This window comes from Lemur catta, chromosome 3 (genome assembly GCF_020740605.2).
Source record: "Lemur catta isolate mLemCat1 chromosome 3, mLemCat1.pri, whole genome shotgun sequence".
Classification (NCBI taxonomy): domain Eukaryota; kingdom Metazoa; phylum Chordata; class Mammalia; order Primates; family Lemuridae; genus Lemur; species Lemur catta.
The window spans coordinates 47,650,271-47,722,359 of NC_059130.1; the positions used below are offsets into that span (position 1 = coordinate 47,650,271).

The 72,089-nt window shown below is 36.0% G+C and overlaps 1 protein-coding gene across 1 annotated transcript; it reads right to left on the reverse strand.

Moving 5' to 3' along the window:
• Window positions 1–10,642: 10,642 nt before the first annotated feature.
• On the reverse strand, window positions 10,643–49,307 carry PLPPR4 (phospholipid phosphatase related 4). The gene is made up of 7 exons (XM_045547465.1): window positions 49,167–49,307; window positions 27,248–27,433; window positions 21,124–21,253; window positions 18,699–18,894; window positions 16,998–17,055; window positions 16,096–16,269; window positions 10,643–12,767 (listed from the first exon to the last, which is right to left on the reverse strand). The coding sequence occupies exons 1-7, from the start codon at window positions 49,242–49,244 to the stop codon at window positions 11,442–11,444; spliced, it is 2,148 nt and encodes a 715-aa protein (XP_045403421.1). The 5' UTR covers window positions 49,245–49,307; the 3' UTR covers window positions 10,643–11,441.
• Window positions 49,308–72,089: the final 22,782 nt, after the last annotated feature.

Here is a 72,089-nt window from a genome sequence, read left to right on the forward strand (position 1 = left end):
CAGTTGAGCCTGACTTCAGGGTCCTCCAAAACAGTAAGGTAGCTGTCTTGGCAGGAATTAAAGGTCTGCTCCCAGGCCACTGGGGAGAACCATGAGGGAGGGGCTGATGTGGCCCTGACAAGCCAGAAAGTCTGCTTGTGGGGGCAGGGCTAATCTGAGATTCAGAATCTGCCTATCAGGAGTAAGGTTAGCTCTTCTTCCCTCTCCCCTGCTCTGTGGTTTTGTTTTGACATCTGCCAGTAGGCAGGAGCTCAAATTAGCTGAAGTCCCCAGCAATTGTGTTGTGGGTTGGGAGCTTCCCGGGGGAGGGGTGCTCTAATAGTATGCTGTGTCTGAGACGCACACTGCACTCTCTCTTCAGTTCTGCCCACGTGGGCTCCCTTGCCTCCTGCGATTAATTCACTGATTTTCCCTCTGTGCACCCAAGAAACATGATTGAGTCCTGGGGGAACAGGATCTGGCTGGTGGGCCGGTCTCTGGGTCCCTGAATATCAGTCCCGGACTGTGCCAGGGAGAAGTGTGCTGGTCCTGAGTTGCCTATGAGGTGCTCAAGCAGGTGTGATACCCCTCTGCTTTGGGGTGTGCCCTGCTCTCATGGATCAGCTGGGCAAGCAGCATCTGAGAGGGCTGGTGAGCAGGGAGTCCATAGTCTGAGCACCCCTTAGGCCACTGCAGGTCTTTAAGAGGAAAGGTTTGAGCCCCACTCTCTGTGGGGAGCTTTGGTGTGGTGGGCACACCAATAGGAGAAACAGCCACTCCCGAGAGCCCCAGCTCAATCATCTTTCTGGGCTGTAGCAGGTGGGGGAAGGGTGAGAAGGAAAAGAGTGAATGGAGGACAGTTGACACTCTGGTCATTTCTGTCCCTCTTTCCAGAAGGCAGCCCACCCAGAATATCCAAGCTCTAGGGTCACACAGATCTCCCAGGACCCACTGGCCTCCTGTGGCTCCTGTAGTCTGGGCTGGAGTTGGGAAATGTTTGTTTGGGAATGAGCAAGATGAAAACTTGTGGGCTGAAGCTCCCTGGGGAGGACAAAGGTGCACAGTGGGTGTAGAAGCAATAGGGCACCTGCTATCTCAGCTCAGGTCTATGGTGACAATAAGTGACCCTGAGGGGGCTGGTAGCCTGGTGCTTTGTCCTCAAGAAGCTTCCAGTTTACTGACGGCAATAGCTTTTGGGTTCGTGAGGGTAGAAAGGCTCTCCAGCATCTCAGGAGCCTGCTGACTGCTACAGATGTGAGGGAGGGAGAAACAAACTGCTCCACCTGCCCTTCTCAGTGGACTCTAAGACTCTGTTGGGGGTTGATCTCAGCTGATATCTTGCTACTTCTTATTCTGCTCTGCAACTTCTTCCTGTGAAATCTCTGGTAGGTTCTGCACTTTCCCCTCAGAATTATACCCGATATATATATATATATATATATATATATATATATATTTTTTTTTTTTCATTTAAAGATTTTCCTTCTTTCTGAGATGATCTGGCAGCTGATGTCTCTGGTCAATCATCTTGAAAACTCTCTCAGTCTAAATTTTAAAGACTGCCAATATTGTCACATTCTGAAGTACAGGGGTTTAGATCTTCAGTATATGAATTTTTGAGACACAATTCAATCCATATAGCTACTATCAAAAAGGTAAATAGCATTGCATACAATCAGGCAGAGAGCAGAAAGCCATGTTAGCCTCCAAGGGTGCAGAGGCTCTGTACAGATGCTTAATTGCTACAACTTGGAGCCTAGAACCATCATTTGTCAATACTCAAATTTATCTTCTCTTTAGGCTTAGGGGTAGTGAAGATTTGCCACTGTCACTATTAATAGTTCTGTTGTGCTTTATTGTCTCTTACCGGTTGTTTGGCTCTGCTCACATAACTGAAAATGGTTTCTTCATCCCAAATCTTTTTAATTAAATCCTTTAATTATGTCATTTGTTTCCTGCTGATACTCTGACTGACACCTGTTTACCCAACATCCTTGAAATCTGTTGTACTTGATTTCTTTTAGGTTATGTGAGAACTTAAGGATACTCCTATGGCTATTCATTCATGATTCACTTATTTGAGCCCAGATGGAGTTGATACTGAATTCAGGAATTCAGCTTTGGAGATGAATTGCTCAGAAATATTGAGACATATTATACTAACTTGTCTTTTCACTGCAGTGATTAGTTTTCTGACAGTTGGGTTAGAAATTTCTATTTTTTCTTTTTTTTAGTATCTGCCTTAATTCTGTGTGTGTCCAACAGCAGTAGAGAGCCTGCCTTGATTAGTTGATCACAGTCATTGGAATAAAAGAGAGTTTATGATATATTCTTTTTCTAAGACAAGAAAACCATCAAAGTTGAAGAGAGAGTCACATTCAAACAATTATAACAATTATGCCTTGATTATGGATTACTAACTTACAAATGGCCTCATTTCAGATCAGACTTCCTATTTTATGGCTTCTAATGGCTAAAATAGACCTAAGACAGGGTAACCACTCCCATCTTTGTGTCTCAGTTGTACCCTGAGACCTACCACATCAAATGAACTTCTTTGTTCATCTTTTTCTTTCTTACCAGTCTATAAGCTCTTTAAATGAAGAAATGGTGTCTTGTCCATATTTATAAGTTTGAGGTGCAATGCTTGGTTAGGAATTACTGATGGAGGAATAAAAACAGAGAGGATGATGTGCCCCATGATTTTTGACTCCCCAGTGGTGTGTAAACAAGAGAATTTACTGAATATGCTGACTAGAAAAATAGAAGAGTGTAGAGATGAGGACTGCTGGGTCTGCCACAGGCTTCTGTGGAAAGAGGTGAGAGATGGCTCCACAGCGGCATAGCCTTTACCTGGAGTAAGACAGAAAATGTGGCTGAGTCTCAGAGAATCTAGAATCCCAGCAAGTAGAGGGGTAGGACCAAGTCAGTGAAGGAAAACCAGAGGGCCCAACACACTGAAAGGACAGACTACTTTTTCCTGGCTGGTCATGGCTGCAGCAGGTGCCAGCAGCACACAGGACATTGCTATGGAAGCTAGTGAGGGCTCAGAACAAAATTCAAGGCTCGGCATGAAGACTAGTTACAACTGTAATGCTACTGCCACCTGGATATATTTGCTTTTTTTTTCCCCCGTTCCTGGAAACTTTTATCTATTTTGCAGGAAAAGTGGCTGATATACCTTTAATTGAAATTTTGATATCTACCACCTCACACTCCTACCAAGACTGGGTGCTTCAAAGCATGCTGAGAATAATAATGTTTTCTTTAAAAAAGTATTCTGTCTTGTTTTGTACATTTGTATGTAGGATGTAAATTTTGACCTTGTTATATATATATTGAAGAGTTTAATTTTAGCAATCCTATGACTTGAGCTTATGGTAAAAGATGTTTAATTTTTAAGAAAGTAGGTAGCAGTTATAATCACAGTCTCTGGAAGACTGTGATTATAAAACAAACACTGACTTGTTTGCCCTCCCAAATAAAACAACTGAAGAACTTTTGAGATCATTAAAAACCCATTTCCTACCACATTGAGACATTGAAAGATTTAAATCCAGCAGGGTATCTGAAACATAGACATGTTGACTGTGCATAATAAGTATTTACCAATTGTATAACTAAAATAATTGTTTTGGGGTATCAATAATAATAGAGGTGACATTGGATTAATTGAGGTCATTAGATATTCTTATTAATAAATCTCATGGGTAATGTCATTGAAGTAAAGATGACAGCTACAGTCTTTGCTCAGTCAGACTTCTGCTCAGATTGAGTTCACTCTGTATTCTCCATCTCACAGGTAACATCACTAAATATTGAGATTTTTCATTAGGAAACTTCTGTGTGCCAATGAAGGGAGCTGGACAGCTATATTTGACATTTTAATGTTTTTAGAACCTGAATTTCCCTAAGCTATTTGGAGAATTTTTGTTGAAGATCCAATCTGATTTGTGTTTTTAAAAAGTCCATTCTGGCTGTCATCTGAAGACTATAAAAATGAGCAAAAATGGAAGCCTCCAGCCTGGATAAAAGTATCAAGAATTGATGGTGGGCTAGCTAAGAGTAAAGGCAGTGATGATAGGAAGAAGGATTATAGTGGGGATATATTTTGGAGGAAGTGCTGATAGGACTTGGTTTGGGAGTTTATGGTGAGGGAAAAGAATGGATTAAGGATATAGTTCATTTTCTTTGGTAGCTGTGGTGGGAAGGTAGTCCGCTATTACTAAGAGGAAGAAACAAGTTTGGGAATAGAAATCAGGAAATACATTTCGGAAATGTTAACTTTGAGATAATTATAGATATGTAAGTAGAGATACCAATCAAATAGGCAGTTGTACATTTGAGTCTAGAATTCTAGAGAGAGGTAAGGACTAGAGATAAAGAAGCCACATAACACTGCTAAATAATAAAAATCATAACTAACACTGCTTACTAAATATCTCACAATGTTTTAAATGCGTTACCTGTATTTATTCATTTAATTATCATAACAACCCTAAATTATTGTATAGATAAGAAAACAGGCACATAGTAGGTGGAGCTGGAAGTTGAATACTTGTCAGCCTGACCCCAAATACTCTTTCACTATTTCAGAATTCTGAAAAATATTGTGATATCCTCGTGCCAGATTGGGTGGAAATAAGAGAGCCGTGGATATGGTAGTTACAAAAATACAACTATAGATCCTGGACTCTAATATCCAATTTTGAATTTAAAAAATAACTTTAATGTCTGACTATAAAGAGGGCTTTCTGGTTTTTTTGTTTTTATTTTTTCAAATGATAGAATACGTAGGTACACTTTTTTGGCACTTGCCTCCACAAAGATTACTGTGGAGGTGGGAACATTTGAACAAACAACTGCTATTAAATCATATGTATTGTGAGAAGACTGCTTGTTCCAAGAAATCTGGCTTATACTATGTCAACACTTTTTAAAGTTGCTTCAAATAAGAAAAGGAGAAAAACATAATAGAATAAGTTTTGCTTCAGCATCTTAGAGTAGATTTTTGAGAACTATGAAATTTCAGGGCATAATTAAATGAACATTCTTTCTCTTCCAAATCCCCTCCCCTCCTATTTTCTTTTATGTCATATATTCTCTTATTTATTTATTTTAATGTTTTTTTCATTCACAGTAGATAGAACATACTGTACTCATTCAATTATTCTTATATCTATTGAACACCTGTTGTACTTAGGAGCTACTTATAAAGAGCTTACAATTTAGCATATAGTAAATATTCAATGCCTCACTAATGAAATTGATTAATAATACAAACTGTGCAATTAAGTGAATACGTTGGTCATACAGGACAAAGATCTGTAAGTGGTCTCAAAAAGGAAAGACCAGGTTAGCCCTTTTGAAAAATGTACTGACTCTGGTGCCAGAAGATTCTTTCATTTAAAAATCCTATGGAGTGCTCAACCTCTGTGGTGGGGTAATGTACTAATCATGAGGGATTAAAAAGTGAACAGAGGATAGCTGTTTCCTGCTCTCAGTACCCCTCTGACACCTACCAGTTGTGTGACTGAGTAAATCACTTTAGATCCTGTCCAACTCTACAATTGTACAGCGGAAGACTGAGATTTAGCCTTGAAGGACAAAAGGGATTTAATAAAAAGGGAGTGAAGACATTTCAGAAAAGGAGTGAAAAATAAACTGTGTGTTTATATATATATACACACACAGACTTGGATTTATACATATAAATGAAGATGCCAAACCTGCTTTATACATATAAAGCAAAGCCTATTGCGGCAATAGATTTTTCGGGAGGAGTAGTAGAGTATGAGGGTTTGTAGGTCATATTGTAAAGGGTCTTGAAGCTGGAATGACAGAGACTGATCATTAATTCTCAGGTCACCTAGTTAAAGAAGACACAAAAATTTAGTTGGGCCCAGGGCCTTCCAACTACAAACTATAATCCTCAGCCTCTCTTGCATCAAGGTGGTCTAGTTTGGACAAATTGGGTAGATTATAAATGATGGATGCCACATCTTCTTAAAGATGAAGCTGCTTACCTTTGAATTCTTCCTTCCCACTCCTACTTCTTCTGAGAAATTGTGACAATTAGAGCAAACTTGGAAGCCATGTATTAAAGATGGTAAATCCACCTCTCCAAATATAGGTTGGTTGTATCTGTACTATTTATTACATGAGATGAACTCACGTAGTGTGTAACTGTTTGATGTTGGCTTCTTCATTTAATATAATTCCTTGAAGGTTCATTTAAGTTGTTGTGTGTATCAATAATTCATTTCTCTTAATTGCTGATTAGTATTCCATGGTTTGATTATATAACAGTTTGTTTAATCATTCATCCATCAGAGGACATCTGGGTTGTTCCCAGTTTTTGACTATTACTAATAAAGCAGCTATCAATATACATGTACCATTTTTTGTGAGGAGCTAAGTTTTCATTTCTGTAGGATAAATGCCCAAGAGGGAAATTGGTGGGTTATGTGGGAAGTATATGTTTAATTTTTTAAAGAAATTGTCAAACTATTTTCCAGAGTGGTTGTATCATTTTATATTCCAGTGAGCAATGTATGAGTGATTAAGTTTCTCCATTTTATTATCAGTGATTGACATTATCACTATTTTTAATTTTAGTCATTCTGATAGCTATCTAGTAATATTTCATTGTGGTTTTGAATTACATTTCCAAATACCTAATGATGCTAAATATCTATCCATGTGCTTATTTGTCGTCTGTATATCCTCCTTGGTGAAATGTCAGTACATATTTTTGTCTATTTTCTTTTTTACTATTTTTCTGATTACTCTGTTATATACATATTTTTAACTGTTGAGTTTTGAACATTTTTTGTATATTATAGATTTGACCCTAAAACATGGCTCATAAAAGGAAAAGGTAAACTGATCTAGTTTGGGCCAATTGGGTGGATTATAAATGATAGATGCCACTTCTATGTCATCTTCTTAAAGAAAAAGTGGCTTTCCTTGATTTCCTCCCTCCCACTCCTATAAGGAAGTATCCAGGTATAAAATATCCTTAGGTGACCAAAGGAAAGGGAGATTTTATGGGAATACAATTCTCATAAGTTTTTCTTTGAACTTATTAATATGACTGTCAGTTGTACCATTTTTAAACAGTAATTCTAGAATTTATATGAATTTTTCTCATAGACAAAAAATGACTGAGAATTTTAAGGTAGGAGGAGTAAAGAAGGTAAAACGGGCACTCAAAAAAAGTTTGTTAAATAGACTTGCTGGCAGAACTGCAGTTTTACTCAGTTCTTCACTCGTCATTAACTATGGTGCACAGACACACACGATTAGAGACTTACATTAGCTAACACTTGTATGGGCAATGAAATAAAAGTCACTTCCATATCAAATGGTTCATTTAGATGTTCTCTTTCCACTAGAGAGCACAGTCACTGGGGATGTTCTATGACTAGATTTTAATTGTAATTCCTTATGCTATTAATGAAATCTATGTTTTCTTCAAATTGAAACATTTGATCCTAGAACATTCTAGAAGCTTTCTACAGAATAAAGGCAGAAAACACATTTAAAAAGCAGAGAAAATGAAGTAGCCAGTGATAAACAGTCCATTCCCCGTTTTTCAGACCATGTTTTTCTTTTAGATTAAATCATCTCGAGTCTTTTTGATTTTCTTCAATCATATTATTTTGATTAAGTTACTTTCTAAATCATATATTTCCATATTCCCTTTGACTCTAGTATGAAATGATTCAAGATATCAAGTGAAGACTCCACCTATAAAAGATGGAAATGACACGGCCCCTAGTGATAGCTTCTTATGTATATAATAACCCAACATCTACTCTCCTGATACCTCATGAGAAAGGCAGATCAGGGGTGCATGTATGCAAAGCTCTTGTTTTGATATGTTATGTGGGAGAATGGTTGACATAGGCTTTCAGCAACCCCAATCTGCTTGCTTCTATTAACCTTGAGGTCAAAGACAACAATACTAATTATTTAGTCATTTTAGACCAGCAAGTTATTTCCTATTTTCTCTCAGGAGGTTTTGCCCACTGGCTAAAATACATAATGCTAATCCATAAAGATTTAGAAAGGACTTTAGGACATCCTTTAGAAAGGAAAATATGACTGAATGTTCTCTTTTTAGAGTTGAAAAAATCAAGACCCAGAGAGGCTTAAGACTGTATTTCAACCATTATATAAGATGCACATCATTTTTTTCACATGTTAACTTATCTAAAACCTGATGTTTTTCTACAATTGATATTAATAGCATCATACAATGGCTGTTGGCCAGGTAGCAATGGTGATGTAGTTGGTGGTGTTACTGGACAGCTGTTACTTCACATTTCATTCAACAAACTGCTTAGGGATCATTTGACTGAAGTGTTAAGTCCTGGTTGTGGTCTAAAAACTTGTGTTAATACCTTCTAGTGAGACATAGAAAGCACCAGTAGAAAAACTCTTATAATATGTGTTAATGACTTGGAAGAAAAACTTGGAGTTAATAGTGAAGGATTTTCTTCAAGAAAAGCTGTAACACCAATGTCCATGATGACACAGAGAGTGATAATGTTTGGGAAAATATAAACATTGACTACTTTTAGTCAAAAATTGATTCAGATCAATTGACCCTGACTTCTTCATATTTTCTTTTTTATACATCATAACATTGATATGTGAAAAATATGTCTAAATAAGCATATCAAGCAATAATAAGCATAAAATAAAAATTCTAAACAATAGGAAATGTCATGGTTCAGCAAATTTTTCTTAGTGCAACATTCTTTCTTCTAAACAATGATGAATTTAATCAATTTTAATTTATTCTTATTTCCTCAGCTATTTTTCTATAAGTGAAGTTATTATTCATTCATACTCTTCGTGAAGTAAAAAACAAAATATTCCAATTTTGATGAAGAAATCTAATCTTTATTTCTATGATGTTAGCACAATATACTCACACAATAGCTTTGATCTGTACTTAACAAAATACATTTATAGCACTTTACAAACTTTATCAGTTTGGAAAACATTGCATAACATTTTATTAAACACAATACTTTATATATATTATATATATTTTCATAATTTTATTTACTTTAAAAAGATAATTAACTCTCTGTATTCAGTACTTGGTTTTATCAATAAAGCACAGCCTAACAAAGGAAGAAGTGCTCCCATTAGCAAATAAGATAAATAGAACACTAAGAAGAGATACCACCTGTTAGTCTGATTTATTTTAAATTAAGGTACCAGTGGAATGTAAACAAATTTTTTTTTGTAATTTTTTTTTACAAAAGACATGTTATCAAATATACATGCAGAGGTCTGAGTTCTAGTGTCTATCATTATATTTCCTTAACAATGTGGTACAATTTGTTAAGTCATTAAAAACTGTAGCCTTTGGCACTTTGAGTAGAAAAAGAATATATCAATATCTATGTAAAGAAAAAAACTTCAATGACTAGAGAAGTACTTTAAAATCTTTCGTTAAGAAATAGGAAAGATTAGGAAATAGCATACTGCACCGGAAATGCTGCAGCGATTTTTGTTCTCCAGAGTACTAAAACCAGTCCACCTTTCCCTCTATGAACTGGCAAAAGCCAGCAGGAGCGTCATGATGGTGGTGGTGGTGGCGAGAAGTGGGGAAGGCAACGTTTGACTCCCACTCCCCTCTCTGAGAAAGAAATTGCCAGAAGGGATATGGTTGAGTCTGTATTTTATTGCCAGAGTTTTCAATTCTGCTGGTTTCAGCTAAATTCTTAATGCCTTAGGAGGTTGGTTTCTCTAGAAAGCTCTGCCCTTCTCATGTAGAAACTGATGATGATGTGATGCTATTCATCTCTAAACAACTCCTATTACTTTTGTTTCCATTGCAAAATGAACGAAAAATCAGATCAACCAGCTCAGTTGTTTCCTTTTATTCCCTTGGCAATCATCAAGTGTATGTTAGAATTCTTAAGAAATGGTGTAAAAAAGGTTTAATACTAAATTCCAAGAACCAAATATTTCTCATACTTTAAATTTTTAAGTTGGAAAACACTTCAAAACATTTTGTTTTTAATATTATTACCAATGATATTGGTTTCCTTTGATTTAGGCTCAAGGCTTGATTTAGGATAGGTAGCAAAAACTGTTGTTTGCACATTAAGCATGAAAACTGTGCCTATTCAGATATTTTGAAGCAATACATTCTTAATTTATACCATGATATACTTTTACTTATCAATATGTATTTTTTTCCAGATTTTTCCTGTTGGTATCCAATTAATAGGAATATTTTAGGGAAGAGGGTCAAACCCAACTACAGTGGCTCTAATTTATGGGTCATCAGGTTATCGAAAAATTTAATGATCTGGAGCCAAATAGAAATTTCAGATTACTTGTTAAGATGGCAACCTAAGCCAGCTGGTTGGAGATATCTAAGGGTAAACTTGACCAACATTTCTGGCAATGTAACCCACAATGTCAAGTTTTGGCTCAGATTTCTTGTTCCTAAATTCACAGCAGTGTATTTTCCTGAAGGAATGTCAATTGTTGTTTTCTCTTTTAAAATAGAAGAACATATCTATAGCATCAAAAAAATTTAAATCTGTAAATAAAGAAGAAGCCATAAAAAGCAAAATATGATCACAATTTCAAAAGATTCTCTAAAACAATGTATTTTTAAAATTATGCAAATTTACTCACTAAAAGATTCATTAGCAGTACCTATATTTAAATGAAAAGTAAGCAGCAGAAAAACTATGCAGAAAAGTACTAGTTATTCCCTTTCACTGAAAATATTCCTACACAATTTTTCATGTTGAAGGAAGCAGAATTTTGAAGAAATGCACATAAACCTCTTCATTTTTTGACTGTGACAGCCACTATGGAGAAGCTGGGGGGTGTCCTATTCTAACACAAAGCAGCCAGCATCTTCTTAATAAAGTAGTATTTCTTGGACAAGGAATTGCACATCACTATTTCACAGCTAAATAGAGTTTGAGAGTTTACATGGTATATGCACTATAATAATCAGCACCACCCATATTGAGCTGTAGGTGCAGATTCTGCAAAATGAATATATAATACTGCATGGCCTCTGCTGTAGGGAGAACCTGTATGTGTTCTGGATTCTCACAGCTAATTATAAAGAAAAATCCCTATAGTTGGCACATTCAGGAAGTAAAATAGTACACACTTGAAGGAAACCGCTTTCTTTTGAAACTGCCCTCTGCAAACCCTGTTGAGTTTGAAGACAGGTCTGAAGAAAACGCGTCATATTATCACATTAGTTAGGTTCTTGCATTGTGCTTTTCCCTCCCCTTGATGTGAAATCTACAAGTTTAAGAGTAGTAGTTCTTCAAAGTTACAGAGTTCTGGGCCGATGGTGGACGATCTAGTTTGGCGAGACTTCCCAGTCCGCTGGAACAGAGCACAGGTAGAATCAACACGTGGTCTTTTGGGAGTAGCCCAAAGGATGGACTGGCCATCGCTCAGTCCTTGTACGCCCGTGTGGGGGAGGTTCCTTTGTAGAAGATATTTCTGGTGTTTTCGGGACTGTTGCTTCTTTCGGGGATTAAAATGATGTTGCCCTTTCTCCGCAGGGTGGAGTCGCGGGAAGAAGAAACGGACAGCGTCTCTGAGCCGATTTCGCTGCCCTCCACCGGGGTGACGCGGATGGTGGTGATTCCGTGATGGTGATGCTCATTATTATCAATGTTGCTTCTCTTGCGATCTCCAGAACCAAAGCTGTCTTTCAGGGACTCACAGCTTTCGGAGTCCCTGTTGAGATCGTTGAGCTCGTAAGTTTGGCGAAGGCTGCCCTTTTCTGGGGCTTTCCACTTCCAGGAGCCGCTGCCTTCGCCTTCGGTGGACGGGATCTGTATGATGGGCCTGTTGTTCTCCGGATGAGCTTCGACCCTCACGATCCCACTGGGTTCGTGGTCTGTCAGGGTTTTGTAGCGGATGGAGCCCGTGCAGGTTACCGTGCTGCCTTCGGTGTTCTTGGGGCTGCTTTGGAGGACGCCCTGCTGCTTGGACATAGCTATGACCTGCATGATCCGGGGCTGGCTGTTGCTTCTGTTACAGGCCACAGTCTTCTCTGCAGCTTTCAGCCACTTGGCCCGAGCAGAGCTGCTTTTGGGGGAGGTGCTTATGTTTTCCTGGGTCTCCTCAGGGATGTGTACCAACTGTGAGGACCCGGGGCGAGACTGAATGGACACCCGCGGCCCTCCGGGCATGCTGTTGTTGCACCCGGGCACGGCGCCAGGCTGGACCTTGAGGTACTGATTGCCAGGAGCATGGTGCTCTCCATTCACCCCCACCCTCGATGGCTCCGAGCTTGACCTCATTTCTATGGATCTGGGTGGCGACTGTCCGGGCTCAGTCTCTATTACTTGCAGGGACAACTTCCGACTTTCATTTTTATTCTTCCACTGGGTAAGGAGCTGCTTTGACCTAGCGGAATCCATAGACGCATGAATGGTTGCGTTTCTTCGGACAGGGTCTTCTACGGACGGGGTGTTGGCTCTCGGCAGTGTATTGCTGAAGGTAACCATGTTCTCCTTCCCCATGGGGCTCCGTGGAGTGATGATTTCCACATCAGCATTTGCTCTTTTGAGGTTTGTCAGCGAGCTAGCATCTCTGTGGTTGCGGTTGAGGATGCCTTCTGTGTGAGCAATTCCATCGCTGCTGCTACCATTTTTAGCAGATAAAACTCGGCTGGGGTCTTGACTGAGGTCTGTCAAAGATCTCAGGGCTTCTCTGTGCTGAAACATACACTCTTCACTAGGCAGGAAATTCCCCACAGCATACAGCCCCTAGTGTTCAGGAGTAAACAATAAAGATCATGCACCAGAAGACATAGACAGTAAGAATTACCCTCCGACTACCCACTGAAGTGCATAGATAGGTATGTGCTCCCTATACACCACTGACTAATTCAAATAACAAAAAAATGAAATTAAAATTATTTGGGGAAATAATTTGTAAGTTATCTCATATATTGCTAAACTAATATGCTCAGAAATCCCATTGGATGCTTTTGCTAATCTTATCCATTGTATGTTTTGAGAACAAAGGACAGAGACTGAAAGAAATAAGGATATTTTTCTGCTTTTCAAAGCTATTCATTTTTCTGAATTTAAGAACTTGTTGTTGAGTGACATCTCGAATGGCTTAAATGATTTATTTTACCTTCCATTTTCAATCATACTTTATGATGGAAAGGAGAAAAAGTGTAGATAATATAGAACAATAGATCATTTATAAATCATGATATCAGGTTTTGAAATGAGGGCAGAGAAATATATGGTTACAACTCACACTGAGTACAACCTTTTGTGTTCAGCATTATACAGGGTGCTTTGGGAAGAGAGAGCAGAAACTGTCACCAGATTGGGCACTCACATTCTTTTCTCATTTAAACTTGGTCTTGAGTTGGGAAATACTATGTGAGCAATATAGTACCACTGCAATAAATTTGAGCCAAATTTTATTTAATTTTGTCTTCATACTCAGTGTATCAATTTTTTGTTTGTTTTAGATTTGGGAGGCAAAAGTTTGGAAAAGGCTTAAGTTTAGACTCAAAATTATTACTGTTTTTACACATAGATCTAATCCCTATTGGATTTTCAGTTTTTGAGATGCTTGGTTTAACAATAAGATCAAGCAGTAGACAACACCTTGTGTGCTAATTTCAATAGAAGGTAGCCACTGTCTACTTTTCAAGTCAAAACAAAGAAATTTTATTGGTTTTGACATTTTATAGAATGCTTAACTATGAATAACAAAATTGGCTTAGAATTGATAAATTTCCAACTTCGGGGCATAGAGTGCAAACAGGAATGGAATAAAGTCAAGCTCTTGCCTGCCCAACTATTTTAATTCCTGGTTAAAATCTTCTTTTAAATAATATTTATCTATGCTCTCACCATTAGAGTTCACCAGAATGAGTAGTCCCTACCTAATGTTCTATTAATAATTGTACTTAAATTTATACATTCAGGAAAATCTTCCACTAAGACCGTAAGCTCTGTGATATACAGGTATAGTCATGCATTACTTAATGACAAAGATACATTCTGAGAAATATGTCAATAGGTGATTTGTCATGCAAATATCAGAGTGCACTTACACAAACCTAGATGCTATAGCCTACTACACACTGAGGCTGTGTGGGATAGCCCATTGCTCCTAGGCTGCAAACCTATACAGCATGTTACTGTATTGAATACTGTAGGCATTTGTATATCTAAATATATATTTGTATATCTAAACATAGAAAAGGTACAGTAAAAATATAGTATTATAATCGTATGGGACCACCATCGTATATGTGGTCCATCATTGACTGAAACATCATCATGTCATGCATAACTGTAGTTGTTTAATTGTTGTTATGACATGAGGCAGATAGTTGTTAACCTTATTTTATCTATTGTATTTTTTGAGAAGAAACATGCTTCTAACAGTCTCTGTAACTTGGCCAAATGGCAGGAAATTTGAGATTCATTCCAAAATCTTTCAAACCATAAAGCCTACGTGAATTCTAGGACGCCATGATACCACACAAGTGCAAAGACAATGCATGAACTAGAGCGTGGCAGTGCTCAGTCTTTATTTCTTCTGTAACACATATTGCCAACTGACACTCCCATAAGCAACTGAGGCTTCTGCACAGTTCCTGCCACATGAATTTTAATTTGATCCCTTTCTCCTCCACTGAAGAAAGCATATGAGTAAGAATAAGATTTAAAGTGACAATCCTGATTGTGCCATTTTATAAAAATGAAAAAATTATAAAGTCATAGCACACTTAAGTACTTTCGCTACATTTTTGTAATCATTTTCTTATACTACCTTTCCCAAGTGCATTGTGCCAAGACAATGATTGAGAACTGTGGCCATAGATAATTAATTTTTATTTCTCTGTAAACTCCTCTCAGTTTCCTTCATTATTGCCTTTTCCTCTGCATGTCACTTGTATATTGGTATTCCCTGGCTCCTTTTTATTCTTATGACCTGGCAATTTTATACACCCCAAATAATTACAGTGATACTTCCACCAGTAATGTCTATGATTTCCAAATCTATTCCTCCAGTACTGATTGCCCTTTTGAAATCCAGACACAAATATTCAACTGCCTATTGATTCAATTGAGCTCCTCAACTCCCTTCCCCCCACCCACCTCCTTCTTCTGTCATTTACCTGGTCTGCTAGTGAAGTCACCATCTGTCCAGTCTTCCAAGCCAGAAACCTGGCCATTGTCTCTCTTTCCACCTGTTCCCTTACCTTCCACTGATATTTGCTTTTTCACATGTCTGTCTCTTTGCAGTTTCTTCCTCTTGAATGCCCTTCTTCCCTTCCTTACCCTAAGAAACTCTCATTTAAAAAAAAAAAACAAAACACATCTCTTTTGTGAAGGCTTTTCTAACTTCCTCAGGCAGCTTGCTGTTCCCAAAGCATTTTGTTCCTACCCTATGATACTATGTAACATATTGAAACATTTATATTTATGTCAGTCTTTACATGGTATGCATCAAAAGAATATATCTTATTTGTCACAGTTTTAATGTTGGTTTTAATGTTCAGTATAATGCCTGTCACAGATTAGATATTGAATAAATGTAAAATGAATGAATGAATGAATGCATAACTGAATGAAATGGACAATCTCAGTTTCCTTATGCTGAGGATGTTTTCCTTAGAGGAAGATCAGGTTTGAAAATGGACTGTTAAAGAATTCACTATTAGTTGGATCATAGTTACATTCAGGTGCTAAGTTTGTGTTGTTGGGCAAGTTGTATAACCTTTCACTAAACCTTTGCTTTTACTAATATTCACTTTCTTCCTCTGTAAAATTATAATTACAATAGTGATAATAGTCCTTGCCCTGCTCCCATTTGGTTGATAAAAAGATACAAGGAATAATCCTTCTAAAATCACAATTTTGGGCCTGTAGTAAGAGTTCAATAAACAGTTTTATTGAAAGTAGGATATGTGTTTTGGCTTAGAATGGAGATGCAGCCAGAGATTTTTGCATGAATATAAATATATTTCAAGTAAGTTATCATAGTGTAAAATATTCCATGCATGTTTTCCATTTTAAACTGTGGTTTGTCAAATGATAATAATAAATTATTTACCAAGTATAGTGCAATTCCTCCTCCTATTAAAAAGCCACAATAGACATCAACAGGGTGGTTTTTATACTGAGTTATCCGTGTTAGTCCACAGATGATTCCACAGATGATAAATGTGAAGACCAAAAGAGGTTTCAGAAGCTTAGAGGAATCCGTTAATGTGGAATTGAAGTACATCTTAAAAATGAAAGAAGTGGGGTAAGTATGTTAGAAAGGCCATTTTATTAGTAAATTGTAATCAAATAAAAAAGTTAAACTCAAAAGTCTAACTGGTACACTTGACATCAGTTTTACTGTTCTATTCCCCTTGCTATGGCTGTGTTCTACATCTGCCAAGAATGGGAATGCATAAAAAAATTCATCAAATAAATAATATGTCTCATTTAATTACATGAAAATTTCAAAAAAATTACAGCAGTAGAATTAGCCATTTAACTGTTTAATCTCCATGTAACTTGTCACATAATTTCAGTCTATTTTTCTCACCAAAGACTTCATGGACTATGGTGTCAATCAGATACAATGACTATTCATTCTGCAACATTTATCAAATTTATCTGACCTGGAATTTATCAGTGTTACATAAATGCTGAAAATAGTGTGTGTGTGTACTTAATACAATTCTTTCAGTTTTAGTAACATTCATGCGGTTCACAATACCCTCCCACAAAGTATAATGTTACATTAAAGGGGTAGAAAGCAAAATAAATATTGTTATGACTGTGTAGAAAAATTCTTTTACTGTACTATTTGATTTCTGCTTTGAATGCCATTGTATTGAAGAGCTGGAGTGCTAAAGTTTACCATTCTGTTATTACACAGATCTAATTAGTCACCTAGAGACAACACTTACTCCTCTGATTTTCTGTAGGACGCAACTTAATAGAAAAGAACCAGTTACTTACCGAAACATACACGGCTGCAAAGGCAGCGAGAGTCGCATGTTGAGAAGGGAATGACTTTCTGCCAAAGGAAGACAGTCAGATTATGCCTTTGAGTTCAGACACACTGCTAGCCATCATCTCAAGAACATCAGGTGGTTAAAATGTTCAATTGAGAAGCCACAAAGCAATAAGCAATAACTTTAATTTCTGTTTAGTTTTCTGGGGAAAGACCTGAGTGATGATATAAACACTGCTAATCACCATTAGTATTAACAAATAGCAGTGAGGTACTTTTCAGTATGATTAACTGCGAGCTTGGCAAGGGGCCACTGCAATACACCTCTGGAATGATGGGTGAAAGTAGAAAATATTGTAATTGTTCTTCCATATTAGAATTATGTCAGTTTAAAGTAAAAGTTTATAAAACCTAGGATTTAGAAGGTTTATACTTTTTCTATGCTAATAAACATATGATTTTATGTACATAAAAATTTTAAAAGATGAATTTATTTTCTCACAGCAGTGGATCTAAATATGTTTTTTTTAATGCTCTAGAAAACACAAGAAAAGCCTAATTTTAATCCAAATGTTCTCTGTATATTCCACTTTACAATAATTATCATCTCAAGAATTGTAGATCATTTTATTTAAACAATTTAAGGAGAAGGGAGGAAGGGGTGGAACCCAAAATAGTGGAAGAGACACTGGAAAGGACAGTCAAAAGAAGAGTAGAGATTTCTTTCAATGGATTTTTAAAAATGGAAAAAAATAAGATTCACTTATATTAGTGCCCTTGTAATTGCACCACAATAAAGAAGATTACCATTCAACACAGATAAGATAATGTAATAGGACTGAGAAAGAATAGAGGACACAGGTCTTGAATGTAGTTCCAGAATTATTGAATGGTTTGTGAGAAGTTGAATGTGTATAATCACATAATATCAAGCTCTGATTCTTCATATGTATCTATTAACTTATTTTTGGTTCTTTAATCGATATTTAGAAACTCATTGAATGGCAAATCCAATTCTTATAATAATGATTTATTGTCCCTTATCCCTCTGTAATTTATTTCTTTTAAGATTTTAAAATACAATCTTTTGTCATACAAATTTATTTTTACTTTACCAACTGAAAAAAATTTAAGACATTGGTAGTTTCTTGAATTTACCTTATTTGCTAAATTGTAAGGTCAGAAGCTGTACAGATCTTTTGGGTTCATTCAAAGAAAATATATGCAGTCCCAGATATTACCCCTTCTCAAATTCTACCAAAAGGAAAAGTCACATGATTCTTTTGATAAAACATAAATAGTAAAGATATAACTATCACAGATGCTTATTCTTCCACTTAAGCCAGTACCTTACAAGACATATATTGACTGTCAGCCATGACTGATTGTAAAAATTCTAAAATAAACCAAGTATAATAACCTAAAATTATAATTAGTATAGGGTAGATCACAAAATATGAGTGGAGTCTGGTGATATGAGGACTAATAGCAAGAATGTGAGGCTGAAATTTAGAGACAGACAAAAGAATTTGGAAAGAGCCACCAATGGATTTCTATAGTATAGTCACTGAAAAGATCACTGAATTGAAAAGAAAAATAAAACCAAAATCATTATGACTGAAAAGGCATGCTTAAGAGGGTACCCCAAGCAATTATTGAATAATGAAAACACTGATGTAGAATGTTTTTAGATCTCAGTTTCTAACCTGCCACTGTTGATAACTGTAAGGTCAGATCCTGAGCAAATATCTTCCACAATGTAGGAATTTTCTTTGCAAGATACATTCAGAGAGGTATAGTTTGGTTTGCACACAGTCAGAAAGTATGGTGCCTGATATCCTGTGGACAGTTGTATGATATCTGTAATGAGAGCTGTAGAGCATAGTCCAAATACATGAACACCTATAAGCAAAATGAAAGAAATTGTTACCAGCTTGATGGTTAATGCTAATGTTGTGTCAACAGCAACCACGTTTATTACACATTAACATGACAGCCTTAAAATCTGTTGTGATCGCGTTCTCTAAGTTCATTTTGAGAAGATAATATAGAAAATTCTAAACTTCTAAACAGATACTTAAGGCCAAAATAAGGGCAATGAGTATCTGCAAAGTAGTAATTTGAGGCACCTTTGTCAGTTTGGTTAAATAGGGCCAATTCTTAACATTGAGAAGTATAGGTCACTTGTCAGACACCAGAAGCTTGTTAAGGTGACAAACTGTGAGATTTGAGAGGGATTCAATGTGGGGAATGAAGCTAAATTAAAATAATTTTAAATTGCTTAACATGTTTAACTTGCCAGGGCTCTCTCTCCCCAATGGTCTCTAACTCTAGCCACAATTGCCAAACTCTACAGAGTCCATTCTAATTCCCTACAAGCTGCAGGGTACTAGGAATGCTAATTAAAACAGAGAAGAGAGAAGGCAGGGCCTGTTATGGACACAACAATCATATCCTGGGAGGCTGCCTGCAGGTTTGGAATTTGGAAATGTTCTTATATCCCTTGATTCAAATTTCTTTTTTTTTTTGTTCCCGGGACCACCAGTCTTAAACCATAAAGTCACAAATCCGGATGCAGGGTTCTGCACATAAACTCCATGCCTGTTTGAAGTTGCTTGCTTGGCGTTATCCTTGGGAGTCTAGCTCTCTGCTTACATGCACATGATCTGGAACTTGCCTGCCCCCTTCAGGTTGTCTTGACACCCTGGATTCACTCTGATTTGATGGCCTGGATTCTGATTCGTATGTTGCTCATAGAAATCATTATGAGTAGCAACTGGGTAGTTCTTCTGCAGACACCTCCAGACCCAGAGCATGGGCTTGCACATTACTGTTTTGCATTTTCCTCCTTTGCTTACTGTCAACTAACCACCACTCCCCCAATTCCTTCTCCAACCACAGGCCTGAGATTCATAACACAGAAACTTTTTTTCTACCTTCTAATTCCTGGAAGCATGTGAAGTCTTGGCAGAGAGTTTGAATAAAAAGGGAAACACACCTACTTTTACCTTTGGAAAATGAGACTCTCTAGCCCTACAGAACACGGGGTTACTGACAGCATTGGAACATTGTTTTCTAGGTGGGATGGACCATTCTTCCAGGCATGAGGCATTTCAGAGAGAGTACATGCCCCTTTGTCCACAGCATTTTGTTACATTAGGAGAAATTTTCTCTGAGATTGGCTACATATCCTGGAGTTTTATTTCCTTGCCTCAGTTTGTGATCCTGCTAAGTGGCCTATTGTTTTCTTACCATCTCAAAGTCATGGTAAGAAAATGCTTAGTGGAAGAGAGTCCGGGGCATGATTTAGATCCAATTTTTCTTCTTGTGGGAGAAGAGGTTGGCCTTATCCTTAGAAGTCTAGCTCTCTGCTCACTATATATGTTTATATAATTAGATAATATGTAGTTATCTACTACATAGTCAATGAAGCTGACTTTTTTAAGCTAAAATGTTATAAGTAAAAATAATTTTATACTGACTTATTGGGAATAAATATAAAACATTCAAGTTGGTGTGATGCACTGTGAGTGACTATTCAATTCAGTTAAAAAAAAGCCTATGACTCAAACAACATTAAGATAGTCCTATGTTAATGAGAAAAGATGAATATTTGGAAACTGGTTTGATTCAGATGCTGTTTAACCAGGCCTATAGAGTTTCTTTAGATCTCATAAAAGACAGAAAGTAAAGTTAGAGGCTATAATCAGGGAAAACTAGCCACTATGCAGTACTCTATGGTGACATTTCCATGTGCAGTAAGTTTGGCTAAAGTAATTTCTAAAAAGTTATCTATTCACATTGGCCTTTTAATATTTATTCTCCATTTTAAAAAACTGAAAACAGATCCAGTGAAACCACTTTAAAGTAAATTAAAGTGAGCAAAGCTAAAAGAGCAATATACTGAAATGCATGGCATGTCAGCTCTCAAAACAAGGACCATAACTGCAAATAACACATTTCAGATACAACGCCCAAATTTTGGTGTTTTAACAGTCTTTCGTGTAATGCAAAACTCATGTACTGAAATTATGCATCTAAATTATAGCTTTAGAGACCTAATATCTGTAATTAAATACAACATTTCTATCTGAAGCAACATTTCCTTTCTTTGTGCTTCCCCACACCTACCAACAAATCTGACAGCTCTTCTAAGGAAAGAGTTGAAGTTGCAGCCTCCAGCATTAATGTTAGGCTCCAGGCCAACTCCATTTCTTCTTTTGGACAGGCAACAGTAGAGGATTCCTTCTCCTACCATAATCTGCAAAGACAAAGGGGTGTTCGGGCAAAACTCTTGGTACATCCGTTATACCAACAGGTATAAAGGAATTATATATCATCTCTTAACTCATTATCAATCAGCAAAGTAAAGATGCATTATTTTAAAAACTTTAGAGGTGTAAGCAATTTCTCCTAAGTATTTGAGCAAGCTGTGAGAAGCAATTAATCAGGGCACTGTAAAGAGATTTAGTTGGGTCTTCTGGACTCCTATGTACTGGCCAATTAGATCAATAAACCAATTTTGGATTGAGTTGAAGGATCGATCCGTGGAAAGCACGTGTGGAGCTTAGGAAGGTCTATCTAGAGTGTAGCTGTCCCATAAAAATTTCTGTGATGATGGAACTATGTTTTGCACTGGCCAGTACGGTAGCCACTATCCACATGTGGCTATGGAGCCCTTGCAATGTAGCTACTGTAAATGAGGAGCTGAATTGTTAATCTTATTTCATTGTTATAATTATTTAAAAATTAAATAAAATGAAATAGCCACAGGTAGCTAGTGGCTATCTTATTGGAGAATGCAGATGACAAGAGAATCTAGATCAGCAGGGTAGTATTTCCTAGGTATAGACATTTAGACAATGTGTTTACAATGGGCAGGGAACCATAATGTACTATTAGAAGGACTATTTTAAGGAACAGTGCATTTTGCTGCAAGATTTTAGGACACACGAGATCAGCGAAGGAACTCAATATTATTTAGGCATCATTTCCTTCAGTAAAGTTTTCACTGAACCTTTTTATTGTACTCTAAATTGAATTATGTCTCCTTCTATGTGGCTTCCTGAACACCTTGTCCTTCCCTCTAACGTAGCATTATTATATTGTTTATTTGATTGGGACCAGGACCCTCCGAGAGAAGAACCATTTCTTATTTACCTTTTATCCTTATCATGTAGCACAGTGCTGGGCACTGGGGATTTGTGTTTTTGGCCTTTACTGTGGGACTCACATTTGCTAACTATTGAATACTTTAGGCATTTCGTTAATTATGCTATACATAGAAGCAAGATTTAAAATTATAAGTTTTATTTATGCAAAAATTTTTCAAATATTTGAGATTGTTGTACCTAAGAGATTATTATCAAATTAGATATTTATTTGTATAAATGTGTGGAGCTGAGAAAAGTAGGGCTATGTGGGATATTAACAGTCCCTCAGATGCAAGTGGTTATGTCACTGTAAAGATTACAGCCATGGTTAGGGCTGAAACAGACTTTCTAAGAAAACTTCCCAGTTCTTGTTACTATCTTAAAATTTATTTTATGAAGTGTTCAAAATTATAAAGTGATTTTTAAAAAAATCTAATGATAGTAAGCCTATGGCCTTCTGCTTTGAATGTATATATTGCTATATTTAGTTCTGTAGGTAATATGGTGCATGTACACTTGCAAAGAATCTTAATTTGTATAAAAATTTTAAAAATAATTCTCATAATAGAACTCTATCCATACTCATACATGCGAAAATCATGTGGTATGATAAACTCTTTTAAGATTGATCAGTATAGAAATAATCAAAAGGAATTTATTTCAAATCATTGAGCATTGAGTTAACCTTTTATATTTCCTGAAAAATATCATCCTACACTTAGCACTTCAAATTAGACTTGGAAATGTAAGAGGTTCTGTATCTGTGTAGATAGATGTGACATAATACAAAGAATAATATAATGGCTATTTTAAATTTATCATTTTTAGAAAATTAACCACTATTTCTGAAATACATTGCTGTACAGCTGAAAGAGATTGATTTCATCTTCACTTCTTCAATAACAATTCTGTGAATAATTGTGTTTTTCTCTTTTCAATTATATGTTTAATGATTCACATCTTGTCTATGGGTGCTAAATTATACAAAAATTTATTTGTACAGATAATTTGTACAATTTATTTATTAGGGAAATGTGTCTTATACGACATCACAGTGTTTATCCCAAATGACCTTGAGATTTCAGAAATTTTATGTTAGTTGTTTTAATATGCTTAGAAATCAAATATCAAGAGAGTGTATCAACACTATTTGGCTTGATTATGTAGCATGGATAGAGGTTTCTTGTCAGTATTTTGACATCACCCAACTATCCTTCCCCCTAAGGAGCACATTAATTTTCTCCTTACAGTTCTATTCACTTACCCTCAATCTATATGTCACTGCACGAATTTTCAAAATGATTTAATTTGCTTAAAGATAGAATTCTCTTCAGGGGAAAGGGTGATGCTTCCTAAAACCTTTCCAAATGCTCCTGCTTTCTTCCCCCTTCTGAAAGGCACTGTGTTATACTGCAGTATGGTTTCAACGTTTAGGTTTTGATAATAAAATTATTTGTTGCTGTTGCCATTTGCAAACAGAAAGTAGTTTATGACAAGTTATCTTTTCACAGTCTCTGTTTTGTGTTGTACCCAGCCCTGAAAAGACACAATACAATTTTTTGGTGTGTGTCTAATATCAGGGACAGGTTTGGGAAAGAGATATTTTAATGACTCTACTTCAGGGTAGATTTTGAGAGGAAATATACTACTTATTTTAAGGGTACTGCCCTTGGAATAGTTAATATAGGGAGAAATTACAACCCAAAAAGTCTTTCCTATAAAATAAAACAAAACAAAAACCTTATAATATTCATCACAGCATCTTCAACATTTAAATTTCCAGTGAATGTCTTTCGGAAGCCACAACACATTTAATATTCTGCATGTTGATTGTGCAGCCTAAAGCTAAGGCTACTCTCCAGGAACTATAATTAAATTCTGATAGAATTCTCCTATAAAATTAGATGTATTCATTCTTTAGTAATATGTAATAAAATTGTATTTTCTGAGAATAAAAACTACATAGTTTTTCTGTTTGCATAGACTTCATGCAGATTTATGATAAACCCAGATATTTTGTGTTATTTTCTCTGAGACATAATCTCTGAAGGACATAAACAAAATGTCTGTCTTACCACTCTAAAATAAATGAAAACTGAATATTAAGGAAGAAATTTTCCAATTTAAGGGCAATTTCAGAGAAATAAGAATATGCATTTCACAGACATGAAAGGTATTTTTCCAGTTTCATGTACAATATCACGAAGACAAGCTATTCTTAAATGTCTCTCAAAGCATGAAAATATCTGAGAAGCAAACCTTAAATGATTCATATTTCAATTCTGAATAAAAAATCAGTTGTTCTTCCTTGTATTCATATGAAAGTCCTTTTGGAGAATATTACTAATGCGAAGTCTTTGGTTTTGCTTTGTCTTCGCTCCATGTGGATGGTAACACTAGGAAGCCCCTCTTCACACAAGTGCATTCTTAAAAGCCGTTTCCAAGTGAAGGATTCCTCCTGCCTCCCTCTCTATTTTTGGAACAGGTTTATTCCACCATAAAGATAAAAAAGAAAATGGCATCCTTGAAAGTTAGATATTAGAGTCTGTTATTTTCACCTTCAGGAAGAGGGGGAAAAGGAGTTAGATGAGTAATATATGTAGTAAGATTAGAGACAGAATTATGGTTCCAGAACAAAATGACTGTAGACATTATAGGATTACTGTTGAGAAAATGTATATATTGGGAGAAGGCATTAAAAAATTGGGAAAAATGAAATTAGGCCAAAATCTAGAAGTATAGTATGTGTTTGGAGAGAAAGGTGTGAAAATACAGTATTTGATGTCAGCAAAGTCAAGATTTGTCTCAACATTGAGTTGGTTGCCCATAACCTATGAAACCAGCATGGCAGAAAAAAATGCTGACATCCTGGAGTATCCTGGAGTGATACGAGGAAATTAGGAACTCCAAGGTGTAAACAGTTCCCTAGTTTGTCTCTCCTTTGATTAAGAGGTACATGGCAGCTGTGGAGAGCCTGTGGAGACCTGGGAATTGAGTAGGGCTTTAGTGGAAGGAGTTGGCACTGAGCTTCCCAGGTCAGCTTTGTAGAAGGGAGCCATGGTGGATTTCCCCTTTTAGTTTTCAGGGCTTGAGAAAGAAAGATTCAATCCTGAATCCCCCAGAAAGCATCCCTAAACTGCACAGTGAGAACTTATTATGGGAAATGAGGGAGTCAACAGAAGCAGTTACACAGTGATGAGGCCAAGGTCATCGTCCCCAGGACATGTAACAGTGTCAGCAAAGGTGCAACCTGAGATAAATAGTGCTGGCAGGGAGTGCCGCAATTAAACTTGCTTTCCGAGCAACTTGATAAAATACCCTAGGGAAAGAAGACTTCTGGATATATAAAAAGCAAATTATTTACATACATGATTAAATATCAACACAGTCTTTTCAGCAGTCATGAATATTTGTATGGTAGTTTATTTTATTTCAAATATATCAATTATAATAATTTTGGACACTTTGTCCCAATTAGGATAAATGCTTTCTGGTGTGATAGATTTACAGTCTATATTCTTTCTGCGCTGGTCAAATGACTAGATAATATGAATTTTTGTTAAAAGTCTTTAGAAAAATGACAGGAAAATGCTGTTATTCTGAGCAATATTGCACTTTAAAAAATGTTTTATTAGTCTCAGAGTCTCAGCTACTTCCAAGTACATCATTAATAGTTCTAATCACCTGGGAATCACTGTAGAATAACTCATTAAATTACAAAGTGTTTTGAGACCTATTCAGACCTAATGGGTCTGAGGGATGGACATGCTTGAAGCTCTGACTCAGGTGGGGCAAAGGCAATATATGTAACCTAAACATTTGTACCCCTGTAATATGCTGAAATAAAAAAAAAATAGAATAAAATTCTATGGGAAGTTAAATTCCAATTTTATCTTCTGAGAATATTGTATATAATTTATTTATAGTGTAAGTAGCATGTTATGATTATTTAATATAAGGGAAGGAAAATTTTAAAAAATCCATAGCTTTATAAAAGTATAGAATTTAGAATATCTGTGCAGAAACTTTTATAAAACTTTTGTTTTACTGAACCTGAATAGGCCAATTAATTAGAATATCTTATAAAAACTCCATTCAAATACAGGTTTTAATTTAATAACTACTTCCTTTGACATTCATGAGCATAATAAAAGCAACACAAGAGCTTTTACTGGTAGAAATAAATGTTATTACCCTTGAAACATGTTTCTTGTCCTTTGGATAGTATTCTAGGGGCAGAAGAGATGGTGGAAAAGGTTGGCTAGTTTTATTTATCAATAGATTTATCTAAAAGCATGTTATTCATAATGTGTATTAACACATAAAAGCAATTAGTTATGTTTTTAAGTCACTTCTTTATGTATATATTTTACTTATTTATTTTAGATTTTTTAATTAATACATAATGTACATATTTTGAGGGTAAATGTGATAATTTGATACATTCATATAATGCATAAAGATCAAATCAGAATAACTGTGATATGCATCACCTTAATAATCTATTTAAATACTTAAATATTAAAACTAAAGCACCTTGTTCTTTGAGTGTGTCTGTGTGTGTGCGCAGATGCATGGCTAGAATGTGAGTTTTGACTTCTTTGCAATTGCTGATGCTCACCACTTACAATCAATAAAAAGTGATAATCTAGTAAAAAATGAAACTGTGAGTGATATTAAAATGCACTTTTAAGAAGAAAGTCTGTTGGCTATATAATTATTTGTTTTCCCCCCCAGCTGTCTGGGCTTCAGATACCAAACACACATATGAGAAATATGTTAATTAGGAAGTGTATAAGAAATGTCATAAAAGCCATTCAAGGACAGTTATACAGTTGCAAAACTTTTCATAATGATTTATAAAAGTAAACATGAGGGATCAATCAAATTTGAAATCATATAATCTTCTTTAACTTTTAATGCCAATAATTTTAAGCTATTAACTATTTCTGCCTGATGTTGTCAAATATCTCAAAGACATGGTCTTTCTGGTTCAAGGTTTAGAGTTCACCTTTTCTTTGCTTTTAACCCATTTATTGTACAAATGTGGTCACTTTTAGTTTTCTGGGACTGACAAATGCAATTTGGGAGATGATTCTTACCGTAATTGCTGGTCCAGCAAAAGCCAAGCTTAGCAACATGAGGAATGGAATCGCCTCCTGGGTTGGTTCGATGTACGGCATACTAAGACTCCGGTCATAGCAGCTAAATCCAGAATGTACAGGTTTGAAGACATCGGTGAGTTCAAGGAAATAGAGGCTAACCACCGATGATGCCAATATAGGCAACTGAAAATGAAGAACATAGAAGATCAATTTATTCTTATATACCAGACATATATAGGCTCAGAACATTTGAAGCATAAAATAGGTGGCCTTCTCCCCTACTCCTCTCTGCTTCCAGAGTTAAAAATTATTCCTAAATAATATTGCTTCTACCTTACATAGATCTCCAATTCACCCAGCCCTGTCCTAGCCTGCTATGAGCCTTTGTCACCTCTCACCTTCTAACTGCTGCTCCCCCTTCACTCCTACCCCCCCTTCCCCCCATCCATTTTCCACACTGGATTCCAAGTGGTTTTGTAAAAGTGTTTTAGATCACATCACTTCCTACCTCAACCACGCTAGTGATGTTTATTCTACTTGAATAAAACCTGAATGCCATACCATGGACGCAAGGCCCTGGATGCTTTGGCTCTTGCTTCCATTGCTTACTCTTCTTGTACCACATTGTTACCAGTCCTTAGCCCCGGCCCACTACAGTCCAATTGGTCTTCACTCCTTTCTTGTAACAATACAATTCATTTCTGCCTAGGGTCCTCTGTACTTGCTGTTCCTCTTCCTTTTATGTTCCTCCCCTGGTTCTTTACATGACTGACTTCTTTTCATCATTTAATGATACCTCCCTGCACTGTCTATCTAAGGTAGCCCTTGATCCATCCTTCACTCTCTACCTTATCTTGCTTGAGTTTTGTTCATGGTACTTATCATCAACTGAAATTACTTTGCCAATTTAACATTTTAGTTATTTATTTTTCATCTCTCCTTGATCTCCCACTGAAATAAATGCTCATGAAGTGAGATTCTGCTGAGTCTTCATTGCATAGAATTGTTCCTAGCACAAAGTAGGCATGCAATATGTCATTTAATAATGTAATGAAGCAATAAATACTTGTTGATAAATAACTAATTGAATAAATGAGTAAACCTTAATTTATTACAATAACTAGACTACAGTTATCCAGTTTAGTCAATAAAAATACAGGTCACTCAGTGAAATCAGAATTTCAGATAGTCATGAATAATTTTTAGTATAAGTATGTCCCATGTAATACTTAGGAGATATTTATACTAAAAATTATTTATTGTTTATCTAAAATTCTAACTTCACTGGGTGTCATTTGTTTGTCTGGTCACCCTAAACTGGCTACAAAGTACACTGAAGTCTCTAAGCACTTCAGTAGGTAGGGGCAGGTTACGCAAATGAAAGTAAGTGGCCTTGTGTTATAGAAAGTATGTACATAGCTCATTTGTCCCCCCAGATACCATCTCTATGTGCAGGCACTGCTTGACTCCTCCCCCAGAAAATACAAGGGGCTTACATTTTGGGGAAATTTAACAAGAATGTTAGCCACAATGGAAGTAAGTTTAATGTGTAAACTTTAAACTTTACACATTGTACAATGTACTTTCTAGATTTTGTGTAGACTTTGTGTGTTCAGTTATTCATTCATTCAACCTATAATGTGCCAGGCATCATGTAGGTGCTAGCCAGAGGACAGTAAACACGACATGGACGTGGCCATCAAGGAACATAAGCTTAGTGAGAGACCTACACTCAGCTAAAGAGAAAATATCATGAATACTTTGCCTAAGGCCAGACCTTTCAGAACCTGAAAATGCAGACACCGAAAGAATTGTTTAGTTTGAAGCTTTGTTACTTGTGAAGGACACAGTATTTATTCAAACAAACAGGAAAGGTTTTTGATAAAGACATTATGGACTACCTGTGATTTCTCGTTGTTTAGTTTTAAAAAAAATAAATTTATAAGACAGCATTCTGCCTTCTATTCCCAAGAGTTCTTTTTTGTAATGAGATGAGAATTAGGTTTATTAGAAAAATTAGTAATGTATGGTGATTAATATGGCATTACCTTTCTGTTTTTCAGATGGATGCTTTTCAGAGAACAAAAAGTACATCAAAAACACTTACATTTTTCTTATCCACAATCATTTGATCACATCAAATATCTGATCATTTCTCCTCACTATTCTCTCCTGAAGGAGTAATGACTTTCAGTCTTGATGAATAAATCAGCACTTCAGGGTGCATGTGCATGATTGAAATTTCCACTTAAATCTGTATAAATATATTTTAGTTTTAATTTAAAAAACACTTCATATAGTACTTTACTGTGTGCCAGACAATTTTCTGTTTTAGAAATTTTAATTAATTTGATTTATTAATTTTTAACTAATTAAACTTAAAACTTTCTATTGTGACATAAGATAGGTGCTATTATTATCCTCATTTTGCAGATGGATAAGCTGTCACTGATAGTAAGTGACAGAGGTGGATTTTGAACCCATGGATCTAGTTCCTAAGTCTTATACCCCATGACCACTGTTCTATACTTCTTTTCCAAAAATTGGAATAGAGGGTTAGGATAATGGAATACAAGTAGCATCAACTAATGGAGATACTGTTTAGCTCAAAGTTTTGTTTAACTAGGGGTTTCTATTTCAAAATCTTTAGTTAAAAATACATATCACTTAGTATAAATAGAAATTGTCTTAAATGTATAGTTTCTATAAATTCAGAAGGATCTCCTCTATTTATTTGAATATAAAATATTTTACTTTTAGACCAGATTTTATGATCCACTTTCTTTCCTCTTTCTTGGATGCCTTTTTGGGTCTTCTGCATGTACTTTGAAAGTGGGAGTCAGATCTGTGATCTTTAATACCCACCCAAATAAGATCTGATCATCTCATTTTTAAATACTGATGGCCCAGTAAAGTGAATTTGATGTCTTCTGCAGAAAAGTGGGCAAAATTTCATCAATAAGACCAACCTGAAAATAAAGTAAATTTTTCCTAGTAGAGATATTCACCACTGAATTTTGTGGATGATTACTTTGGAACCTGCTTAACCGTGCCAATGAAGACATAACCAAATGTGCTATTGCTAGTGTGTGTGTGAATGTGTGTGTGTGTGTGTATAAATTGGGAAGGACACAGAATTTTACAAGTATAGTAAAACCAATGGAGTCCTATTGTTTTCAAGGCACCTACAAGGTTCTAATATCAGTTCTTTCACCTACTACCAGTGTGACCTTGGAAATGTTTTTCTTAAATCTCAGTTTTCTTATCTATGAAGTAAGTACATTTGATAGTACCCATCATTACAAGACAGTTGAAAGGATAAAATGAGGTATTCCAAGCAAAATTCAACAATATATGGAAAAAAGAGTAGTTTATAAATGTTAGTAAGCATTATTATTATAACTATTAACAATAATATACTCATCAAATGTCATCTTTCTCATAAGGCCTTACTTGATAATCCCATTGGAGAATAATTTCCTCACTTTTAATTTCCAAGTACTTCTTTTGAGGAAATTTTTACACACTGCTCTTTATTATCTGCTATAAATTAGGTCTAGCCTTTTGTTTTGCCTCCCAGACTAAGATTCTCTTAAGGCAGGGGCCTAATCTTACTCATTTCTATATTGCCACTAATAACATATCACAGTGACTTCCAGTTATATATGCATGTGTATATGTGTCATAAATTGACATATGAATGAAAATAATTTCTATCACTAATGCATATTAGTCCTTTCAGACATTAGCCTTCTTGAAACTGACAATTTTTTCCAGTTGTATCATTTTTCATCTATCAATATGTTCTATATTTCTGGAGAAGTATGTTTCAAACCTTCATTTGTTTTTAAAATAGGAATCATTTTTATTCCTTTTTATATTTATTTCTCTGATTTTCTAAAAGTATTTTTTACTATCTTTTACATCAATTTTTTTAATAAGAAAGAGTTATTTGAACAAAATATTTATCGTATTTGGAAATTAAGTAATTTTATACATTGTGTTCCTATACTGTATTTTACTACCCAAGTGTAATGAATTAAATGACAATGTTTATTTTTAATATATGTGTCTTCAGAGGTATCTTTTATCTTTTGAAATGCTTAACAACATAAGTTTCTTTTGAGTGTAAGAAATTTAACAGGTGGTATGTGCCAATTTTGGCATACATATAGGACCAGTGTACACGTAGTAAAATTACATAGACTTGATTGTATTTAAAATTAGATTTGGAAAATGATATTTAAAAAGAGATTTTAAAATGTCCATATAGGCAGGCACTAAGAATTTTATTCTGTAGTTATGATGTAGCCAGGAGAAAAGTATGAATCAAGCTATTTTTATGCAGCAATACAAAGGAGGGGGAAATTACCTGAGGATTAAGAAAGTGGTTTTCAAAAGAAAGGATTGATTCTTGTAGTTACCATCTGCTAATAACTTGTGAGTGAAAATAATAGAGTAATTTTTAAAAAAGAAAATTATAACTGTTTTAGAGAATAGGGCAAAAGAAAGGTGTTTTAAAAGATCCCTTTTGCTAGATATTGATTTTTCTGATGTCAATTTTAGAAAGACAAATCTGTAGTATATATTCATTTAGTGAAATATTTTATGGACATTTTGTCTAGGTTACATAGCGTACTTGCTTTTAGCATGGTGGTAATAAGAACAAGCTTTACTTTTTATTTGGGAGAGTTCCCTTTGCCCTCAGCCTATAGTATTACAGATCAGCTCCATTCTTTGCCTTTTTCATGGCCAAAGTGAATTCAGAGCCCTATAAAATCCTCTTGAACTGATGGGAACCATAGTCACACGGGGCCAAGTCATATATATGACATTAATGGATCATTCATTTACTTATTCATTCAACAAATATTTATTGAGAGCCCTCTAGTACTAGGCCTTACTCTAGGTCCTGGAAATGCAGTTGAGAAAGAAACGAAGTCCTTATTTTCATGAATATTTCATGTTAGTTAAGGAGGGCAGATAAAAAAATAAAAAATAATATTAGAAAGAATATATGCTATAAAGAAGAGGGCTGTGGTAATTAATTGCCTGAATTCTATTTTAGATTAAGGAAGACCTATCTGAGTAGGTGTCATTTAAGCAGAGACTTGAATGAGCAAGAAAGAACTAACCATATAAAAAGCAGGCGAAAAGCATAATCAAATGGAGGAAGTGATACAAGATGAAGTCAGAGAGGCAGATTTGGGACCAGATTTTACAGACAATTGAAATCCATGGTAGGAGTTAGGTTTTTATTCAAAGTAGGTTCAGAAACATTTTGGAGGGTTAAGCATTGGTGTGATATTATTTGAAATGTATTTTACAAAGATCATTCTGGCTGTTGGATTGAGAATGATTGTAGTGAGTAAAAAGTAGAAACGGTGATAATTTAGAAAGCTCTTCAAAACTCACAAATATTTATTGAATAACTATTAGGTGCTAGGCACTTCTCTGTGTAAGGAATACAGCAGTAAACCAGAAAAAACTCCCTGCACTCATGAAGCTCACATTTTAGTGGATCCACGGCAATTGCAGAAATCTGGGCAAGAGATGAAGTGGCTTGTACTAGGGTATAGTACTGGAAATAGGGAGAAATTGGCAGATTATTGATATGGCTGATATGGTTTTGGAGACAGAAATGACAGGATTTGTTTATAGGTGCATCGGTGAGGAAGAGAAAACAATAAAAGTTGACTTCAAGGATTTGGAGTTTGTGCAATTGGGACAGTGGTGTCATTTCCTGGGATGGGAAGAAACTTCGGTAGGAGGAACCTAAGGTTCGGTTTTGGAAACATTAAAATTGACATGTCTTTTAGTTATTAAAGTGTAGCTGTCATGAAGAGAGTAAGACACCAGTCTGGAGCTACAGGGAGAGTCCAAGGCTGCAGGTATGAAGCTGCAAGTCATTGGTGCAGGATGATGTAAGCAGCAGCATCTTCACTTTTGAAGGATACTTGCACGAGAAATTTCAAAGTTAAATTACTTTGGTTTTGAAATGAGAAATGTCACAAGAAGTCAAAGAAAATAATTGTGTATATTCACATCACTCATATGCAAGAGATAATCTAAGAAAAGAAAGAACACTTTTTATATTAATAACAAATTTAAAATGGGAGGCTTGGAACCAATCTTTATGAATATACCCAAGTCATAAAAAATGTGAAATTTAAAACATTATTATAATATCCTGAAATGAAATTCAAACTGGAAAAAATATGGGCAGATCAAAGCAATTTTATTAAATCCTGTAGCCTTGAAGAAGGTTGTCACAGGTCAACACACAATGATGAGGGAATTTTCTACTTCCTACAGCACAATCTTCAGTAACATTCTGTAGTATTTTTTGTCTTGTAGCTGATACAGATTGTTTCCTTCAAGGATTGACAATGATAATAACTAATAATATAGTATAAGGCTTTATGGTTTATAAAACTATTCTCACCCTAATTGTAGCTTATTCAGATTAGCTACATAGAACCTCAAAAATTTAGATTATAAAAATACACTAACACTTGTAGTGTCATTAAGGGAAAGAACTGGTCAGAATGAGTCTATAACATTATTCAAGGTCTAGAAATCTAAACTAATTTTCATACATAAAATGGATGTCACTTATATGACATATGTAGATACAAATTGAAACAGGGCAGTGTGATTGAGGGAAACCAACGGTGGCTTTGGAATCAGGAGAATCCAGTTTCTCCCTTCGTTCATTCTGCCAGCTTCTGGGGTTTGGGCAAGTCACTTAACCTTTCTGGGCCTCAGTGAAATGAGGAGTTTCTTAGGTTGCCATCTAATTTTAAAATGCTCAATGTACTGTGATGATTTAAGAATCATCCTCTCATTTCTTTCACACTGTCACTGCCCTACATAAGGCATTACATTTTTTAAAATCTCTGTTCTCTCCACAATCTGTTTCATCCTCCACAATGCTTCCAGACTAGTTTTCCTAGAATTCACATCTGATCATGCATTTGGTAGTGCCCCTCTAACAACAAAATCAAATGCATTTTTTAGAATGACATTTATAATTTTTTATAATATGGCCTCAATCTGTCTTTCTTGGTTAATTTTTTTTCTACCTACTCTCCACTCTCCCAACCCAGAAACACAGCCTGTGTTCCCATTGTACTTATATCTCAAAAGACATGTTTTAGTCTCTGCTTTACCTTACATTTCCACATTTATTTTTCATGAAATTTTTTATTCTTTCAGGTGGAAACTGCATAATTTTTTTCTCCCTAAAACCTTCTCCATGTTCTTCAGTCAGAAACGAGGACTCCACCTCATGTACTTTATGTGTAAATTTATCAAAGTACCTGTTAGTCTGTCTTTGACTGTAGTTACTGGTTTATTACCTGCCGTTATCCTAAGGTCAAGTACTTAAAAGTGAGAACTTTGAAATTCACACAGTGCTTTGAATGTTTTTGGTATCCAGTAAATGTTTACTGAATTTAATTCAAAGACATCAGGAAATCACTATTTAAAAAACCATGGACAATTTCTTAACAATCAATACATAGCATATTTTGAGGACTTAGGTGCGATATAATGTACTAAGTTTAATAGATTGCTACATTCAATCTATACCTTATAAAGTATCTATTAGTGTCCCCAACTTACAGATGAGAAAACTGAGGCAGAGACAGGTCACATAAATTACACAACAGTCTAAAGCCAGTAAGTAAGAGCACCCAGCTTCCTACCCAGGGGCCTAAGTGGAGGAAGAGTGCTCTAAACTGCTTTGCTCACGGTTCTCAACCTGTTTTTCCCCTCAATGCTGCTACAAGGGCTGCAATTGCCAAGTGGTGTAGGGGAAAGGTGTGGTTTGAAAAAGGCCATCCTGTTGCTCTTAATTCTTAACTATTCTTTAACACTTTCTCTACTCACTTCTTCCTTCTCACTCAAACATGAATATTGTTTGTTTTTTTTTTGGTTCAAATCTTAGATCTGTCTTCTCTAGAACTCATTTCACTTTCAGTAGAATTTATTAGGCCTTTATTCAGACCTATAAAGAAAAGAATATTTATTGAATTTAGACATTTCCTCCTAATTATCTAATTTAACTCTTACAACCTCCTTGAGAATTTTAAGATTTTTTTTTTAAGATAAAGACCATGCCCCAGATATGTTAAACAGCATGCTTGACTTCTAAGGCCTGCAACTGAAACCTGGCCTGTTAAATTCCTGGAAGCATGTGCACCAATGTACCCTGCTGCCATTCTGCCACATGTCACCATCTGGCACTAGTCTAGTGCTTTTCAGGAAAGGATAGCCGCAGGCTTCAGTGAGAATGCCAGCTTAAAGGACAGAAGGTGAGAGACGGCCGTGTGTGTGAGGGCACTGTGAGTGAAGGGGCAGCAGGCACTTTCAAATCATACTCTTCATATGATCCCTCATGGTGTTCCAAGGTCTGGAAGGTTCTTCCTTGTGCAGTTGCTCCAAAGTCATTATTGTTATTTTGTTTTTGGTAATATCTTAAGAGCCTTTAATTATATTTTGAATATGATCTGACTTTTATTTTCACTTCTGTCTTCCCTAGTGAATCATTTCTAATATATAATAACAGAAAATGGGTACCCTTAAGGCTCCAGATGTTTTCCTGCTTTTAGTGCTTCCTTTGGATCGCTTTCTCTGGCTGTCCAGAGAGATCCTGATGAATGCGCTGATCTTAGCAATTGTCATACGTGATGGGAAGTTGTTCCTTTATGTTCTCTCCTATTTGACCGCAAGACCTTTGAGAGCAGAGAAATTGTCTTACTCACCTCTTTATCCGTGACATAGTAGGTGTCCTCAATGTAGAATAAATTAATACATATATGGATGATGTGAAGAGAGATGCCAAATGTTTAGACAGTTCCTGTAGCATAGTTAAAAAATTCCCCCAGTGAAAAGTACAGTCCTGTAGTGTAGTTTTTAAAAAAAAATACCCCAGTGAAAAGATACTCATTTACTTCTGCTACAAGAAAATGCTTCCTACTTTGAGTTTCTGGAATTCTAATGATTTTGTTAGCATTAAAAATCCACAAAACTTAAATTTGGTACTCCAAATAGCAATGATAATTAATAGACAATAGCTACCAGACCTAATATATATATTTGGTGTAATGGGGAAAATCTGTTTTTTTATGTCTTTGTGCCTGAATATGAACTACATCTTTATAGTTCTAAAAGGGCTAATTACAGTCATTCAATGGTCTAACAGTAAAGTCTAAAATAATGAATGGCTGTTTTATTACCTGAATATTGATCTATCATTAGGTTTGGGGTAGTAGGCTTTTTAATCACCAGCCTTAACCTCAGTTAAGTAAGATTGTTCCTCTTACATAGGCACTGAAGTAAGTGCATTGTCTTGGAAAGCGTTTTGTTCTTTAAACCAAATCAGAGACTAAGACCTGAGGGAGGCTGATGACCTGAATTTCAATTGTTAAAAGTAATTGCTTTTAAATCTTTTTTTTCCAGGTATAATTTCTTTTCCCTTACAAAACATAGCTGACTTTAAAAAATATGGGTACTAATGCTAATTTAATGCTACTAATGTATGCCAGGTACCATTTAAAGTACTTTACATGTCTGAAGTCAAGCAATATTCACAAAACCTTTTTGATGAAGGTACTATTATTATTGCCACTTTACAGATGAGGGAACTGAGGTTACATGAGATTACATTATTTGTACAGAGTTATACAGTGAGAGTACATGATTTGTGAAGGTCATACAACTTATTAGCTGGATTACAAACTCAAAAAATCTGGCTCCTGAATTCATGTTTGCGACTATTGTACATACTTCCTCTTTCTAGAAACTTCTACTATGCCTTCCTCTTCCTAGAAACTTCTACTATGCCTTCCCAAAGACATTGAGAAATAGCCAAAGGGAAAAAAAAAGTGAAAGAGAGAATATTTTCTCTTTACATAATGTGAATGCCACCCTACAGTTTCTGCAGTGAATGATATCATGCATGATGTTTTTGATATCTTTTTTAAAAAGTAAGGTATTAATATACTCAAATTAAATAAAGTTTTCACTATTAGTAGGATTGTTTTATTCATATAGAGAAAGCATATAGATGTTCACACAAATAATCTGAGAAATTACATAGTACTTTTGGGGTCCAACACGTGTTTCTTACTATCAAACAAAACAGGAGTTAAGGGAAAAAAATTTTCTATTGCAATAATATCAGTTAAATGAAATGTAACTAAAAATTCTGTATTTTAAATATGATATAAAAGAAGCAAATTTCTGATTTTGAGATCTCAAGTGATATATACATATAGGAATAATTGAATTTAAGACCATTACATCAGTATTTTGAAATTATTTTTTTCACATTGTTTACTAAAATAAAGTATCACATTTGTACTTAAACCATTTTACTTAAACAAAATGAAAGTGCATATTTTCTATTATGTATAATTATTCAATTTATTTAATAAATATTTTTCTGGGTGTTTACTATGTATCTGATATATTTTATTTGACATATTAATTATCCAAAGAAGGGATTTCTAATCTAATTTCGAAGATGAAAACCTAACACTGTATGACAAGCCTCTCTCGCCCTCTAAGCTTGTGTCTTACATACTTTGATGTACAGTTAGGTGCTCATTATGTCCTTCCTCAAAATTAAAATTTTCCAATGCTGTCAAAGGCCTTATTTATTTAAATGTTATCTTTGAAAGGGATCAGTGCACATTAAAGAGATAATGAAGTTGACATACAAACATGGGACATTAATAACTACTATTTTATTTTTTAACATCCTAATGCTGTGATTAAATTAGTTAAATTAAGTAGGATTGTGTTATGTATTTCACTGTAAGATGCATCAAAAAGTCAGATGGACAATATACGTAAACCAAATGCAAAATAATATGAGATTCAAGTACATCTGACAAAGAAACACCTTTTATTACTAAAGCTACTAAAGCTACTAGCTACTGTTGAATTGCTTGACAAGCAAAAAATTTGGGAAAGTGGTTTGAATCGAGACTAAATGAGGTTTTATTCATATATATAAATTGAAATTCATATATTATATTAATATATACATATAATTATATATGTGTATATATAATTGTATATATGTATGTGTGTGTATACATATATTTAAAATGCTTTGGGAAACTTACAGTTTCACCTGGTGTCAAGCACAAATCTGTGGCAGGTGGCCCAATAGAATGGAAAGATCTTTAAGCTGGAGGGATATTTAATCAGGCTTGTGACCAATGAAGTTTTATAACCAATCTCCCCACCCACTTCAGTGAATAGCCATCCACTAGAGATTCATGCAATCTTGCTATTATGCTAAGCTTTAAGCAGTCTCTGATTTTGGCAACCCAACCCTCTGGTATGTGCAGCTAAGCAGCCCCATATTGCTCTTAGAGAAGGGGAAGTTCCTGCCTCATTGCCCAAGCTCAGTCTCTGCCGCTCTGTTATACTAAACAGCTTCTGCCTAGACTGTAAATTGCTGTCATCTCTGTGATTTTTTAACATGGCCTGGAAAATGAAGAAACAACATAGGAAAGAATGTGGAACTGAGGCACCGCTCACCAAGGTCCTTGTGCTTCTTGGGGTCATGCCCTATGAGACATCTATTACTCCTCTCTCCTTACTCTGCCACACTGACCTTTGAAATCTTAGGAAGGTGAAGGGGTGGTGGTGGAGGAAGGAGCACAGCCTTTTGAATCTGGTGGACCGGGGCCATTAAAATGAGCAGTTCTTTATGTTTTTTATAGCCCCATAGAGCAGGCATCTTCTAGGAGGTGCTGCACTTGGGCCTTTTTAATCATGTTAGAACATATATCTGTGCACTGAAGTCTTAGCAATTTCTTCCCCCTTTTCTGAATAGGACTGAAAGGACCACTAGCCTTTAGAGTGAGGCAGAGAATACTGAGGCCAAGACCAATGCCAAAGCCGAAGTCCAGTCCAAGTGCTGTCTCCCTATTTTCATTAACTTGCTAGATTTCTTGACAAACACAACAATTAATGCATTGAAAATTTATTGAGACCTTAAGATCTGCTCTGTGCTATGTGCATTGCTCTAGAGGATGGAGTTAAAAAATAAATAATAAAAACATTCTTCCTTAATTATCTCCTGGTCCAGCCATCTAAAAAACACTAGAACCAATATTGTCTCTGAAACAACCACATAGTCTGAGACTTAAATATCAAAAAATATATCATCATCCAATAACTTTTCTTCATACACATAAAATTCAACTAGAAGCTAGAAACCAGATGAGGTCTTAGAGCAGAAGAGTTTTCAAAAGTTCATCTCTCTGTAGAATATAGTTTACAACAGATAGCTGACCATCTTTTTTGTAAGGATTTCCCATAAAGACTTATTATGTATGTCCAAATCTTCATGTTTCAATCATGTTAATCTCAGTTGCTATGATATAAGCATTTCCAGATTATCACCCAAAGGGAAAAAAAAACCCTATTAATTCTTTAGGGTGTATACAATTGCCTTAAAGAAAAGAGTTCAAAGAATCTTGAGCTAATAGCCTAGATAAGGTCACTTATTCCCAAAGATTGGGTTGTCCTTTGATTTATGCATAAGTTTTTAGAAAGCATAATATTGTTTATTTCACAGTTAGCTAAATTGAAGCATGGGAAGATATTTAATTTGTGCTGGACAGACCCTATGGCTGACAAGTTTATATATGGTACCATAGAACTCTGGAAAGATGAGAATGGCAATGTGTCAGAGAATATGGGCTTACCAACAACCTTGGAGGGAGGACTGTCAGTAGAGTATTACACAAGTACTGTATATGGAAAGTGCTCAGTAAATGAAAATTCTCCTTCACTAATGAGGTCAAGATAAGGGTACTTAAGGCAAGTTGTCTCCATTTTGTGAGTCTGTATGTGTGCCTCTCTCAATAAAAAATGAGCAGGAATTCCAATAAGGATTTTTTGTTAATGTATTTATACATTATAACATATTGCTCTATCATTGTAAAAATATTGTATACAACATACGTAACTGTGTGATACCAACAAAAAAATCAAGAAAATAAATCCCTTTCCATGAAATCTAGTAATATCTGAAGCCACAGAAAAAGTTTACTTTAGACAAGATAGGGGAAGGCATGTCGGTAAATATGAAAGAGAAAATTCATTTACTAGGCACTGACTTACTGATTTTACTTTAGAAATTGTTGGCTGTGTTACATAATCTGTACCTAATTAAAAGGTCATTAAAAACTCTAACCTGACCATAATATTTTTGCCATTTTAAAATGAGGAAAATGAGGCTTGGAGGAAGTAAGTTACTTGCTCAAGATTACAAAGCTAAAAAGTAAACTAAAGAAACCAAAAAAACTATATTCTTTTTCATAAAAGTAAATATGTATCTAATAGCTTGTTCTATCATAGGCACAAAAGATTGTCTGCTGACATTTGTGCCATTTGTATCTAAAATAGCTTTAGATGAAATTTAAAACTGCAAGGTCTTTGCTTCAATGATGCCATTCTTTGAAGTCTCAATTCTTAAACAATCCATAGGTATGCTCCAGATCATAAAATGAGCATACATATAATTAAGAGATGAGGACTCATATAGACTTTGAAGATCGATTTAATCTTAAATTGTTCAATAATCCCTGAAACAGAGCAATGTCTCTGGTGGGGCATTCATCATCATTTACTTTACAAATAAAAATGTCTCCACTAGCTGATAAAAGACAGTTAAAGAAAAATTTATGTTTATATTATTAGTCACGTTTTATTCCATTCATTCAGTGAAATTTATTGAAATTCTACTATAGACTAGAAAGTATGCCACTAATGGTTCCATATTGTTTCCATTAATTTAACCAAAAGACACATTACAAGCAATCAATACATGTGTATTCAATGAATAAATAAATTGTTATAAAAGTACAAAACAGATTATACTCTGGGATTTCATTTTTGCACCCTTTATTGGAGAACATTCAATATAAGGTTGGTCTCTTTTGGACTCTGTCCATGAGGACTCAGTTTCTGAAGCATACTTAGAACTTTACTAAATGGCACTTTACCTCTAAGCAATCCCATAGCACAGGCTTCTGGTGAGAGTACTAAATCCACATCTATTTCCATTGCTCCCACTCTCAAACATCATTCTTCCATTAAATGTACTGATTCCTTATTTACCTTTTCCACAAAATACATGACTTTAATTACCCATATTTCCCCATCTTTCATTTATACCTAAGTGGTCTAATGTCAGTTTTAGAAGAACAGACAGAGCCATCTTGTTACAGAGAATAAGAAAGCAATTATCCTCCTCTATGTTGACTGACATTGTTTGGTGATTAAAAACCAACCAAATAGTAATGGACCTAAGTGGCAATAGATTCAGAGTCTAATTCCTGATGGGAAAAATACCTCAACATTAATTATATCAAAATTAGTATTTCAATCCTTGGCATTCACATTCCAAAATCCACTTGACCATAAGGAAATTTCTCTATTCAGTAGTCATCTGGAAGTACATGTCCCAGCTAAGTCATTCTAAAAGAAACCATAAAAAGCTGAGATGCTCATGATGCTCATAATGAGACATTTCACAGTTTAAATACAAACTTTTTCTTTTCTTGTGGCCAAGATAGGATAAGAGTGCTACTTGGTTAGGCAAGTTCTTGGACTTTTCTGAGCCTCAGTTACTCAATTTGTAAAACAGAGTTAATATCTACTTCTCAGTTGCGCTTGAAGGATCAAATGAGACAATGTATGTGAAAATTTTACATTAAACTATAGCAGAAAATTCAAAGTTATTTTTGTATCTGATGGTGTAAATTATGTTCTTATTCCTTCCAGTGTTTCCTGTTTCTTTACTGTCTGTCAGAGATCTCATGTCAAGGGAAGTAATTGTAAAATTATAGGTGGACAATTGGACAATGAGAAAAAATATATATAATTTCCAATTTCTGACTTTTAGCTATAAACATCCTTTTCAAGTGGCTTAAAAATTTAGAAAAGTAGAATATTCACTCATAATTGCTTTAACACATTTAATGCAATGTGGTGCCGTGAAATGTGTTTGAAAGTTAGCACAAAGAACTAGCACAATTTATTCACATGTAGAACTAGAATGACCTGTATTTTAAATGTTATAACCCAGAGGGAAACTTTCTAATATAAGGAATTCTAGAAATAGTAGTAATTAGGAGAAAGCACTAGAACAGGAGTCAAGAGACCTAGGATCTACTTGTGATCAGATATTAGCCATAGTGTGTCTTTAAATAACGGCCTTTTCAAGCCACAAGTTTCTTATATGTGACAGAAGAAACAATCAGACCAAATGTTCTTGGATTACATAATTTTATCAGATTTAATTCCCTGTAATAAAACTTTTTAATTCTGTAATAAGACATTTCCTCACATTTTTTTTAAAGAGAGGTTTTTTGAGTAATAGCCTATGCCATATCCGTAAGCTGAGAGGAAATCTGTTTGCCATGAGTAATATTTGTAATACATTTCCAACATAAACAGCAATAATTGTGTCTTAAATGCTTTCTATTTAACAAGGCAACTTAAACAACCAAAATGCCTAAAGGTGTTTCCCTGGTTTGATCACATGGACTTCACTCCTACCTTCAATTTTCTCATGCCTGTTCTCCTTATCCTGCTTGGTCTGGCCTCTCTATGTTTCCATTATCTTGTGGAGATTCTTTATTCCATGTTCTCTCATTCTCATAGACCTGTAGATTCTACTTTTCTGAACTTTATTTCAGTCCCATGTCTTCCCTTTCACCCCACCCACAGTTCCCCATTAATCTCCAAAGGAGATTCATGAGTACCATTTATGCTTGCCCAAAGGAAGCTTCCTTTTAGGTCATTGTGCCTTCAAAACATCCATTGAATAGCTACTGTTGAGTACGAATTGAATAGCTACTGTTGAGTAGGAAAAAGCACCATCAAAGCCAAGTTTAGTAGAGAATGTAGCCGAATGTAGAAAAAAACTCTATTCTACAACTTCAGTGACACCCCAACCAGACATCTTCCAAATGCATGCATCCAGATACCTAGAAGCTAGCCAAGTCATGGCAGAGTAGGTCTCTCCATTGCACTTCCTAAGTTCAGCACTGTCATTGGAAGCATGTGTGAAACAGCATGGTGTAATCATAATGCAAGAGTGAGATGGACAAGCACTCAAATCCTGCCTCCCTCACTTAATTGCTATGTGTCCCTCATAAAGATAGCTCTATGAGCTGCAATTTGCTGGTTTAAAAAATAAGGATAATAATATCTTCTTGAGGGTAGTTTGCAGGACTAAAGATAATGTATCCACAGGGTCTGTCACATAAAGGAGACTTGAAATTATTCTTTTTTTATTACTATTACTATGATTATTATCATCATTATTAATTAAAATCCCTTTGATGCAGCAGAAGCCAACTATTTTTTTTCCTGTTAGAGAAAAGTAGGACAAAGAACATTTTTAGTGACTTGGCCATAGAGACATAGCAAGGCAGTGATGGTGCCTGCCTAGGAATTGAATAGGATTCCCTAATAGCAGGTTCTATGTTAAATACTTGGTATTTGTAGAAATGTCCTCATTTAACTCTAAAACTTAGGAATCTATTATTTTCTCTATTTACTTTTTCTTTTGCATCAGACCTTCCGCATTATGCCTCTAAAATAGGAGGAAAGACTTGCCAACTCATCTCACTTGGCAGGGTTTGGAGTACTTCTTTGAGCAAACTATTCCTCTATACAATCTAGAAAAGGGAAAAAATTTACATCTACTATTTTGGTATATGCAATGTAGAAATGTTGTGATTTTGTATTTCCTACTGATGCTAAGGTTTATGTAAGAGAAAATAACTAGCTATATTTCCCAGCAGGAAGATCAAATGAGTTATATAATTTTCACATAGAACATGAGATAGAACAGAAATCTTGTGAATTAATATTTGCTACAATTAAGTATCTGTGAACACTATCCAATGGGAAGAAAACAAAAAATTGTATTAAGGTTTTGCCAAAACACCACAATTTCAAGACATGTGTTCAGATTGAACTAACTAGGGTGTCTTTGCTCAAAGGTTTTTTAAACTTATCTAGACAGGATGGCAACAGAGTAGCAATGGCTTCTACTCCTGAACATAGTCTAGTTACTTACCCTATAGTAATTAAGCTGTATTAACAAAATCCTACAATATACCTACTGATAAGTATAGCTCAAAGTAATGAAAACTTTCCAAGTAATTTTAATTCTTTTGAGTTTAAAATATTCTGAATCTGTAATGCTTCTGATACTGTAATTTTATGTTGAGTGGAGAGAGCTATAATATTCTCACTCCATTTGTATTTGTACATGCTTATGTACAGAGGTGTGTGCATTATATGTGTATTTCTGTGTTCTCTTACATGAAAAATAAGATACTTCAAATTCCAATCTATATCTATAGCTCTGTAAAAATATCTTGGCACATAGGTCAAACATAACTCTTTTCCCTTCATAAAGTTAACATCAGATATATAATAAAAATGTATGTCATAAAGCAGAATGTTTAAATGAAAAGAATCTCTTTCCCATTTATTTCATGTTAAGACTTTATATGTTTTTTGGATTAAAAGGTAATTTATCATTTGTTTACATCACATACTGAATTGATCTTTGTACAGGTTGACCAATGAGAACAAAATTGTGAGTTTGAGCACAGGATGGACCATTGTAATCCTTTGCATAAGGAAAATGCACAAGGTACCCAGACAACCAGCTTTATCACATATAATATTGAGCTATTAAGCTTGAAAGACCTTTTACTAATTCTAGGTATGCTGCTGGCTGCAATTGCCACTGTAAGTGATACAGCTATCTCTTGGAGAGTGCTTTGGAACTTTAAAGGCAAGAGAAACTTTTTCTTCAGTGGAATATTCCCTTTTACATGTTTGAGAGTTCCTTTCACAACTTAACCTTCATGTTTCCAGGTTAAACAGTGCAAAAGTGAATTCTCAGACTTGTTTATAAAGTGAGGTACTGTTCTGGAAATCATCACGTGTTTTTCAAATCACCATCTAGTATTACTGTCAATCATAAACTTCTTCATCGGCAAACAGCAGCATAAACTATCAATATAAGAAAAAATAATTCTATCCATTAACTTAATGTGTGCTTACATTAAATTTGGTGGTGAAGAAAGACAAGATTACTTGATTTTAGTGGCTAAACAGCTCAGCCTTGTGTCCTCAGGGATATAATTAGAGCTACCCTGACACTCTGCTAATGGGCTGCCGATGTCTTCACTCTCTCCCTGTGTCTTGCCATGGGCACTTGTTGAGGGCGCACTAGTCACTAACTAGTGAGCCAGTGTGGGGAGAATACACTGTCCACCAACTTTCTGTGCTTAGATGTTCCCTGTTAAGGAGGAACTGAGCTGGTCTGTTGCCAGACAAAACTGTATCACTTTTGTCAATGTGCCCTTGTCTTACTCTTAATACATTTTACTGTTTTTACCAGTTAGAAACCACTGGAAGGAACTTTGCCTATGTGAGCATTCTTTCAATAAGTTGAGAGAGACAGTTTTTGCAGTTGTGAAGAGCACGAGCTCTGAGTTAATACCCAGCTCTGCCTCTGACTTTGCTTTGTAAACTTGGCCAAGTTGTTTAATTCAATGAGTTTCAGTTTCCTCTTCAAAACCTGGACAATAATGTCCTCTTTTTTAAAGGGAAACTTTAATGATTGAACAAGATGGTGAATGTAAAGCATGTAGCTTTATTCTTAGTTCATATTAAGTGCTATGGAAATGACTGCCATTATTACTGTGCAAACAGTAGATAGCTCTTCACTCCCGCCTTTCACGTCCATGAATACAGGTCCCTTTCGGGAAGCCTCTGGAACCCAAACTGCTTGTAGGAACTGGGGAGAAGATGGCTTCTCCTGAACAATGGGAATTCCTAAGCTAGATATTGTCTGGACTTGATCCCTTAAGTCCAGGTTAGAAGTAAAATAATCCATTTCAGGTCAAGGGCAATTATAAGAGAAGAAAGGAAATACATCTTGAGTGCCTACCATATCTCAGGCATGATGCTTTAACCTCATAATATATATTCTCAGAGATAGATATGATACTTTCTATTATATATGAAGAAACCAAGGATAAGAGAAGTAGCTTTGCCAGAATTATCCAAGTAGTATGTGGCAGAGGCGGTGTTTGAACCAAGTAGATCTGTCTGCAAGGCTCAGGATTTTCCTAGACCATGCTGTCATTTCTTGCCATAATTCAGTCTGACTTGATTTCAGCCCCCTCTGGTTCAAATCAAAGTTTCTCCTCCCTCATCTTTCCTAATAAATTTTCTCCACATCTCATACCTATCATGAACTCCTTGAAGAAAGACAAAGTTTAAATTGCCTGTGGTGTCACTGACTTGAGACCTGGAGACTTTGTTTTCTCCTGAAGATCTGGTCCTTTTAGCCTCTTTTTGTTACTTAAATTATGGTCCTAAGTAAAAGAGAAGGCTTAAAAGATGTGTTTTGGGCTGATATGTGATGGAAGGAGATTCACTCATGCTTTGCTTTTCCATCTTAATTTTTAAGGTCTTGGGAAACTATGCTGTAAAGCAAAGTGTCATTCCTCTAGACCATTTTACTAACATGTTAATTCAACTTTGTTTACTCATCCTCCAAAGGAGATGTAAAGCTCATAGTCACCGGATTCAAATGAATCATTTCAAAGGAGCTAGATAGTGCCTCTGGTCAAAGTCTCAAATAATTGGTATATTAATGCCTTCTTCCATTTTCTGGAGGATCTTTAGTGATTCATTATGCATTTAACTTTCAGAGAGATAATTTGCAATTCAATTTTATGGCTCTGTCTTTGAAGTCTGCTACCTCAAAACATAGTGTCATCTGTGCTCGTTCAATCTCCATGAGTTATCTTCAAGTAATTGTTCTATAGCTTGCCCTGCTAAAGAATCTATAGAGAGTATAGAATGAGTTAAAGTGAAAGTAATAAATTTGCAGTATTTTCATTCATGGAAAATAAGTAATATTTGTGAGATGTCTGTTCCTAAAGACACACTTCAAATGTATTATGAGGCACTTTTAAAATTCTAGGTCAAGGGACATGTACTCTTCTTAAAGGTACCTCAGAAGTACACACATACATTCTGTAAAGGCTACATCCTTAATTCTCTGGTTTGCATCCTCTTTCATGAAAGCATTTTCACTGAAGCCACCCACTTGCAATCCACATGTAGTCAGCCTCTAGCTGACCTCAGATGTACTTCTTCCTGGAGATGGAGCCCAGCAATTAATCGATTTCTCCTAGACAAATGTAGTATATCCAGACACACATGAAAGTGCTTTAGTACAAAACCAAATGGATTAGCAACACGACCAGTGGTCTAATGGATTGAACATGAAGGCAGGTATCTCATGTTTCTATTCCTTCACTCTTTTCATCATGGAATCTTCTGCTGCCCACATTTTTCTTGAGAAAGCTCTATAATATCTTTCAACAAAAATTACCTAAACCATGGTCTCAAAATCCCTTGTGAAAAGAGGAAGGACAACAAATGAATCAATTAATTATTTTTAAATAAGTAAAATGAATCAATTAATTATTTTTAAATAAGTAAAATCATTTTTTTCTTCGTTTGTATGGATCATGGATGAAGGGGTCACCCATCACTTCTCTGAGACTTATTCAAGTCACATACATCATTCTTAAAACTGAAATCCTTTAAAAAATTTATGACACCTAAAAGAAACTTTCAAATATACTGTTACCTGTAAGGACAGTCTGACAATATCCCTTCCCCCAAGTTTCAAGACAGTGACTATTCCTCAACACAGATAAGCCTCACAATCATCAAACACAGATCTGCTATCTGTACTTGGAAGTGCTAAACCTCCATATTTGGCTGAAAAGATGACCAAAGGATATTTGTAAGTCAGCAACAGTCTTATAATTCTCTATGCAACCCAGACTCTAATTACACGGAACATAGTTTTATGCCTAAAACCATTCAATTTCCCTCAACCTATGCAATACATACATGTCTTTTCTACCTATAATATAATAGACTCCTTGCTTAAAAATGTCTTCCTAGTGGATGGAATTACTGTATGTGTCAATCTTGATAACCCTCCCATGAATTGTTCCTCCCTCAAATACTGCATTTTGGTAAGTTAGAGGTTCGTTATGAATACATCTGCATGTTAATTGCTTATCTGTAATGCTGATCTGCACACAATAAATGGAGGGATACAAGTCATGTAAAATCAGATGATGTCATGTATTTTAAAATATTATATATAGATATGTATGTGTACATATATCTCTATATATTTACCATGGAAAAGGGCCAATAGATTGATGATTGATGCCTAGAGATGCAGACCCAATTTTAGAAACAGATGTAAGCACCACAGTAAATTTAAGAGGATTTAACAAGAATTTTTTTTTGACAGGGCAATAAAAGCAATCAATAATCCTTATACTATGTAAATATCTTCAGCCATTATATTCCCTGGGCATAGCCCTGTGTACTTGAATTCTCACCCAAAGCTCACAGAGTTCCAGATACATACTCGGAAGATCTAAGACACAAATCCTTAAATACGGGAATCATGGCCCCTCTGGGGCACTGACGGATGTTGTGCACAGAGGCACAACAGGAGGGCCAAGGAACTGGACCCGCACTCACTCACACAGGTATCCCTTCCCTGCAGGCCACTCAGCAGCAGCGACACCGCTAGCGGTAATCACCCTGGGCTGACAGGTATTCACAGGCACACTCGGGATCCCCCGTGAAATCTAGGGGAAGGGGGAGGATGGGGCATCTGGGGACAGCAGCCACCCTGGCACAGTCTTGGTCTCCACGCCTCCAACGCTACCCAGGACCCGAATACGCTCAGGAGCTGCCCAGAGGATCTGCATTACGCCAAGGCGCTGGGCCAACTCACCTCGACGAAATAAAAGCAGGGCAGGAGGGTGACGCTGTCCTTGACCACTTTGCTCTTCGGCCTCTCCTTCGCCGACATCCCTGCCGTCTGCCCGGCTCTGCGTCCTCCCCGGGCGAGGTGTGCACAGCGCAGCCCAGGCGAGCCGCCTCCTCCAGCCGCAAGCGCCGGGCGCCGCTGATGTCACGTTCCCCGCGGGCACCGCTGGAGCCAGCGCGCTGCGTGCAGCGCCCCCGCCTTCTCCCCGCCCCTCTTTGCAGCAACCCAGCGACTCCCAGAGCCGGCAGGTCCCCTTCCTCCCCTACTCTGGCTCCCGCTGCCTGTGTTTCTGGCGAGCACGTCCAGCTCCCTCCTCCAAGCTGTTGCTGCAATGGCTTCCCCTCCCCGCCTCCCGCGGCTCTCTACCGCCCTTGCCGGGCGCCAGGGCTGTCGGAGGAGCTTGACGTCAAGAATCGGAAAAGAGGGACGCACCCCTGGTTTCTGCAGTAGCGAAGCTGAGGAGCTAAGGCACCTACTCTCCTGCTGGGAGTCCTTCTGAGTCACCCGGGGACGCTAACTTCAGGGCTGCTGCAGAGCAGAAGCCCGGCGCCGGCGCACTGACCTGTAGCAAGAAAACCGACCTGTACCTGCACGAGATTAAAACTCGGGTCCTATATTAAAAAGTAGGCCGTGGTAGAACTCACTGAGAGCTGGTTGCTACCCAGGCATGACAGCCCTTCCTGAGGATTCTCTACGTGGGGGACACCCCACTGACGAACACTGCCAGCTCTCTGGAGCTGGTGAGGGTCCCCTGCCCCGCAGGCCCGGGCGTGTTCTCCTCTCACCCTCACACCCTCAGAACGTCAGTATTAATTACAGTCATAACTGTGAAAAGCAGCATGTCTTCAGACATTAAAAATCTAAAGAAAGTCCTTCACCTTGTTAGCAGTGGACACGGCTGGTCTCGACTTTGTGATTATGCTACTCAAGTGACACAGAGGAGAGAAACACCCGGCAAACACAAAACATTGTATTATAATAATAAAGATAACCTACTTCCATCATCACATGTCCCAGGCCGTTTCCAAAACTCTGAAGTGTCCATTCCAAGCATGTGACCGCCAATTCCCAATTCACTTTCCGCTCGCTTTTTATTAACATGATACTCTAGTAGGTCTTTGGCAGCATGGGAAACATCCAGTCCACCGTCGCACACGTTTCCCTGCCGCTACCACCTCACGCCCTCACCGTCCTCTGCCAGGCTTGGGTTCCAGAGTCCAGCAGTGTAATCACCCCTTTCCCCCTCCCAATTCGCCATACTCACTGGGTCAAATCCCAGACCCAGTTAAAGCAAATTCTTTGCCCTTAGCAGAACAACTGGAGAAAATCACACAGCCACATGATCTAGGCTTGTGACCACAAAATTCCACACGCTCCACAATCCTAGTGTTTCCCCATAGTCTGGCCACTTTCCCATTCACGCTTTCTCACTTTTCAAATCTCCTCATTCTCAGCTAATGACTTCAACTCTTATTTCACTCAGAATATAGAAGTAATCAGAAGAACTTTCAAAGCTGTCTACTTCCAAAGCTGACTACTTACCCTACCCACTACAGCTCCCACCATCTCTTGCCTGAGCTGGCATACTGGCCTCCTATCTGTTCTACCAGCTTTTGCCCTTGACAATCCCCAAATCTACAAACCATTCCCTACACAGCAGCCAGAATGATCTTTTGAAAAGTAAATCCAATCGTGTCATTCCCCTGTCCAAACCTTCCAAGAGCTCTCTGCCACATTCAGCAGAAAATCCAAACTCCCCGTCTTCCTTGAAGCCCTACTTCATGGCTCTGCCTGGTTCTCAGACCTCATTCATATCACTGTGTGCTTTAATGGGTTGGCAACCCTAGTCTAGTTTTTTAATGTCTCAGGAACTTTGCCCTTACTGGTCCTTTGTCTAAGAACTCTGTTCTGCCAACGTTGCATGGCTTAACCTTGATTTAATTCACATCTCTGCTCAAATTTTAACTCCCCAAGGAAGTTGCCTTTGACACTCCAAGTAGCATTCACAATCTCAGGCCTCCATTACTCTTTATTCTTTTATGCTATTTTATTTTTCTTCATAGAACTTATCACTATTTAATAGCTTATCAAGTATTTCCTTGTCAGTTTTTTCAATGCTTTCCTTACCCACTAGAACATAAACCCCGTAAGATCAAGCACCTTTTCATTATTGTATTATCTTGTAACTGGAAGTGTACCTGGCAAAAAGTAGGTGGTCAGTATATACTGTAGAAATAAATGGATCAATTAAATTAAATAATGTATGTATAACCATATAGCATAATTTGTTCCACATAGTATATGTTCAATAATTTTTGGTTGACTATTATGCTATTAATAAGCAACTATACTTCTCAATATTACCAAAGTCACTTTGTGTGTGGGTTTGAAGCAGAAGGGCTTTCTTTTTTCAGCCTTCTTGGTACCTCAATGAAATTTATAATTTTTGGTAGAGGTAAAAAAATAAGTAAGAATTTTTTTTTTTTTTTTTTTTGAGACAGAGTCTCGCTCAGTTGCCTGGGCTAGAGTGCTGTGGCATCAAGCTCACAGCAACCTCAAACTCCTGGGCTTAAACAATCCTTCTGCCTCAGCCTCCCGAGTAGCTGGGACTACAGGCATGTGCCACCATGCCCGGCTAATTTTTTCTATATATTTTTAGTTGTCCACATAATTTCTTTCTATTTTTAGTAGAGACAGGGTCTCACTCTTGCTCAGGCTAGTCTTGAACTCCTGAGCTCAAACTATCCACCCGCCTTGGCCTCCCAGAGTGCTAGGATTACAAGCGTGAGCCACCTCGCCCGGCCAGTAAGAATATTTTTAACTTAAGTTAGAATTTATCGTCTTGGAAACTCAGAATTTCTATATAAGAAGATGTGAAATATAAAACTAAAATTATACCTTCCTGTTTTCAATGGCAAAAAACTGAAAGTATGCTATAAAATATCAGCAATGCTGGCTGACTACACCTCAACAATCCAGGAAATTGTTGAAACGTCAGAAAGAGGCTCTCCTTTTCTCCCTAGTGGGTCGGCCCAGGTTGACCTGCCCACATTGTCAGGGATCAGGAAATGCTTCACAATTCAAAGCCAATTCCTCATGTAAACCCTTATTCCCTCCTTTGCTCAGATTCTCCTTCTTTCTCTCACTTCTCTTTTAAAATATTATTTTCCCAGTTTACATCATTTCACAAAACAAGCAAGCTACTTTATAGATTCTCTTAAATACTAAACACAATAAATATTGTCTTACATTGGGGTAGCAGTTTAATACATGTTGCCTATTTTAACTTTTGATGCTCAAAACAATGCAGTGGAGTAAACAGGGCAAATAATTTCCCTATTTTATAAAAAATCCAATAGACAGGACTCAGAGATGGAATAAATAAAGAAAGAAAAGGTTGAACCAGAAGAGCATGAGATTTGGAGTCAGAAGACCTGAGTTCAAGTCCAGATTTTGTAATGCTTCAACTCTGCTCTTCAGCAAGTCACCTATTATTTCCAAGCTTCAGGTTCCTAATATGAAAAATGAGAAAAGTATTGGTACTATCTGACAACAATGCTCTGTAGCTCAATTGTGACAATATATGTGAAAGAACCTGGTGAATTACAAAACTAATCCATTCATTCATCTGTCCATCTATTCAACCTGCAAATATTTATTGATCCCTTGCTATGTGAGAGGCATATTTCTCACTAGATGCTCACTGGAGAGAAGAATATTTATGGTTGTTGCCCTCACAAAATTCATAGGCTAATGCAGGCAGAGAGAGGAGACATATGCACAATAAATTAGTCATAATAATAGGAAGCACTTCCATGATGCTAACTATAGTCTAGGCACTGTTAGAAATGCTTTGTACATCTTACCTCATTTAATTCTCCCAAGATTTTTATGAAATGGATACCATTATTATCACATTTTATAGTTAAATAAACTGAGACTAAGAGAGGCTAACTATTATTGTACGAAAGGACAACCAATATAATTTGTGGAGCTGATATTTTTGAACCCAGTAGTTTTCTTCAAGCTTTTTGATATTAAGGGTTACACATATCCCCTCTCTTAACAAACATTTAATTACATCTTATGATATGCACTACTAAAGAAAGAATTAAGATGCAGTTGTAATTACAATGAGAAACTGCTTAAGTATAATGGCCAAAGAAGACCTTGAGAAGAGTTGACATTCAAGGCACTTAAAGCATTGAGGCTACTAGAGAACCTTCCAGAACTAAAAAATACGTTCCAACCCATCTTCACCATGTAAATTCACATTGGGGCCAACGTAGAACTTTTATATTGAATGTTGCTTCAGGTAGGCTAGTTGCAGCTCTGCATAATAATAGTGGCATTAAAAACAATTTAATGTGCCTCACAGAACTTGAACATTTTAGTGGAAATCCTGTTCTAGTGCATTCAAATGAAAAATGGCACCCACTTAAAAAGCAGCACTCTGACATTTCACAACAAAGAGCACTTCATAGCACAAATAACCTGGAAAAAATATGCCTGAAAATGCATTTGATGTCATTATTAAAACTGTCAGACTGCTCAGATAAGAAAGTAGTAGTTTCCTATGTATTGGTTTTGTGTGCCCACAGCCAAACACAAACTGCTTTTCAGCTTCTTGGCAACTATTCACCCACTGGGTATTGACATAACATTTATCTTTAAGGTCATAAAAAAGTGTATTTAAATTAGTTATGTATTTCCCAGATGTTAGCCCACTCCACAGCATTTTGAGGAGACAATGTAAGATTTTATTGAATTTTTCTAGAAGGAGGAGACTTCAAAGAACTGAATACGCAGATGTGTGAAGTAGGAAAAGTACTGAAATGAGAAGTTATTTGAAAATGGGAAAGTGATGTTCTATCTCCAGCTTTTGTCATTGACTATTTACATGGCTGTGGGTACAAATATTTTAACTCAAGGACTCCATTTCCATACCTAAAAATGAAAGGGTTAGATGGGTGGAAAGGACATCTGTTGTTTATGTTTGTCCTTCCTGCTATGGCTACTTGAATTTTCATGATGAACCACTCCACTCCCAGTGTCAAAGCTGGGACTGCAAATGAATGTGTTCATCCCTCCCTAGACCAAGTGGTGAGATAACGACCCAAAGGTAAACAGCTGGACCCTATTCCCCAGGAATTTGAATCATGAGGAGGGTGATACAGAGACAGAAAATTCTTGGTGCTGATTCAAGCAAAGAGAATGATGATTAATGCTGGCCTTTTGGTTCTCAGGACTGCCCTTGTTACCTTTCCTTTCTGAAGTCTGGCCTTTCCCCTTTCTTTGCACAGCCCTATAATTCTTCCAAATAAATTCAATTCCCTCCTACCCCCTGCCCCTCCCTTCCATTCCCCCACTTCTCTTCTCTTTTCTTGCTTTCATTAATTTAGCCAGAGCTCATTTTCTGTGCCTGCCACCAACCAAAAAATCCCTAACTAATGAAAAGAGATCAAAAGACACTCACAAAATAAAGGATTAATGTAAGCTTTTTTTTTTTTGTATTTTAATCTAACACCAAATTTACCTGATAGCAATTCTTCTGGCAGGATATATTTTAAAACACAATTTTACATTTTCTTATTATCAATGACTTTTTTCCACTATGGTCCCCTGAGATTGTCTATCAGTCATGTTAGAAGGTGACTTACACAGTTCTATGAAGCTCCATCCCACAGGAACATGTTCGCCCTGGGAGTCAGTGGTGGCTATCCCAAGAAATTCCATAGCAGCAACACAGGGAACAACTAAAAAATACCAAAGCAGAGCTCTGTTATAGATGTGCATTGACATATTAACACACTGGGAATGGGTTACAACTGTCTCACAAGATACTGATCCCCTCAGGGTCTTAACAGGGTCTGTGCAAAGCCTCCATGAAGGTTGCTTCTAGTTGCAAGAATCCAAGTTTGAGGTGGAGCAGCATGTGACAACACGCTCAGTAGGCTACAAACCCAGGGAAAATAGGAATGGCTTTAGAACTTGCTGCTCCACTCCCTAAACTGAACATAGTCAAGAAAGAGCCCCACTATCTGGAAATCCACTGCACATGCCACCTGGACAGCCAGCAGCAAAGTCTGTTACTACTCCAAGGGCACTAAGCACACTCCCAGGTCTGTTAAGGATAGTGGGAGGGTAGAGAGACCCAACAATTCTCATGGGTGCAGCTAAGGGCAGTGACTGATATCTCTTTCTTAGACCTGTAACTGTCCATGGGCACTGATGAGTCTTTCGTGTGGCGTCCAAACTACTCACCTACATGGCAACTGCTCTAAAAATGAATGAACATTCTACAAATAAGAGCATCATTTTTATTTTGAAATATTTGATATTGATTTAAAAACATCCAAATTATCACAAGAAATTTAAACATTAGTTTTGTCAATGAAAACAGAGCTGTTGGATTCTTTAAATGTAATTTTAAGGATTATTATATTTTTAATGATTATAAAGCAATGATGTCAGATTTTTATTACCTATTTGTGCAAAGTTTATCTTCAATAGTGACTGTCAAGAATTTAAAGAGATCAAAATCAAAAATTCTAATCCAAAAATATATGTAGTCATTCTTTGTACAAAATCATACTCATGGAAGTAAGCTCAAGTTTCTCATTTAAAAATTGAATAGATTTTATTTGAAAGTTTTAAATTTAATGTATTTCCCTAAAATGCAATTTGTTTTCATGTTTATGTACTATAAAATGTAATTAATTTTTTCTTCCAAGTTCTGTATAGCTGCCCTCAATTCCAATGTAGTTTACCACAGTACATTGTATTTATACACTATTTTATGTGTGAAAGGGTTGAGAAATGCATGCACATAAATTGGCTATTCCTTTTTCTTCAGTGTCACCCTGTGCAAATGGTCCTCTACTATCTGACTGGTAAGTAACAAGCAGCAACTAATTAAACTATTAGATGGTCCCAATCACCCCGACTAAAAATATTGTCATCATCTTTGATTTACTAATGTCTTTCATCCCTTATGTTTAGTCTCTAAATTATTTTGACTTTCCAATGAACTTTTGCTCTTTAATATTTTTTTCTTCCATATCACCACTGGCATCAATTAATGCCTGGTTTCCTGTAACAATCTGCTGTGGCCTCCAAACTTTTCCGCTATACAACAGCCCTCTGGATTAGTCCGGCTGCACTAGCCACTCCTCGTTCCAGCTGCCCAAGCCTTCTGCAGATATGTGTCCTCTCTTCTGATAAGTTTGTTTGAGCCATACTTGCACCAGGTTTATTCTACTTCTTTGCCTTCTCGCATGCTGTTCCCCTATCCTGGAATGCATTCACTTCTCACATTTCTGAATTTTGTCCTTGCTACTCCAGCTCTTGGTGACATCTCTTTGTATACCAATAGCTCTTATTCTGACTTATAATCTAGCACTTTTTTTGTTTTATTTGATATACTCTGATTGTGTACTTCTAATTGTAGGAGTGAATTGGGGGAATGACACATATCATTTCTCTTCTATCCATCCCCTCCTTTCCATGTTCTTCTCTTACCATTTTGTTCAATTCTTCATTATCTTTATGACAGTGTAATAGCCTTCTGGCTAATTTTCCTGACTTCAAATCTTCCCTTTTCTGATTAAGTCTATAATTTTACATCAGGAAAATCCTCTTAAACCACAATTTTGACCATGCCACCTCCTTTGCTCAAATTAGTTCTCCATTGCCTAGAAAACTGCATTCAAAGTCTTTACTCTTCCATGATCTGGCCTCCATCAATCTTTCCATCTCACCTTCCATTCTCCCCTGTGCAGCCATGAACTCCAGACATCCCAGGTTACATGGTATTGTATAAAACATATTCTCTTGCATCAAAGCTTTTTGTGTGCTCTTCCTTTAACCATTCTTCAATTTCAAACTAAAAGCAATCTCCTTATGAAGTTTCCCCAAGCTTTCCCACATCTCTGATCATTTAGGGCTTTCTTTGGACATCTTTTATAGATCATGTTACATTCTACCTTGATTGTCTTATTTTCCCCCAAAGACATTTTGCTTTTTGGAAGAATAAGCCATGTGTAATTCATCTTATTTTTCTTTTGAACCCTTAGCATAATATTTTGTATATATCAAAAGTTCAGTGAATCTTTATTGAATAAATAAATTCCATACTTTTTACTCTTTCTTAAGTGGGCAGTATAGCACTAGAACAATATAAAGATTTTCAATAAACAATTATTGATTAATTTAAGGTTTTATGAGTGTTGGGATAAGTACTCTGTTTCTCTCTCAACACTATGCGAACACTGTCAATTCTCACAAATGCATGAAAGGAATATGACACACACAAATGACAATTTATTTTAATTAGCCCAGAGTGACTCCTGTTCTCTCAATCCTTTAGTAATTATCCAAAGGTTGCACAGAGTTTGTATTATAATTGGTACTACATGGGGATTTTGAGCATCTCTCTGAAGCTGCTGAGAAATGAGCTTCAACAAAGCTGATCTTTATCATCCCCTCTTCTCTTCCCAGTGTCTAGCCCCCATGCCCTCTCTTAAATATTGCATCCCCAATTCTCCTAAATTCTAATGAAGATTCACTTCCCCTATGAAGCTATCCAAGCTTGTTCCCAGGCTATGACAGCTCCAAATATTTTTTATAATCTATATATTAGTTGTCCTCTTTGTTTTCTGTGCACCTGTGCACCTGTATGGCTCTTGCATCTTCCCACCTATCCTGTTCTCCTTACCTGTTGAACACCTTTGTGGTCTGGGACTTCTATTTTATTATTATATTAAACTATAATTTCTTTATATGCTCTCTTACTTTGACTGCCATAAGGATAACCATTACATTTCAGAACCAATTCTAAGAATGATCATGGCATGAGTTTAAACGATTTTAGGAGAAATTAATAAAAGACAATATTTTCCTGGACATGAAAAACAACATACAATGATGTAAAGCAGTTATTCTTAACCTTTGCTGACATTCACACCAATTTTGCTTATGCTATTACTATATGTTATGGAAGCCTTTATCAAAAGAGTTGAAGCAAGATCATTCCTAAAATCAAGGTATCTCATAACATTAAAATAAAACAGAATAATAGCTGATTTCAATTTCACTGTAATACATAAAATACATAAGAATTATACACTTTAAACAATTTTTATCCCTTTAGTTACTCCTTTGATATAGATTTTTTTCATTGATATTTGAAAAAGTAGCTCTACTCACGCTGGACTTTATTTTGATGTACAAAATTAATCAAATTTGATTCCATGTAGGTGTGCAGTCACAAATGGCAGAGGATTTTCAGTTCTGTCTGTGCAAATGTGGAGATGGTGCTCATTTAAATTCTAGAATTCTCAGATTCACTGATGCACCCTTCACATGGAATTGTATGTCATTAATTTATAATTCAGTAAAATATTCTTTCATAAAATTTTTATATTTGATTAATTCCAGGTATAGAAAACATCCGTTGCTTTGGTTTGCATCCACCTTTTCATCTGAGAGAGGACCTTCCCTCCAAACACAAGCTAATGTTGGTCCTGGGACATGTGGGCATTTTCTGTCAGATTTCACCCCACTAATTATGGAGTGAGCACACAACTGAAGTGAAACCTATCCTATATGCTACCCTATGTCCTCTGGCCAAAAAGACTTCTCCAGATGTGGTCATAAAACCAATGGGAGCCTTTTAGAGTGTCCTCCCAGGAGTTTTCTAACCAGACTTGGGGTAGAAGAGTGCCTTCCCATTTTTAGTGACAAGGATACATAGGTGTAGGTCCCAAGTTGCCTATGGTCATGTTTCCTCTGCCAAATGAAAAAAGTCTCACAATAATAAAAGAGAATAAAATTGGCATTAGTAGAGAAGGAGAGATAGGAGATATATTGAGAGATTTTAGTCCCTGAATTCAATTATTCACAAGAAGAGCTCCAACATGACGTTTTCTGAGGTTTAGCTACATGAGTAAGTGATCATCTCCTCCCCCAACCATTTTGCCTAAGTTACTTTTCTTTGAGTTCCTGTCACTTATAACTAAAAATATCTGTGTAATGTACACTCTATAAAGTATAAAAATATAGAATGATGCTAGTGATGTTGTAAGAGTTTTTCTGTGGGAGTGAAGTATGAGGTGCTAACAGGCAGTGTCTAACTAATTTCAAGCTACAATCAATCCTACCATGCCATCATCCTGAAATGTATCACAATAGACTACAAATTAAGCCTTAGCACAAGTTATTCACCACTGCGTAATTTGGTGCCGCCCACAACTTACAGGCAGTGGTGACGACAAGGATGTCTCTCTTATGTAGAGGCTTTACTTTGCTTTACTACTTTGCAGGCACACACAACTTGCCCATGTGCACAATTCATTGGCATTAATTAAATTGTGCAACTCATGATAGGCTGGCATTTGTGAAGTGATGCCAGAATAAAGATAAGTAAAGCACTGGCAACTGGAAAGAATCAAGATACTAAGTATTGATTTAATTTGCATTTTGAGAAATTGAGCTTCTATTTCGTTTAGAATGCCTAGCCTTTCTAGAAAAGGATTCTTGCATCCCAAGAAAATGACTTCACACCTGAGTAAGAGCTTCTTTTAAACAAGGATAAATTTTATATTTGTGAAGATGAACTGCCAGTTCATTCTGCACGCAAAGAGAGAAGTCATCTTAGAGCAGATCTTTGCTTTGATAAGAGTTGACACAGGCAAATGCAAATTGAATAGAACCCACCATCCTAAGGGGAGGGTGTCACACAACTTTTATGGGCAAAGAAGCCAAAAAAGTTGTTTTCTCTGGTATGTTGAAAGATGAATCAGTTTTATAAAAAACTAGGATCTTTATGGAAGAAAGAAACCCAGACTCTGATTCCTAGTTTACCAGGTAAAAATTAAAACTCTTAAGATGACCTAGGGTAGCTCTGAATAAGTCTCTTGGCAGGAAGAGACAAAAGACTCACAAGAGGAACTCATGAGGAGGAAAGGTAATTTTGGTTGGTGACCCCAGTTTCCCGCAACATGGAGTTGTGCTTTAAGGAACAATGATGAGCATGAGACTGTGAAATGAGAGCACTCTAACCTGGTAGTCCCAGAGTGGGGCGCTGCTGCAGCCTGTGCAGGGATCCAGCTCAGGGAGAGAATCTCAGCATCCTTGGGCTAACTTGCACTGGACTGTGGCGGACCAGGATGTGGCAACAAATGAAGCAAAAAAGCCACAGGAAAAATAAAGCTTCTATCTCTCCTGGCATCGGAAGTAGACTGAATCCTTTGACAAACAAGTTAACCATTGGGGGTTTTGGACCCTCTGGAGCAGGGGCTGGGGAATGACCAGCCCGCAGGCCGAATTCAGTTTGCCTTTATAAATAGTGTTACCAGAACACAACCACACCCATTCCTTTCTGCACTGTCTGTGGCTGCTGTGGCACTACAGTGGCAGAATCGAGTAGCTGCGACAGACATTAAGTGGCTCACAAAACCTAAAATATTTATTCTCAGGCCCTTCACAGAAAAGTTAGTTGATCTCTGATATTCAACAACTTCCATAATTTCCCTCACTCCATCTACCGTAATTATCACTAATTCTGAATTTTAGTCTCTAAGTTTACTCTGAACCCATGTGGTTGATCTTACTGTCCCCAGAATGGGCCATCCCTTTTTCCTCATATACCATTTCTCATTAATTTCTCTCACAGCTGAGTTCTTAACATTTTGTCTCGAAACAATATTAGTGCTGGACTCTTTAATGCCACAGTGTACGGAGGTGAATTCACTAAAGACAATGAGTTTCTGACATGACTTCAGACACACAAGAATAACATAAACACAAAATAGAGTCTTAAGTTTATTTTTATGAAAGAGTTGGCAGAAATTAACAATATTCCCTAATATGCCACTAAGTACAGTACAGTAATATTTTTAATATGATATTTAAATTTCAGACACTAATTTGCCTTTGCAAATATTATTCAGAGAAAATCTTAAACCTCAAAATGTCATAAAATGGCAAAAGCCACATTATAAGAATGTCTTTCATTTGTTCAATCTGTGCTGAGTTCTTTGAAAGTTATTTAAAATGCCATGCAAATCAGAGCAAATTAAACATTATTTCAGGAAAGGCAAATCTTTAGATATGATCAAAATGTCACTTGAACACTAAAACCAAATGTTACATTGATTAGAAAGAAATATGACTAAATTTAATGGAAATAATATTGTTTTCCATTGTTGACCAGTTACTCATTGCCATCATAGCACCACATAATTTCAAAAAGTATATATAGGGAATACACACAAACACACACACACACAAACATACATGCATATATAAAAGAGAAGTGGCTACATTCTCACTTATATCTATCAATCAAATTTAGGCTAAAATAAAAATTTGATAATTCAACAAATATTTATTCAGAGACTGTACAGGGTACTGCACCAGGCACTGGAGTTACTCAGATAAATGAGCACAGCTCCTGTTCCCAAGTTCCCATTCTACCAATGGAAGTTATATGAAATCAAATACATAGAAAACAGACCACTAGGCTTCAAAATTTTTCTCATATACCCATTAAAATAATATTTAAAAATGGTTTTCCTTGAACATTTTACATCAGTATCTTAAATTTTAATATATATTTAAATTATTGCAAATGATATAATTCAGACATATTATAAACATTGATATTACATAAATTAATATATGTTACATCACTTTTAAAAATGTATCCAATAGAATCAAAATACCATTATTGTTTGAGATCTACCTTTATCCATTAATAATATAAATAAAAAAGAGGTGTTTTCAATAATGATGATTTAGGTGATTCAAACCCTCTTGACAAGAACAAGTGAAATGCTAGGCATAACACAGAAAAGATCCTCTCAGTGGCGTGGAACAGCCAACAAGTTAGTGAGAAATGATCAGTCTTAGACTAGTGTAACACCATAAGTAGGTGCACTGGAGTTGTTGAAGCCAAGACTATTTGTCCATGGGGAGCAGGTGGCTCTTGTGAGGGGCTAGGGTAGCTAGCGGGGTGCTCCCTCGTAAGCAGCTGAGAGGAGATGGAGGTTGCTGAGCCTGAGTTTAGTAACTAACAAAGGTAGAAAACTGGTATGACATACCCTTGTTTTGGGCAAACACCTCAGAGGATGTAAATACTATTTGGGATCACCCAGACAGCTCAGTGAATCCTCCAACCTTGATTCTGTAGTACAAGTGCCTCCAGGTAACTGGAAGCAGGAAACAATATCCTCTCTGAAGAAGATAATAGCACACTAAATCACAAACTTTATCTAAAGATAATTTTTCAAATAAAATGGCTAGCAAATAATTTAAGATGACAAAGTATAATATATAATAAGTTAAGTTTACATGAGCTAGAATCAGCAGAAGAAACAGAACTAAAATAACTCCAGATGTTGGATACTGGGATCAAACAAGCACTTATTCCATTCATAGAGATAAAAGTCAAACTTAAATTTTTCGAGGGATTTAAATTTGTAGATTTGAAGAGGGACTACTTAAAAATTATATAACTGAAAAATTATATACATAGGTTTAATAGCAGATTAGACACTGATGAAAGTATAAAGATGGAAAAAGGAACATGATAAAAATAGCATGTAAGTCAAGAAGTCAAACAGATCTAGAGTAGTCTAAGGTCTTTGTAGGAGAAAAGAGAGAAAAAGAAAATATTGAAAGCAGAACAAATAAAAAAAAGAAAATGCAAGATGTAAACATATAATATATAACAGGCATACTGTATATAATACATAATTTTTACACATATAGTTGGATGACTTTAAATTGACTAAGTTATTTAGTTAAAATGAAAGGATTAACACGAGATTTTAAAAAGTAATTATATCCTATTTACAAAAGATTTTGAAAATTTCAAAGTATAAAGAAAGGGAAATAATAAACCATACAAACAATTAGCCAAAAGGAACTGATGTAGCTATATTAATTTACAATGGTATGAAAAATTATACAAGTCCTAGGAATTAACCTACAGTTTTATGAAACCTCTACAGTAAAAGCTAAAACATTTTAAAGAGATAAAATACAAGTCTTAAAAATAGGAAAGTAATACCATGTTTTTGGAGTAGAACACTCAATAATACAAAATTGTTAATTCTCCTGAATTCACCTTTAAATTCAAGGCAGTTCCAATAAAAATTCCAAAATGTTTCTTTGAGCAAATTGACAATCTGTTTCTAAAATCTATAAGGAAATAAAAAAGCCAAGAATTTTGCCTGTATTTAAAAAATGGTTTGTTAATTAGACATAAAGTCTCTTGTTTCCTTAATTTCTTAGAAGTGTACCAAATGATATTACCAAGATATAGCAAATGACTCCACACTATACCTTACTCATTCACTTAGAAGCACTTAATTTATCAAGTAAAATTTATATTACAGAAAAGTAAAAGTAACTCTATAAAATTAGGAATTATTTTTATTTGAAGTTTCCCCATTCATTACAAGCAAAAACTTACATGTTTATGCCAAATCTGTTTCAAATGGCACTCAAGTACTTTGAAATATATGACAAATGAACAGAGAAATGGATACCTGGGAATTATTAAACAGAAATTGACAACTTTTTATGATTAAAAATTACTACATTCACCATTATGAATTTGGTCAGCATGTTTCTACCTGAGGACAATAAATCGATTCTAACTCATTGAAGCCACTTTTGCAAAATTCAACACATTAAATCCTAGATTGCATTTTGGGATATGGTATACCACAATAAGAGTCAAGATGGCTGAAACTTATATTAATATGTGTCTTTTGTAAAGTAAGAGAAAGTTGATTGTCAATGAGTAGGTGAAGAACAGCATGGTGTCTCTAACAAAGGCGTTTTCTTATGTAGTCCAATTTTAGGAAAGAGCATATATGGCAGTTTAGGATTTGGAAAATGATTTCTTTAAAGCTATTTATGTGATAAAGAAGTTTTAATGCATCCAACAGAATAGTCATTTCTCATTTTGAAGATAGGAATGATATGATAGAAGGGAGTACATGGTATGATTTACAAAAAAAAGGGCATTGTCAGGATTTTGGGACTCACTCTATATGCTTACATGTTACGAGGACTTTAAATTTTATGGAATGCTAATGACATCCAATCCCCTCTCTTTAAACTGACATATAGCTGCTGGTAGGAATACCAGTTGAATTCCCTTCCCCCACATCTATTCATGATTCATCTTCCTTGAAAAAATGTTCTTCTTCCTATATTTCTTTATTCATTTCACCCAGTCATCCAAGACTCTTTTCTCATTTACCTCTTGTATCTGACCCTGACTCCTGATAATTTCTTGAGGTATCTTCTCATTTCGTTCACAATTACCAATGCCCTAATCACATCTCACTAAGAATACTGCAAAATCCTTCCAGCTGTTAATTCTACATTCAGTTTTGCCTCTGTAAAATCACCTTACTCTGTCACCAGAGTAATTGTCTAAAATACAAACTTAAGCATGTCACACACTTGTGACCACATTTTAATAGTGCCCCATTATATACAGCAATACTTGTCAAACCTTTCCATTCTTCATAAGAGGAGAATAAATTTATACCTACTAAAGAGATAAATGCATTTGAAGATGCCCATTTATTAAAATTCATGTGAATTAAGATGTCACTCTATGAAAAATCATGTGTAATGTTTTTAAAATGTACTTATTTTTAATTGGCACATTGCAATTGTACACACATAATATGAATCATGTGTGTTTTAATTACTTGCCATTTAAATCTATTCACCCCTTCGTACTTTCGTAGACCTCTTTCCTCCCCTCTCTACCACACATGCTGAAACTCTAGGAAGTTGTCCCAAAGTGAGTGAGTCTTTTGGTCTATCAGATATCTTTTGCACACTGATGCATTTATCATCACTGATCCCCACATATTTAAGAATAACGAGTCTACAAAGATAATTTCAAGTTTTTACTTATATTTTAATTTTATTCTTAAAGTTGAGAAATATAAGCACCCATATTGGAAAGTACAGAAGACAGATATGGAGTTTAATGAATTACAATAAAATTAACTCCAGAGTAATTATCAGGTCAACAAGCAGAAGGTTGCTGGCATAGCAGAAGCTCTCCACGTGTCTCTTTAAAGTCTTGATTCTTTCACTTGACATGATGATTTTTAAAATTTATTCATGTATGATATGTAAATATGGTTTCCCTTTCTGTTGCTGTCTAAGATTTTAGTGTATGGAAATACTACAATGACTTATGCATTCCAGAGATTACAGATATTTATGTTAGTTCCCCTTTCTGGGAATTATAAGCAATGCTTCTAAGAATATTCCCATGCATGTCTCCTGGTGCACCTGTGGACCAATTTTTCTAGGGTGTACATCTAGGAGTGGAAGTGCTAGTCATAGAGAATGAGTGTTTTCATTTTACTACAGAGTCAAAACTGTTTTCTAAAGTGGTAACACCTGCAACGTGTGAGAATTCTTATTGGGCCACCTGCTTTGCATTGTTAAGACTATTTAATTGTAATAAACATGGTTGGTGATTTGTGGTACCTCATTTCGATTTTAGCAAACATCTGGTGAGGGCAATTAGCTTTTCCTATGTTTATGGGCCACTTGGGTAGCTTGTCTTGTGGTGAACCTGCTCAAATCTTTTGCCTATTTTTCTATGGAGGTTCTTGTCATTTTCTGTTTTCATTTCTAGGTTTTTTGAAAATATTCTTTGGATATATTTTCTTTGCCAGTTTTGTCTTGCAAATATAGTCTCTTACTTTTTATTTTCTTTATGCTATTTCTAAATGATACCATAAAGTTCTAAATCTTAATGAAGTCCAATTGATTAACCTTTTTCTTTATAGTAAAGGCTTTTTGTGTCCAGTTTAAGAAAGTTTTCTAAGATTTGAAATCACAAAGATAGTCTGTTAATGGTCTAACAAGATCTCTACCATATAGTTCTATAATACTTCTGGAATTATTTTTTTTATGGAATGAGATACAATATTTATTTCCCCAAAAGATACCCAACTGTCATAAAATTATATATTGAAAAGTAAAAGTTTTCCTTTTGCTTGGCTGTAATACTTTTTACATACATCAAATGTCCATATATACATGTGTCTCCTTCTGAGAATTCTATCTATCTGTTTTGTCTATCCACGCACCAATGCCATGTTATCTTTGTTATTAGCACATGGTAATAAATCTTGATACAAGGTAGAGCAATTTCTTCCACATTGTTCTTCTTCTGGGATTTTAATTTTCCTTGTAAATTTCAGAATGAACTTGTCAAGTTTCACAGAAAAAATAAACAAATCAAAAATATGGAGAGGTTTTTAATTGAATCTATAGATCAATTTGTGGAGAACTGACCTCTATACAATATTGAGTTTTCTAATCCATGGTCATAGCATGTCTTTCAATATACTTATATCTGCTTTAACGTGTTTTGACAATAGTTTGTAGGGTTTTTTGCAGAGAATTTTTTATATCTCTTTTAAAATTTATTTGAGGTATTTGATACTGTTGGTATTACTGTACATGGTATTTTTTTCTGTTTGTTGCTGTTATATAGAAATATAACATATCTGCTTATTGATTTTGTATCAAGAAACACTACTAGACTCTGTTATTAATTCTCATAATTTATCTGGAGTTTTCTTTATATTGTGTGAGAATGGCAGTTTATATCCCTTCATTTTAATCTTTTTACTATCTTCTTTTATTTCCTAAATATTGAAAATATAGATGTTTTATAATTATCCTCAGATAACTCTATTATTTGAAACCCTGTGGATCTCTTTATTGTTTCTACTTCTCCTGGTTCTCACCCTCAACTTTTATAGGCCTGATTGCCTTTTAATGTCTTGGTCATTATACTGAAAAGTTGTTTTTCAATATATTTATATTTAAGGTAAATTCTGACATAGTGGGTTTGTAGCTGCTTCTGCTAGGCAACTGGTGGCCAAATCATTTAGACTGATTTTATCAGCCTGAAATCACCTAAACCTAAATTCAAGTTGAGATTTCCTGAAACAGAGCTCCAATGCCATGCAAGGGCTATTCTATTTCTGGTTCACCTTTCCCCCTGAGGGCATATCCTATTGTGGTCCCAGCTTGTTCGGGGGCAAGCCCCACTTAACTCTGGGCTTTTGTCTCTGCTGTCCTATAGGCTATCAACACACAGCTTCTGAATTTCTAGTACCAACAAATGCCCTAAAACCAAAGCTAAGGTATCTCTCTGGGTTCTTGCTTCCCTTTCGAATTTGGCCTAGTAATTAATCCTCACTCTCTATTAGACCTTTAGTGTTTTTAAAGGGTGGGGGGTAGGAGATATAAATAAGGTGAAAAAGCTTGAATTGTTTCTGGCTGCAAGTGATAGAACACACATACACAAAAGTAGCTTAAGCAAATAAGGAGTTGGCCATTTCTTCAGAAGACAGTACTGGAAGTCAATAGTGCAGGGTTGGTACAGAAATTCCATGACTTCCTCACGAACCTAGGTTTCTTTTACTGTTCACTTCTGCATTTTTACTTTGAGCTTATTTAATCACAAGTTGGCTTTTTCATCTAGCAGTAAGGGAAAAGACCTTACTGCATCAGAGGCAGGGTAATGTAGTTTTTAAGCTAGACACATTGCCTTACCTGATAAAATCACAATCCTAATATCTAGGTAAGCAATTAGCAGTTTCTGTCAAGTATTTGTGCAGGTCATTTATGAACTCTAACGCAAGAAGCAAATGTAAGGCAGTGTTTTTATATTTTTTAAACATGTTTTCTTTGAATCCATTTAAGACATATTTACTGTCAACAGCATGCAAAAGTTGGAAGAATATTTAAATTTTACCTAATTTAATTTAGGAATTAGAAACAGGATTTTTTTCTTTAATGTCACAAACAGATGTTTACTCAGCCTCTACGTAACAATTTCTGATTTCAGGGTTAAAAAAAAATCATCTGATTAATAGATTATAATATAGCTAAAGATATTTCCCAGAAAACATACTTGTCAGAACAGAAAAATGAATGATGAAATAATGAACACATGCAACACTGAAATTTATAACTGTCAATCTTTTGTTAGAACAGGGGTAGATTTTCTGTTAATTGAGAAATGTAGTTGATACTCATGCTTTGTTTTAGTAAACTATTCAGTAAGCAATGATTCACACCTGAAAAAAGGTAGAAAAATCTAAATTTCTTTCCAACTGCATGGCTTCTGACTCAAGCAATAGTTTTGCACAAATAAGGAAAATGAGGGACTATTCCTTTTCTTTGGAATTGTTAATTTGTATGGGACTATTCCAGTGTTCCTACATTCATTCAAAGACTGCAACTCCCAGAAAAGCAACAGGAAGAGATTTGCAGTGTTGTACTGAGTTCTGAAAAAGTAATTCCCCAAAGTAAAATACTGTGAGCAGAAGCAGAGGAAGTCTGAAAAGCTAGATAAGAGTACATGTGAGGATGACTGGTTTTCCTGGATTCCATTACATTACTGTGGGAGAGAATCAGATAGCCAGAATTGAAAAGACCTACTTCAGTTCAGCAGAAATGTACAAAATGTATACTTTGTGCATAATGAAAATGATAAGGTAGCCATGTACATATGCTAGCCCTCAAATCACTCTTTCATTCATTCAGCAAATATTTACTGAACATCTACTAGATGGGAGAATAGTCTTGGCATGGGGCATATAGCAGTAGACAAAGAGACTCAGTCCCTGTCCTTCAAGGAACTTGTATTCTAACAGAATGCCCTTCAAGGATCTTACATTTCTCTTAGGTGAAAACAGATGAATATAAAAATAAATATTTATCAGGTAGTTAAGACGATGGGATAAAAGCTAAAGAAAGGCCAGGGGGATAGGGGGAGCAAGGAGAGAAGTGGTCATTATTTTATAATGTATATGCAGAGGTCAGGGAAAGTCTATTTGGTAAATAACATTTGAGAAGGTGGTTTACAGGAAGAAATCCAGCAGCCCATGTTAGTTTTTATCCTGGAAGGCAGCCTGAGCACTTCACACTTGCCAATTCTCCGCTTGGCATGCTCTTCCCTAAGCTACCTGCATGGTATCTCCCTCATCTTAGACTTTCAAAAGCAGACCATCCAAACATTAAAAAAGAATTAGAGTGCTAATAAACTTTTCATGCAGAAATAGAAAATGCCCATTGCTATGGTCTAAATGTTTTTATCCCCCCTCCCAAATTCAAGTGTTGAAATCTAGTACCCAATGTGATGGTATTAAGAAGCGAGGCCTTTGGGAGGTGATCAGGTCATGAGGTCAGAGCCCTCACACATCGGGTTGATTCCCTTATCAAAGAAGCCAAGAAAACTTGTTTGCGCCTCTCACTGTGTAAGGATACAGCAAGAAGTTGACATCTATGACCAACAGATAGGCCCTCGCCAGACACCAAACCTTCCCACACCTTGATCTTGGACTTCCCACCTTCTAGAACTGTAAGAAATAAATTTTTGTTATTTATAAGCCACCCATTTTGTTATTTATAAGCCACCCATTTGTTATGTATAAGCCTTTTGTTATAACAGCCAAAATGGACTAGGTATTTATTTTCAGTTTTTTGTAATTGGAGATGATGTCTTTATTTCGTAAGTCACAAACTTAAGCCTTTGCTAACAAAAACATTACTAATTGATAGAGCTAGGAAGTGGGAGATTCAAAACCCCCACTTGGAGGTCTTTGTAAACTTCCACAGGACATGTTTTCCTTTTCTGGGGCTGCCATGCTGCATAACTGCAAGGGACACTATTCACAGTGTATTCTACATCCTGACCAGACTTGTACAGTGAGGCTGCTTTCTGGTCACTGCATTATCATGCAATGACACCAATCAAAAAAGAAAAAGCGATACACAATCTATCCTACCTTTGCAGTTTGTCACTGTCTCATATTTCTTCACATAACACTTTGTATGTATTTTCATACTCTATTCTAGCACCTATTTCATGTTGTACAATCGTTTGTACACATGTTGGTACCTCTCATTAGACTGTAAGTAGCTAAGAGACATGCACAGAATATTAATCATCTTTGCTTCTCCAGTCTTACATAAATATTGTTAGTTAAGTGAACCAAAAAATTTTTAAAATTAGAAAGTTTTAGCTTCCATTTCCTTTTTCATCTGTGTATGCCTTTTCTCACATATTTCTGAATCTCAGGTAGATTACAATTTAGCATCAATTGCTACCACAGCTTCAAAATAGTTTTGTCCACTTATTTAGGGCATACTTGTGAATGGTCTTTCATGTGGTTTAAGTAGCCATTCTTTTAAGAGAAGATGACATTGTAATCATGACCATACATCTGGCCAGAAACAGATACTCCATTGTTTTTCTAAAGCCAAGAAAAGAACTTTCAAGCTGTTTGCCAGAACCATTGAAGGCAGAGTGTTTGAACTTAGCTTAGGCAACAGAAGTTACGTGAGGAAGAAAGTGCACCGGAATTTTTAATAATTTCTTCTCTAGGTATCTTATATTCTTTATTCATAAAACACATGTTAATTTTATAAGTGTTCAGTACATAAAATTTGGCAAATCAAGGAAAACACACCAAACTATCCACTATGTGATAATTATTTACCTATCAGTGCATAGTTCACATATTCTTTAAATTTTGTTGGATATTTGAATTGTTATCAAATTTTTTGTTCTCACAAAAAATTCATAACTCTGATTATTTCTTTAGAATTAATTCCTAAGAGCAGAGAGAGGTTTGATTAATCAGCACATTGAAAACCTAATGCATGGCCCTTGGAAAGTCTGAGTGGCCTCACCAACTTGTGGCAAGTCTTCTATGACTACTTTGATGGAAGAGCCATATGCATTAGCCCATTCTTTCTTTCTGTGCTAGCACCCCTGGATCTGTAACTCTGGGATTCTGTAGTAACAATGGTACTTACCTGTGCTTCATCCTTTTCCTGGGCACAACTGTGGTTGCAGTTTCCTCCATTCTGTTTTCTCTCCCAATAAAATCACATGAGCTTTAAAATTTCCAGACATTAGAAAAATCATCATTGGCTCTTAACAGCCTTTCTTTTCAATACTGATACAGATTTTTTTTTTATTTGTATTATGCATCCTCAGTGGAATCTGCCAAGAAGAGGAATCAAATGCATGTCCTCAGCCCACCATCTTGATTCGGCAGCACAAAGCTGGGATGCGGGAATGAGAAATGCTGTTGACCTGCTCCTCCTGCGGAAATACTATAGCCCTCAACTGAAAGGACAGAAAGCAGATTGTTCTTGGCCTCTTCCACCTGAGACGGACTGTCCATCATGCTGAGGTTGGAAGGAAAAAGGAGGGTGCGTGGCTCAAATCCCACAGACTCACGCTGTTCTTAAGAGATTTGGTACATTTTCTTGATTGGATATTTTTGCATTTGCTATTTGCCCTAAGGACAATTTCCAGAGATTTGTAAGTGATTTTTAAAATATAATTAATCACAAGAAAACGCATTGGTAGAGAGATTTATTCTGGAAAGTCATCACATGAGAAGCAAAGATGTAGGGACAGAAAAGTGTTTGTTTGTGGGGGATAGTAGGACATGTTTGGCCAGAATTAAAATTTACCTGTGGTAGGTGTTCAGTAAATATCTGGGAGTTTATGAAATAGTACTTAAAGAGTAGGTAGCATAGATTCAGTGGGTCCATCAATACAGGGTTCCTTGCTTGTTTGAGGAATGTGAACTTTATCTAAAAATCAACATTAGATCAGGATCAGAGAATCAGGTGCAGGTAAACAGAATGGAAAATGGATGGTACAAAACTAGATTAGTTGTGGCTGTTCACTTAAGTGCTTATGTTTGTATTGTCTGCCTGGAATATGTTCCCATTGATTCATGAGGTAAATATTCTCAATTAGAGTAGACCATTTACTCCTCTGAAGGAGAC

Excerpts from the sequence above, each read along its gene's own strand:
- PLPPR4 (XM_045547465.1), bottom strand. The coding sequence starts at position 49,244 with ATGTCGGCGAAGGAGAGGCCGAAGAGCAAAGTGGTCAAGGACAGCGTC. Across the intron at positions 21,254-27,247 it reads TTGCTGGACCAGCAATTACG|ATTATGGTAGGAGAAGGAAT; the intron begins GTAAGAATCATC and ends TTGTCTTTGCAG. Across the intron at positions 12,768-16,095 it reads GAGGAATTGCACTATACTTG|GGGCTGTATGCTGTGGGGAA; the intron begins GTAAATAATTTA and ends CCTGAACACTAG.